Here is a 72,089-nt window from a genome sequence, read left to right on the forward strand (position 1 = left end):
ATATATTTTTCATAATAAAATAATAAATATTTCCAAATAACTCTTACATTTCCACCTAATTCTTCATAAACAAACTCCAAATTTTAATGACAACCAACTTTAAACTACCATTACCCATTTCACAACCGAAATAAAGTTAACAAGATTTTGAGATAAACATCCACCTCTAACTAGTTAATGATAAACACATATCTCTGTGCAACTACTAGTTGCACGATTTTACTATTAAGTTAACACATTAATTTAAATGAAGGTTGTTTAGAAAGAGAGTAATTAAGGTAATGGATTTTAACTGGTTAAATATCTTGTCTTAAAATAACAAAAAAAAATATATACATATGATACAAATAAATAAAATGAAAATAAAAATATGAAAAACAAAATCACCAAATTTAAATGTTGATTCGAGGAATGTGTTAGACACATTTCCCTTCAAACAGTTTTATCGTCTCCCGTTTGTGCTGAAGCTTATAGCAGATGACTGTCTCCCAGAGTACAACGAATCTAGTAGTGATTTTACACTAAAATTAGTACACATCGAACTTGACCATCGTACCTGAACTATCACCGAGTTTCAACGAAAATGTTGAGCAAAGATCTCGAAGATTACTCACAAAATAAGGGGAGTACTTTTGGAATTCTAGATTGAAAAAGAATAAGTTAATCTGATGTGATGAAATGAATAAAAAATGGGCATATTTTACTGAGAATTAAACCTTCAAATAAAATCATTCAAAAATTTATTAGTAATGAATATTGCTGCTGCAAATTAGTTCATAACTAATTAATTTGTTAAAATACGGTTCTACAGGTAGTGTCTGCATTCAATTACTAATTGACACATGTCAACTTTTAAATTCATTTTCCCTCTTACTTAAACTCATTAATTTAATTATGGTTGAGAATTTAAAGGAAAAAATAATATATTTAATTATTATATATTTTGTATTTATTAAAAAATAATATAATCATTTAAATTATTATTAATTAAATATCGATATGATAATGTTATTGAGAAGTTAAAGGAGAAAATTATAATAAAATTATTATATATATATTTTTAGGAGAAATATCATAATAATTTTAATTTTTATTAATAAAATATATATTACATTAATATTATCAATTGAAAATTTAAAAGAGAAAATTATACACTAAATTATTATTAATTAAATATATCACAATAATATTATCTATCACATTTTATTAAATATATATCACGTAATAATTTTTTAAAAATTATTTTGTTATTCCTCATAAAAATATATAAATAATAATTATATATATATATTTAATTAATAATAATTTAAGATGATTATATTATTTTTAGTAAAAACAAAATATATAATAATTTAATATATTATTTATTCCTTTAAATTCTCGACCATGGTTAAGTTTATGAGTTAAGTGGGAGAGAAAGAAATACAAAGATTGACATGTGTCATTTAGTAATTGGATTCAGGCACTACCTAAAAATATGGGTAGCATCAAACTAACCTTAAAATACAATGTTAAACATTTAATGATAGCTAAACAAAAAGTCCATAACCCAATTAAAGTTAAATGTTCATCATAACATTATACTTTAATTTTCTAATTAGACATTAAATATTATTTAAATAATTAATATTTAATTTTATTTGGATTCAATTCACTGTTAATTCATGTTTGAATTTAGTGTGAATTTTATTTGATTTCATTTACTCACAATCTTATTTCCATTAATTCTAACAATTCACCATAATAATGAAAATTGAAAGATTAACCCGATGAAAGGTTTATCAATTGTACTCTAGCGGTAACCGGAAAACCGGTAACCTAACAGTTTATTGGTTAATCGGTTCTAGCGGTTCCGGTCAACCGGTTTTTTACCGGTTAAACAATTTGGTTTACCTATTTTTTTAACTGTTTAACCGGTAAAACAGTAATAATTTAATTATATATTTTATATTTTATTATTTGTATTAGTTATTTTATAAATAATATTTAATAATCTATTAAAAAAAATTATTTTAAAATTTAAAATTATAATTTTATAGAATTATTTAAAAAAAAACATTATAATTTATATAAAATTTTACAAAAATAAATTATAAACAAATTGAAATAATTTATTCAGATAACCATTATTTTATTATAACTTACCGATTCAACTACCCGTTTTATTGGTTGAGAAGGAGATTCAAGTATATTCGCCTATACTTGATTGGTCAAAGACTAATCGACATAATATTTTTGATTTTTTTTCAAAAAATATATAAAAAGCTAACAAAAATAGGTATAAAATATATTATAACATATTCCTAAATATATCAATAAAATATATTATTATAATATAATATATTATATTATAATAATAATATAATATATTATAATAAAGACAAGAAAGGATCGAGAATAATATAATAGGAAAGTGCAAATAATCATTTGGAAAATAAAATTATTTCATAAATTTATTACTTAATTTAAAATATTAAATTATCGGTTCCTGGTTAAACCCGGTTAACCGACCAAAACCGGTAGAACTAGAACCGGGAAAACCAATAACATTAACGGTCGGTTAACTAGTTTGTAAAATAAAAAGAAAAACCGGTCTTAACTAGAACCGTTTAACCGGTTAACCGACCGATTGAACACCCCTACATAGGATAGGTAAGTGTAACCCTATGTACATTCACTTATGAAAGTATATAACTTTACTAGCCGATTAGTAGACTTGTTGTCCTTGACTATTTTACCATTTGTGTAAACGATTACACAATTTCACATAGAATTTTTCCTAATATATGTCAAACTCTCATAGTTGTGTCCATTTTGACCATGCAACACACGTCTGATTAAGTGTGAGGGTCTACAATTTAGCCGTGCAATTCTTTCGAAACGGCCCACTTTTCCCTCACATATGTGATCTCTTTGTTCACAAAGAATCATTAAAAGCGATATACTTATCCTCGTCAAATATATATTGTTTCGTTATAGAATTAATCCTCAACAATAACTTTCCAAGTCAGTACATTTAGGTTGTCTCATTGAACCTAGTTCTTGGGATCTCTAGTGTCACACCCTAAAATGCATATTTGACCGAATGCCTTCGGTCTTGGCCAAGACCAAGAACCCATGTGATTGGAAATTAGGACCGAGGAAAATCTGAGATTTAGGATTGAGGAAATATGTGTTTGGGCCGAAGAATATGTGTTAGGGCCGAAAAATATGTGTCAGAGCCGAGATATATGTGTTAGGACCGAGTATATATATGTGTTAGGACCGAGTATATATGTGTTAAGACCAAGTAAATATATGTTATGACCAAGGAAATATGTTAGGACCGAGTAAATATGTGTTATGACCGAGAATATATGTCTTAGGACCGAGAAATCCTGGTTAGGACCGAAGGGTCCGACCGACACTTATGCCCTTGCTTTGCTTTGCCACCACATGCTTATACATCACATGCTTAGTACACCTCATGCTTAATACACCTCATGCTTAGTAAACCTCATGCTTAAATACACCTCATGCTTAATACACCAAATGCTTAGTACACCTCATGCTTAGTACACCTCATGCTTAATACACCTCATGCTTAAATACACCTCATGCTTAAATACACCTCATGCTTAAATACACTTCATGCTTAATACACCTCATGCTTAGTACACCTCATGCTTAAATACACCTTGTTAGATAAAATTAGACCGGTTCACATAAACCTAACTTAAATAAATCTTCCATGCAGGAACAAGGAACCGGACCGGACAAACAAAAGAACCGGCTAAAGAAAACTAGCCGGTCAAGTCATTAAACCGACCAGGAACACTTAGAATATAACCTCACAAAGAAAGGATCGGCCAAAGCCTAAAAACCGGAAACATCAGACAGCCGACCAGCCACAAGGCAAAGGAATAACCGGAAGAAGTCCGGTTACATCACTCGTACCGGAAGCCATCCGGTTAAATCGAATGACCGACCAGTACAAGAAGACAATTCGGGTATCTGTTGAGAATGATACCAAAGGAACAGACTGAACACTTCCATATCTATACAAGTCTGAGGAAAGTCTACAGACTGCAGAAGACAGTCCTACAGGATCTTTCCACTTCGGGATAAGTCAGAAAGGAGATCTTCCAAGTACAAACAACTGTCTAACAGACAGTGTCTACATTGAGTAAAAGACAAACCTAGCAGGTTTGTCTTACACACCGGAAGAACAGACTGCCAGGTCTGAGGTTGACCGTCAGGTCTGAAAAGATGACCGCAGGCTCTGAATCACTGAATCACTGAACCTCTGCATCCCTGCTCAGCCAATCAAATTCAAGGTAGTGAAATATGACCGTTGGCATATTTCACCTATAAAAGGGGCAGTTGAAGAAGAGTAAATACACGACATAGACATACAGTGAGACAAGTGAGAAATTCTAAGAGCATTTATTCTACAAGTGATAAGACTGTGTTGTTCTAGAAAGCCTAAGTGCTAAAGTAAAAGTGTGTGTTTTACAATTTCGGTGTAAATTGTAAGAGTGTTATCGAGCAGAAATAAGTCTCGATCGGATTGTACTTGTATTCCTTAGTGAATATACTTCTCACGGTTTCGAGAGGAAGGGGTGACGTAGGAGTTTTATCTCCGAACATCCATAAAATCTGTTTTGTCATTTACTTTCTGCCGGTTCCATTATCTAACCGATCCGTACCACTATAACCTACTTAACTTTATCTAAGCCGAATCACCAGGTTACCGTAACCGACCCACCATTCTCTTTAACCTTTATCATCCGAAACCGGTTCTGCCTATTATACAAGTGTGCTGCTTCAACCTGAAAGCAAACCTCTTCCGCACTTGAACCTAGTTCAAGGGTTTGTGACAGGCTGTGTAGTATTGAAACCCCGGTGTTAATCTCTAACCGGATTAACCACCACCCTTCGAGTTAGAACCGCTAACCGGTCCAACCCCGGTCCTCCAGCGGCTACCTAGATCCTAACAATCGGTCATTCTCTTTCATTCTCACGCAAAATTGCTTTCTCTCTCTAAAGCTTTCAAACTCTCTCAAAGCGGTTATCTGCTCTCACACTTTTCAAACTCTTAACTCTCTAAGATGGGGCGTGACTCGGTCTTGTTTAGACACTTGACTCAAGTGGATTTCGAGGAAATCTGACAGAAAGGCACGCCTGCGGCAAAAGAGGTTATTGACCGGGTAGCCAAAGCCGGTCTGGAGTATTTTCTCGGCGGTCCTCATGTCTTTATAAATATGCGGTTAAGGAATTTTTCAATACCGCAACCATCTCTGACGATAAGATCACCGCAACTGTATGCGGTACTGAAATAGAGCTCACCGAGGAAACGGTGGCGGAGTGCCTGCACCTTCCAACTGCCGGTCAAGATGCAACGGCGGACATAGAAATCAAAACATTTAAGGCAGCTTGCCAAATACTCTCAGCGACTAAGGAGCCGATAAAAGTCTCCGGTAGCAAATCGACGTTGAAACCGGAATATATACCGATTTGTGATATCTTCGCAAAGGCGATTCAAGCAAGGGGAGGAAACTACAACAGCCTAACCAAAGACAAAATCAGGATGCTGGTCGGCCTGATAGAAGGGACAAAGGTTAACTGGGCAAAGGCAGTGTTCCACAATTTGATGGATATGGTGAAACTGGACTCAAACCGATCATGGAGATATGCTGTTCCTCTCTGTAAGATCTTCCTTCACCACAACCTCAAGATCGGACCCAGCGTCACAATTCCATCTAGAAGCCTCATCAGAGCCAAACAATTCCTAGAAAGGAAGAAACCGGCCCCCGGTTCCTCAAGTGGCCGAAAGAAGACGGCCGGAAAGAAAGCGGCCCCAGAAAAGACAAGGCCGAGAGCAAAGGGAAAGAGAAAATAACCTTCTCAGAACCGCCACAGCCAACGAAGGAGGAAGAGTCGGCTTCCACTTCTGAAAGAACCGAATCAGAAAAGACCGATGACGAAAGATCGGCCAATGAAGAAGAGCATTCGGGACAGAGCCCCGATAATGCCGGTCCTGGCACAAATCCTGAGACCACAGAAGGTGGTGAAGAAGGCGGTGATGAAGGCGGTAACGAAGAGGAGAAGGAGGACGAAGAGGCAGAAGCCGATAAGATAGCGCTCAAACTCCTAAAGGGCACTAAACAACGAGCCGGTAAGATTGACGAGATATACCGGGAATGGCACGAGCACCGGTTCGGCAAACGGTATAGGTACATCCTACCGGGCTACACCGACGAGAAAAGCTTCCAAAGAATGAAGGAAGTGGAGGACGTGGTCATGGATCTCACAAAATCGGATACCATTGAAGAGGCCTTAAACCGAACCTACCTCTTAAGACCACGAGCACAGCTACAGAAGCTAACCATACGCATCCGGAAGATTACGGAAAGGTACGACGAAGTAGCATCGGAGGACACCTTAACACCGTTGGTGTTAGAAAGGCTTGAGAAAGCAAGAGGGGCACTCATTAAAGAAATTGACCGGCTGGAGGCGATGTACGGCCAAAGGAAACTACCGCCCTATACAGCTCCCCGGATCAATACAAGTCCAGCTCACTGTCCAACACCTCCAAGGGAGAATTCGGCAACAGAGGAATCCGATGAAAGGACGGACCCTCCTCTCACCGGGGAATCTCCACTTACACAACCGGAAGTCTCCGAACCGGGCTTCACAAAAGAATGGGTTGAGAGCCGCTTTCAAGAGTTTGAAGACTCCGAGGTTTTCCCTTTGAAGGAGAAATTCAAGAGAACCGTTAGCTCGGCACTCCGGTTTGCCAACACTACAAGGCAACTTTTAGCAAGAACAGAGGACCGGTTCTTAGAAATCGACGATGATCAACAGAAAGAAACGGTTCTGCACAGCAAACACCTTAGGCGAACCGTGATTTTGGAAGATAAGACTTCCGAGATAGAAAAGAACTTTGACCGGCTTGAAAGAGAGACCGATCAACGATTGACGGAGATTGCTGATGACCTGGTCGGCACAACACTCGGACGGGTCTCCGAACTTGAGAAGAAGAATGCGGGTCTCGAGGACGAACTCAAGGCGCTTTCCGCACAAGTTGCCGAACTGCTCCAAGCCAAGATGAATGCGGATGCCGCGGCTGTAGAGGCTGATGCCCGAGCGGCTAAGAAGGTCCAGGATGCGCTGGACGATGAAGCAAGAAAAGAAAAGGAGGCACCGCGACCATCGCAACTTACCGAGGAGGAAGAGGCCGAGCGAATTCGAAGGGGAGAAGCTAAGTTCCCGGGACTTGCAAAGAAGGCAGCCGCTCAAGCTGCGAAGGATGCTGTGCGGTTAGAAAGGGAAAGTCAGAGGCTAGAAGGCTATGCAACCGCTAACAAAAAGAAGAAGGAAACCGCTGCCTCTTCGATACCGGCAAAGCGGAAAAGAGAATCCTCGAAGAAAGCTCAAGTGGCCGACCTGCTGAATGTGGTAACTGAAACGGTTATCGAGAGTATACCGGATCAGGCCACTCACGTCGAAGAAGAGGTTGAAGTGCACCTACATCGGCGGCCCACAAAACAACGAGCCTCCGGATCGGCCAGTCAACCGCAGCCAGCGAAGAAAAAGCGGAACATATTTGACTTCTCGGACTCGGACTAGGGGCTCCCTTTTCTCTTACCTATGCTTGCCTTAGTATTTTTATATGTTATTACCTAATTTCGGTTATCCATCGTATATATATATATAAAGTTATTTTTGAAACCGACCATCTTTTGCATCTCTACTTGGTTTTGATAATTTTAAATAAAATAATCAAAAAGGGAGAAATTGATAAGATAAAAAGATAAGCCTTTTCCAAAAATTCCAAAATACTTCTCAAAATTTTTTCCAAATTTTTTGAAATATTCTCCCAAGTTAGTTTCAAAAATCCGGACAAACAAACCAACCGGCCTACATTTGCAAACTTACATGATTTTGATGATTTTAAATAAAATAATCAAAAAGGGAGAAATTGTTAGATAAAATTAGACCGATTCACCTAAACCTAACTTAAATAAATCTTCCATGCAGGAACAAGGAACCGGACCGGACAAACAAAAGAACCGGCTAAAGAAAACTAGCCGGTCAAGTCATTAAACCGACCAGGAACACTTGGAATATAACCGCACAAAGAAAGGATCGACCAAAGCCTAAAAACTGGAAACATCAGACAGCCGACCAGCCACAAGGCAAAAAAATAACCGGAAGAAGTCCGGTTACATCACTCGTACCGGAAGCCATCCGGTTAAGTCGAATGACCGACCAGTACAAGAAGACAATTCAGGTATCTGTTGAGAATGATACCAAAGGAACAGACTGAACACTTCCATATCTATACAAGTCTGAGGAAAGTCTGCAGACTGCAGAAGACAGTCCTACAGGATCTTTCCATTTCGGGATAAGTCAGAAAGGAGATATTCCAAGTACAGACAACTGTCTAACAGACAGTGTCTACATTGAGTAAAAGACAAACCTAGCAGGTTTGTCTTACACACCGGAAGAACAGACTGCCAGGTCTGAGGTTGACCGTCAGGTCTGAAATGATGACCGCAGGCTCTGAATCACTGAATCACTGAACCTCTGCATCCCTGCTCAGCCAATCAAATTCAAGGTAGTGAATTATGACCGTTGACATATTTCACCTATAAAAGGGGCAGTTGAAGAAGAGTAAATACACGACATAGACATACAGTGAGACAGGTGAGAAATTCTAAGAGCATTTATTCTACAAGTGATAAGACTGTGTTGTTCTAGAAAGCCTAAGTGCTAAAGTAAAAGTGTGTGTTTTACAATTTCGGTGTAAATTGTAAGAGTGTTATCGAGCAGGAAATAAGTCTCGATCGGATTGTACTTGTATTCCTTAGTGAATATCCTTCTCGCGGTTTCGAGAGGAAGGGGTGACGTAGGAGTTTTATCTCCGAACATCCATAAAATCTGTTTTGTCATTTACTTTCTGCCGGTTCCATTATCTAACCGATCCGTACCACTATAACCTACTTAACTTTATCTAAGCCGAATCACCAGGTTACCGTAACCGACCCACCATTCTCTTTAACCTTCATCATCCGAAACCGGTTCTGCCTATTATACAAGTGTGCTGCTTCAACCTGAAAGCAAACCTCTTCCGCACTTGAACCTAGTTCAAGGGTTTGTGACAGGCTGTGTAGTATTGAAACCCCGGTGTTAATCTCTAACCGGATTAACCACCACGTTTCGAGTGAGAACCGCTAACCGGTTCAACCCCGGTCCGATAGCGGCTACCTAGATCCTAACACACCTCATGCTTACATACATCTTATGCTTAACCACCTCATGCTTAGCCACCTCATGCTTAGGCCCTCTTCATTAACAATGTATCAACCCATGCCATGACAAGAAGGTGACCAACCCTTTTTATTAAACCCATGCCATGACAAGTAGGTGACCAAACCTTGTTATTAAACCCATGCCATGACGAGTAGGTAACCAACCCTTTTTATTAAACCCATGCCATGACAAGTAGGTGACCATCCCTCTTCATCAACTTTTATTAAACCCATGCTTATGACCAGCAGGTGACATGCCTTCTACATTAGTAAGTATCCTCCCCATAGCATGACAAGTCTATGACCAGCACCTTAATGATTAAGTATCCACCTCATGTTAGATATACCCATGCCTTGAAATCTTAATTAGGAAAATACCATCTCATGTTGCCATAACCGACCTTAGCTCTTTATATACATATACTTCACCATGGATTCATTAAATGATATCAATCCATTTTTCCTCTTCACTAAGAATTATTAGACATCCTGTTAGATAAAATAAGACCGGTTCAAATAAACCTAACTTAAATAAACTTTCCATGCAGGAACAAGGAACCGGACCGGATGAACAAGAGAACCGACTAAAGAAACCTAACCGTTCAAGCTACCAAACCGATCAAGAGTATTCGGAACGTGACCGCACAAAGAAAGGATCGGCCAAAGCTCAAAACCGGAATCATCAAATAGCCGATCATCCAAAAGGCAGAGAAACAACCGGAAGAAGTCCGGTTACATCACTCATACCAAAAGCCTTTCGGCCAATTCAAATGACCGACCAGTACAAGAAGACAATTTGGGTATCTGTTGAGAATGATACCAAAGGAACAGACTGAATACTTCCATATCCATGCAAGTCTGAGGAAAGACTGTAGGCTGCAGAAAACAGTACTACCGGATCCTTCTACTTTGGGATAAGCCAGAAAGGAAATCTTCCAAGTACAGACAACTGTCCAACAGACAGTGCCTATATCAAGTAAAAGACAAACCCGGCAGGTCTGTCTTACAAACCGGAAGAACAGACCGGCAGGTCTGAGACATAATGCCAGGTCTGAGCTTGACCACCAGGTCTGAGGAAACGACCGCAGGTCTGAACCTCTGAAATACTGAATCACTGCACCTCTGCTCAGCCAATCAGATTCAAGGAAGTTAAATATGACCGTTGGCATATTTCACCTATAAAAGGAGGCAGTTGCAGAAGAGTAAATGCGGGACATTAAGAGACAACAATGTGATATTGAGATAGCGCTAAGAGCATTTACTACAAGTGATAAGAGTGTGCTGTTTTAGAAAGCCTAAGTGTTGAAAGTTAAAGTGTGTTCTACAATTTCGGTGTAAATTGTAAGAGTATTATCGAGCAGGAAATAAGTCTCGATCGGATTGTACTTGTATTCCTTAGTGAATATCCTTCTCGCGGTTTCGAGAGGAAGGGGTGACGTAGAAGTTTTATCTCCGAACATCCATAAAATCTGTCTTGTTATTTACTTTCTGCCGGCTTCATCATCTAACCGACTAACTTAACTACACCGCTCCAAACCAACTCTATACTAACCATACCGAATTTCCAGATTACCGAAACCGACTCACCATTCTTCAAATCTCCATCATCCGAAACCGATTCCGCCTATCATACAAGTGTGCCGCTTCAACCTGAAAGCAAATATCTTCCGCGCTTGAACCTAGTTCAAGGATTTGTGACAGGTTGTGTAGTATTGAAACCCCGGTGTTAATCTCTAACCGGATTAACCACCACCCTACGAGTGAGAACCGCTAACCGGTCCAACCCCCGGTCCACCAGCGACGACCTAGATCCTAACAATTGGTATCAGAGCAGTTAGTTTCAATACTCAAGCAAGCATGTATCAAGATAGGCCTCCAATGCTAGAAGGTGATGACTTTGCCAACTGGAAGGCACGCATGCACCTGCACCTAGTCACCTTGGATGATGAAATGGAATCCATTCTGACCGAAGGACCGATATTCATTGATAAAGATAGAAAGGAATGGACGGCTGAAGATAGGAGAAGGAACAATCTGGACAATCATGCTAGAAACCGGATCTCCAACAACGTGGACAGAAACACATATTGCAAGATCAGAGATTGCAAAACCGCGAAGGAGACATGGAACACGGTTATCCAGATCTTTGAAGGAAATGAAAGAACAAGGGAGAACAAAATAATGATGGCCACACAGAAATTCGAAAGCATCAAAATGAAACCAGGAGAATTTATGAAGGAATATAGTGACCGGTTCACTGGTGTGTTAGATGAACTAGCAACTCTGGGCAAGAAGTATGAGAACAAAGAGGTAGTTATGAAGGCTTTGAGATCTCTTCCAAGTGCCTGGGATATAAAAACAATGGTAATGAGGGAGTCAAAGAGCCTACGTAAGATGAAACTATACGATGTATTCTAAGATCTCAAGGCATATGAGTTCGAAATGAGATCTAGAACCGAAGAGGAAGTCTCGGCCTCAACATCAACCAGAGCACTAATCACATCTACAGAACCGGCTGTACCTGCTCCTGTACATGCACCGACACCGACACCGGCTCCTGCACCCGTACCTATCAGAACAGCCGAACAGTTTACTGAGGACGCCATGGCTATGCTCGCACAGAAATTTGGGAGGTTCATGAAAAGAAGCCAACCAACGAACAACTACTATGGTGACAAATCCAATGTAAGATGCTACAACTGTAACTGTTTGGGACACTTTAAGTGGGAATGCAGGAAACCAAGAAGGGATACCCAGAAACCGGACTATCAAAATGACAGAAACAGCTACCAACAAACCGGTGAAGGAAGTGAGGTACCGAAAGCACTAATAGCCGACGATGGAGGAAGTCTGTGGGCTCGCAGCGATAGTGATGAAGAACTCACTTGCCTCATGGCAAATGAGGAACAGGTATTTGACTCTCCTTGCGACGAATTTACTAAAGATGAACTATACGATGCACTAAACGACATGGTAGAAGAATATAAGAACCTACTGACCATGTTACCTAAGCACCTCAACATCAGAACCGATCCCATAATACCCATTCCGACTGAACCAGAGGCATCCATTATAACCGATCCTGAAGTCTTACAACCTGATGATACCCACACTTTAGAAACCGAGTTAGATCCTAAGACCGAACAATCTAGTGAACCTACTAGAGAACTAACCGAGGAAGAAAATGCCCGACTTCAATATAAGATGGCCGCCTATAAGAGATCTAGCGATATAGTAAAGAACATGAATAGACACTACAGACATCCTCGTTGTAAGTTTGGCCTAGGATACGAAAATAGCTCCAAAGACCGAAAACCCATAGAAAAAGCAAGGCTTACAAAAGGAAACCTTCCCTTTATAAAATTTCTTAAGAGCACCTGGACAACTGAAGAAGAGGAAACCGCATACTATAGGGAAGAGAAGCTAAAATACGATTATGTTGGCCCAACCGATTCATGGCTTGACCCTGTGAAAAGAAAAGCCGAAATCCTCAGACATAAGAAAGCCTTTCCTGAACCCCGTAGGTCAAACCATAGATCACCGAACCAAAGACCACCACCATTTAGGACATTTGAAGGAAAACCGAAATACACGAGACCGAGTGCCAAAAAGACAGTTAAAACCCTAGCAAAGAAGACCGTCCGGTTTATCAAAGTTTGGGTACCCAAGGGACTAATCGCATGTGGACCCAAGTAAATGTGGGTACCAAACAGTTGTAAATATGTACATTTTGCAGGATTCAAAGAAACGGCTAGGAAACTCCGAATGGTTCTTGGATAGCGGTTGCTCCAGGCACATGACCGGAAATAACAATCTGTTAACCGATATCAGATCAACAACCGGTGCTCTAATCACCTTCGGTGACAACTCAAAAGGTAAAACTGTGGGCAAGGGTAAGATTGTCCATGGTAACCTAACTATTGATAATGTATTTTTAGTTGAAAACCTAAGTTTTAACCTACTTAGCATTAGTCAGATGTGTGATGCTGGATACACGGTAGAATTCCTTAAACATGCATGCTTAGTTAAGAACTCTCAAGGCATTGTACTACTAACCGAAAATAGGATAGGTAACATCTACAAGGTAGACTGGAAAACCAAAATAGAATATCCTATATGCATGATAGCTAAGACTGATCAAACCTGGCTATGGCACAAGAGACTGAACCATCTAAACATGAAAACCTTAAACTACATTCGTGGTAAAAAGCTAGTTGAAGGTATTCCTGATATAGTATTTAACCAGGATAAGGTTTGTTCAGCATGTCAAATGGGTAAACAAACTAGTTCATCTTTTAAGAGTAAAGGAAACATTCAATCTAGCCGATGCTTAGACCTCCTTCATATGGATTTATTTGGACCAATTCAGGTCATTAGTCTAGGAGGTATGCTCTACACCATGGTAGTTATTGATGATTATTCTAGATATACATGGGTAATATTTCTACCATCTAAACGTGAAACTGTATCAAACCTGATCACACTTCTTAAGCGCCTGCAAAATGAAAAATCAACTCGCATTAATAGCATTCGAAGTGATAGAGGTACCGAATTTACCAATAGTACATTAACTGCATATCTTGATGAATCCGGCATTAGACACGAGTTGTCTAGTGCTAGGACTCCTCAACAAAATGGCCTGGCCGAGAGAAGAAACCGGACTCTCAAGGAAGCCGCACGGTCCATGATATCCGACTCCGGCATTGCTCAGAAATTCTGGGCTGAGGCTATCAACATTGCATGCTATACACAAAACCGCTCTTTGATAAACAGATTTCAAAACAAAACACCGTATGAGGTTTATTTTAACAGAGTTCCCAAACTCAAGTACCTCAGGATTTTCGGTTGTAAATGTTATATTCATATAAATGGTAAAACCCAACTCACCGTTTTTGATGCAAAAACCGATACCGGCATCATGCTAGGGTACTCGGCAGTAAGTAAAGCATATAGAGTATATAATAATAGAACTGCAACCATGGAGGAAACAATTCACGTTGTTTTCGATGAATCGGTTGAAAGCAACACTGCTTCATGCTTTGATCTACACAACAGATTGGAAAATAATGATATTCATTCTGATAGTGAAGATGAGACTCCGGTCTTCAGGCGGTTTGTCCATGACCAAATGGGTAATATTGATACCCAGCCAGATCAAGCTGTTCCACAACAGGAAGCTGACACTTCGGTCCAATCCGAGGGAGTCGGTCGGTCTGACAATCTCGTTCAGCCTACCGACAAGTCTAGCCTTGATCAAACAAACGGTAACTTGGTAGACACTCCTGAACTGAATCTCAAAAGAAACAGTAAACATCCTCCTGAGCAAATTATAGGTGACCCTTCAGAACCTGTTCGAACTAGGAGTCAACTTCTGGAAGGATATTTTAACTCTGCTTTCATATCCCAGATTGAACTGAAAAGAATAGATGAAGCATTGTCAGATCCGGATTGGATCTTGTGAATGCAAGAAGAGCTAAACCAGTTCGAGAGTAGTAAAGTCTGGTACCTAGTTCCCAGACCGAAAGATCAATCGGTCATAGGAACAAGATGGGTATTCAGAAACAAACTCAATGAGGACGGTTTGGTCACGAGGAACAAAGCCAGATTAGTGGCTCAAGGCTACAAACAGGAAGAAGGCATTGATTTTGAAGAGTCATTTGCTCCTGTAGCCAGGATTGAAGCCATTAGGATTTTTCTAGCTTTTGCGGCTTTCAAAAACTTTAAGGTTTTTCAAATGGATGTTAAAAGTGCATTTCTGAACGGTGATCTACGTGAAGAAGTGTACGTTGAACAACCACCCGGTTCAAAAACGCTGCATTTCCAGACCATTTATATCGGCTGAATAAAGCTTTATACGGTCTAAAGCAGGCACCTAGAGCCTGGTATGATACCCTAACAGCATTTCTATTAAAGCATGATTTCACCATCGGTTCGGTGGATAAAACTTTGTTTAAGTTTGAAAAGAAGGAACATATCCTACTTGTTCAGATTTATGTAGATGATATTATTTTCGGTTCCACTGACCCCAAGCTTTGTGACAAATTCTCAAAAATGATGACTGACAAGTTTGAAATGAGTATGATGGGAGAATTAAGTTTCTTCCTAGGTCTTCAGGTTAAACAACTTAAAGAAGGAACATTCATCAGTCAACCTAAGTATACCAAGGAGCTACTGAAGAAATTCGGGATGGACACCTGCTCCTCGGCGGCTACTCCAATGAGCTCATCAATTAAGCTGGACAGGGACGATGAGGGTCAATCGGTAGACCAGATTGCATACCGGGGCATGATCGGTTCCCTACTGTACCTGACAGTGAGTAGACCGGACATCCTGTTTGCAGTTGGTGTGTGTGGGAGATTCCAAGCAAATCCAAAGCAATCCCACTACACAGCCGCAAAGAGGATACTGAAGTATCTAAAGGGCACACCTGACGACGGTCTGTGGTACCCAAATGACTCATCCTTTAATCTAACAAGCTACTCAGACGCAGATTATGCAGGGTGCAAGATCGACAGAAAAAGCACCAGTGGAACATGTCAGTTCCTAGGTGACCGACTGGTGTCATGGCACAGCAAGAAACAGACATCAGTGGCCACATCGACCGCGGAAGCTGAATATTTGGCGGCCGGAAGTTGTTGTTCACAACTACTCTGAATCCAACAGCAACTGAGGGACTTCGGTGTTATAGCCGAAGAGTCACCGATCTTCTGTGACAACACAAGTGCCATTGCGATCACCTACAACCCGGTTCTCCACTCCAGAACCAAGCATATCGATATAAGGCATCACTTCATCCGGGAGCATGTCACACTGAAGCATATCCGGCTGGAATACGTATCGACCGATCAACAAGTAGCCGATATCTTCACGAATCCGCTGCAGGAAGCTAAGTTTTCTCAATTCAGGCTTACTCTCGGCTTAACCGACATTAGCCAAATCCTTCCAAAGGATGCTTAAAGGGAAACCGGTTCAGATAGACAAACCGGTAATTCTTCCTAAGCTGTCGAACTTCGAATCTTCAGGGCGTTTGCGGAAGAACCGCCCAGTTTATCAGATGGAGTAAACCGACCGGCTACTTGGTGCATGCACCAAATAACCGCATCGGAATGAACAACTGATACCTGACCGGTTCGGAAGCAGGCTACCCTAGATTATTTGAATTTCAAACAGAAGAGGAATAGTTATCAGGGATTAAGGATATCTGCTCTGCAACATTACCCTTTCAAAGTAAAACAGGTCGCGCCTAAAAAGACGTGAAGATCTTTTGATATCTTTCACAGTTCAGGCCTATGACCGACACCTAGAACTGCAAACCTGCCTATTTCATGCAAAATCTCTTATCCTGCGGCTAATACATATCATCTCATTTAATGTCTGGACAATATGATAGTCCCTAAACCAGTATTTAAGAGAAGCAAACACTCACCACATCATTCACAAGACAAAAGAATACTCTCTCACTAAGGCAAAAATGTCTCAGTATCCCAACATCCTTTAGGTTGATTTTCAATCCTGCTCAACCGCAGATCAATATGAGATATATAAGATGATTAAGTCTCTAAAGGAAACCGGCCTTCAGTATTTTCTACATGACAAACATACCGTCTATCCGGAATCCGTTTTGGAATTTTTCTACCACGCAAAGGTGTTTAGGGGCACCCCCCACTTTGAAACCCACATTCAATCCAAAGTGGGAGGCATTGTCTTTGATTTCACCGAACGGGACTTTGCGCGGTGTTTTAGCCTGCCAAGGCACGGAATAACAGATCTAGACATTCCGGCAGATGTAAAGGCCGAGATCTCCATCGCCTTTTCCCGGTCTGACGAACCAGTTGAAGACCATGGAACAAAATCACGTCTGAGAGCTGAATATCAGCTTCTAAATGATGTGATCGGCAAAAGCATTTTTGGTAGGGACGTCACAAACACCTACAGTGTCTCGAACTTCAACATGATGGCGGCCATAATCACCGGCACACCAGTAAACTGGTCTAGGGTGCTCTTTGACACCCTTATCTGGATGGTCGGCATCCGATCAGTTGGTTTCATTCCTCAAATAAGCAGCCTCCTTGTGGAGCTTGGAGTCCCAACCTGTCCCGGCGAAGGTTTGAACCAAGCTCAGGTGCTCACCAAAGAAGTAACCGACCCATTCTATAGGCGGTTCGAGAGGGCCTGGAGGAGAAGAAACCGCAACAACGGTGATGTCAACCCCTATGCACCCTAAGTCACTCCTTCCTACACCCGGTCGTTTTGCTTCATGCACCGGGTGTATTCTTGTCCAACTCAAGTTTGATCATTTCGGCTTTACCTATGTCTCTTTCGGCTTTATTTGTGTCTTTCTTGATTTCATGTTTTCCTCATCGTTCTTTATGCCATTTTCGGCATTGTCTCTGTTACTTTCGGCTTCTATCTAATTAATATCGGTTATGTTTAAGTGCATTTAATGAGATAATCCCAATCAATGAGATAACCCCCAACCACCCGCACATTTAAAATCCAACTAACCTGGTTACTTCCCAACTAACACTTACCTTGGGCCTTGCAATTTGCCGCTTCCCCATGCGCCCTGAAAAGGTAAAGATTCTTTTCCTTAATAAAACAAAACTGACCATCAATGCTCAGATTTTCCCTCCAAAACCAATCCTATATAAAGAACCATCCTCTACTCATTTTATCACATTCGAAAGCACAAGATCTCATTTGATATTCTTGAATCCCATCTCTCTCAATACCGAAATCATGCCGAGCAGAACTCTGGGAAACTTCCTAAGCATTGATTTCAACTCTTGCACGGGCGAGAGGGACTGTACTACTAAGCAGAAACTCATGTATGACTCTCTCATTGAAACCGGTCTTCAACCGTTTCTTGAAGAGGCCGGTCCTATTCTTCTAGACGATGTCAAGGCCTTCTTTCGAAGCGCCTGCGTCAGGGGAAAGTACATCGTCTCCACTGTCAGAAACCATACATTCTGGATAGACGAGGTTGAATTTGCCTCACTATTCGGTCTACCCACTGAAGGTTTCTCTGACTTTCCGCCTATTCAGGACCTTGCGGGATTTGAAACCGCGCAATACCTGTCGGCCACCCCTCTTCCGGTGGAAAACTTTGGGCCAAAAACCCAACTTGCTAGTCACGGTCAGCTACTGCTCGAAATCGTGACCCGGTCAATTCTGTGTCAATCTCCGAATCAACGGTACTCTAGGAATACCTACAACATCATGACCCACATTCTTTGCAAATCGGCCATCAACTGGTCAACGGTCATATGGGAAAACCTAAAGAATATGGTGCTGACCAAGAAAGGTCTCGGGTATGCACCGCATATCAGTAAACTGATTCTTGGGTACCGACCAAAGTTCGGACCGGGCACACCGGCTTCCGCTTCAAACATCCTCGACAGGGATTCTACAATAGACCGAATCTGGAGAATGTCTTTTCAATAGGCTATACTTGACATTATTTCTGTATGCCTATCTCTGTATCGAATCTTATGTCGGTTTTCTTTCTCCACTATTTCTTGAATTTTAATCTAAATGACCGTGTCTTCTTAATTCTTTGAACATTTATCTAAGTAACCGGTTAACATCTTCAAACTATAACCGCGTTATTATCCGGTCACATAAACTCTGCTTAAAATAATCTGTTAACACTCTGACCGGTTAGACTTCGAAACCGAATCATCAATCGGTTTCCAGAAGAAGAGTGCGTCATCAATGACACTAGCAAAGGTTTTTGGAGGGAAATTTCCCGCCGAAAATTGCCGCCCTCATGTTTACCGCCCTTTGTTTGGCGCCCATTATCTCCCGCCCACGGTTTGGCGCTCATTTCATTTTGGAGGGAAGATTCCCGCCTTTTATTGATGGGACGGTTGGGTCTCCAAACCGCACCTATAAAAGGGGCTTTCGGTCATTTTACCTCATTCTCACGCGAATCTACTTTCTCTCTCTAAGCTCTCTAACTCTTTTGAAGCGGTTCTCTTCCTCACATTCTCAAATTCTTAAACATGAGGCGTGATTCGGCTTTGTTCAGACTCTACTCTCAGGTGGATTTCGAGGAAATCCGGTTGAATGGTACGCCCGAGGCGAAGGAAGTTACTGACCGGCTAATCAAAACCGGTCTGGAATACTTCCTCGGCGGTCCCCATATTATATACAAAGATGCGGTCGAAGAGTTCTTCAACACCGCAAACGTCGCCTACGACAAGATCACCGCGACTGTATGCGGTTCACAAATAGAGCTCACCGAAACATTAGTGGCCGAGAGCTTGCATCTTCCAACAACCGGCAAAGATGCAACAGCAGAAATAGAGCAGGACATCTTTGAGTCGGCTTGCTACATTCTATCGGCAACCAATGAGCCGATCAAAACATCCGGGAGTAAACAAATGTTGAGGCCGGAGTTAATCCCGGTATGCGACATCTTCGCAAGGGCGATTCTGGCGAGGGGAGGAAACTTCAGCAACCTCACCAAAGACAAAATCAAGATGTTGATCGGTCTGATGGAAGGAAAAGAGGTCAACTGGGAAAGATCGGTGTTCGGTAACCTAATGGACATGGTGAAACCGGATTCAAACCGGTCGTGGGGATACGCCGTGCCCCTCGGTAAGATCTTCCTCCACCTAAATCTCGACGTCGGTCCCGGCGTTGCGGTAGAAGAACGCTGCCTTATCAGATCAAGGCAATTCCTTGAAAGAACACAACCGGCCCCCAGCTCCACAGGTGGCCGAAAGACGAAAGCCGCAAAGAAAGATGCCCCGGCCAAAGCAAAGACCGGAGGCAAAGGAAAAGAAAAGATAACCTTCTCCGACCCACCTCGGCACACAGAAGATGAGGAGTGGGTTTCTGAGAGATCAGACACCGAAAAGACGGAGGATGATAGAACGGTCCTCAATGAAGACGGCTCGGTCCAGAGTCCTAAGGATGCCGCACCAAACACCAACCCAGAGACCTCCGAGGGTGGAGAAGAGGTTGATAAAGAAGCCGATGATGAAGGCTACGACACGGAGAGGGAGGAGGCCGAAGAGGCAGAGGCCGATAGGTTAACTGGGAATCTCCTTCAAAGCATCAGAAGAAAAGCCGAGTCGGTTGAAGAACTATACCTGGAGTGGCACGAGCACCGGTTTGATACACCGTATAGACAGCTACTACCGGGCCACACAGATGAGGAATGCATGAACATACTAGAGGAAGTGGAGGACTTGATGATGAACCTTACGAACTCCAACACACTCCAAGAAGTACAACACCGAACCTGTCTCTTGTTACCGAAGGTTCAACTTCGGAAACTAAAGACAAAAATCCGGAAAATTAAGGAAGAGCTCAACAAGATGGAATCGGTGGACACCGTAGCGCCGCGGGTGTTAGCAAGGCTTGAAAAAGCCAAAGGAGAACTAATTCAAGAAGTCGAGCGGCTGGAAGCCATATGCAGCCGAATGAAAGTACCGGTCTATACTGCTCCCAAGATCGAAAGGTTTCCGGCTAACTGCCCAACACCTCCAAGGGAGGATACGGCACCATTGGAACCTCCAAGGGAGGATACGGCACCATTAGAACTTCCAAAAGAGAATGCTGCACCGATAGAATCCAGTGAAAGAGCCGATCCAAATCTCACGGAGCAATCACCTCCCCCACCACCGGAAGTCACCGCTTCAGACCTTACTAAAGAATGGGCTGCTAAAGAATGGGTTGAGGACCGACTTCAAAAGCTTGAAGCATCCATATCGGAACGGATCGATGACCGCATACAAGAACACAACGTGTCCGAGCTTCAACCATTCAAGGATAGATCCAACAGAATAGTTGATTCGGCCCTGAAGTTCACCGACGTGACAAGGCTGCTTCTGGAAAAACATCAAGAACGACTCTCAGAACTCGGCAACGGACTGTGGGAAGAGGCCGGTGAGCGCGATAAATGGGCTCAGCGAACCGCAATTCTGGAGGATGTGACCTCCGATTTAAAGAAAGACTTCGAACGGGTCGACACGACACTTAATCGAGTCTCCGAACTCGAGAAGACAAACGAGAGTCTCGTGGCCGAAGTGAAGGCGCTCTCCGAACAAATGGCCGAAATTCTAAGGGCTAAGGTGGACGCGGACGCCGCGGCTGTAGCGGCTGATGCTCAAGTAGCTAAGAGGATCCAGGATGCGCTGGATGCCGAGGCAGGAAAAGATAAAGAGGCACCGCGCCCAACTCAGCTGACCGAAGCGGAAGTGGAAGCCGCGCGAATTAAAAGAGGAGAGGCCATATTCCCAGGGTTTGCCGAAAAAGTGGCCGCTCTAGCAGCAGAGGATGCTGAACGGTTGGATAGGGAGGCATAGAGGCTGGAAGCCTATGCAAAGGAAAACGAGAAGAAGAAGGCGGCCGCCTCCGCCTCAGCGCCGAAAAAGCGGAAGAGGGAAGCTCCTAAAAAGGAGGCCGTTAAGAAAGTTCAGATTGCCGAGCTGCTCAGAGAGGTCTCTGAACCGGTCATCCCAAGTACATCGGAGCAGGACGACCAAATCGAAGATGAAGTCGAAGCACAACTGCGGTCTCGGTCTACAAGACGACGACCTTCCGAACCGACCGGTCGACAGCAACCGAAGAAGAAGAGCATATATGAACTCACGGACTCTGAATAGGGACTACCTTTCCTCTTATTGCCTTAGTACTTTTATATATATTTTGTCTCTTTCGGTTACCTATATATATAAAGTTACTTTTTGAAACCGGCCATCTTTTGCATTCCTAATAATTTTGATAATTTTAAATAAAATAATCAAAAAGGGAGAAATTGATAAGATAAAAGATAAAGACTCTTATAAAGACTCTTCCAAAATTTTTCTCAAACACTTTTCGAAAAATTCTCCCAAGTCAGTTTCAAAAATCCGGCCAAACAAAACAACCGGCCTACGGTTGCAAACTTACATGATTTTGATAATTTTAAATAAAATAATCAAAAAGGGAGAAATTGTTAGATAAAATAAGACCGGTTCAAATAAACCTAACTTAAATAAACTTTCCATGCAGGAACAAGGAACCAGACCGGATGAACAAGATAACCGACTAAAGAAACCTAACCGTTCAAGCTACCAAACCGATCAAGAGTATTCGGAACGTGACCGCACAAAGAAAGGATCGGCCAAAGCTCAAAACCGGAATCATCAAATAGTCGATCATCCAAAAGGCAGAGAAACAACCAGAAGAAGTCCGGTTACATCACTCATACCAAAAGCCTTTCGGCCAATTCAAATGACCGACCAGTACAAGAAGACAATTTGGGTATCTGTTGAGAATGATACCAAAGGAACAGACTGAATACTTCCATATCCATGCAAGTCTGAGGAAAGACTGTAGGCTGCAGAAAACAGTACTACCGGATCCTTCTACTTCGGGATAAGCCAGAAAGGAAATCTTCCAAGTACAGACAACTGTCCAACAGACAGTGCCTATATCAAGTAAAAGAGAAACCTGGTAGGTCTGTCTTACAAACCGGAAGAACAGACCGACAGGTCTAAGACATAATGCCAGGTCTGAGCTTGACCACCAGGTCTGAGGAAACGACCGCAGGTCTGAACCTCTGAAATACTGAATCACTGCACCTCTGCTCAGCCAATCAGATTCAAGGAAGTGAAATATGACCGTTGGCATATTTCACCTATAAAAGGAGGCAGTTGCAGAAGAGTAAATGCGGGACATTAAGAGACAACAATGTGATATTGAGATAGCGCTAAGAGCATTTACTACAAGTGATAAGAGTGTGCTGTTTTAGAAAGCCTAAGTGTTGAAAGTTAAAGTGTGTTCTACAATTTCGGTGTAAATTGTAAGAGTATTATCGAGCAGGAAATAAGTCTCGATCGGATTGTACTTGTATTCCTTAGTGAATATCCTTCTCGCGGTTTCGAGAGGAAGGGGTGACGTAGGAGTTTTATCTCCGAACATCCATAAAATCTGTCTTGTTATTTACTTTCTGCCGGCTTCATCATCTAACCGACTAACTTAACTACACCGCTCCAAACCGACTCTATACTAACCATACCGAATTTCCAGATTACCGAAACCGACTCACCATTCTTCAAATCTCCATCATCCGAAACCAATTCCGCCTATCATACAAGTGTGCCGCTTCAACCTGAAAGCAAATCTCTTCCGCGCTTGAACCTAGTTCAAGGATTTGTGACAGGTTGTGTAGTATTGAAACCCCGGTGTTAATCTCTAACCGGATTAACCACCACCCTACGAGTGAGAACCGCTAACTGGTCCAACCCCCAGTCCACCAGCGACGACCTAGATCCTAACACATCCGTTAAAAGCCTTGAAGAACAACCACTCTTCATAGAAAGATCAACCTTATTAGTTTCTAAGTATAAGGCAAGAAAATATTTCTATATCACTCTTTAGAAACCCACACATGCTTATATAATTCATGTATATTCTATAAATTATGCATACTGTTTTTATAACATGATTTCATTGCATATTCATATCTTTAATGATGAACGATGTATGATCTGTTTTAAAAAGACAATCTGTTTTCCAAAGTACCATATGTTTACCAAAGGCTAATCTGTTTTCTAAACAAGGGTCTGTTTTCTAAAAGAAGGGTCTATTTTATAAAGAATGACTGTTTTATAAATAAGGGTTTGTTTTCTAAACAAGGATCTGTTTTCAAAAAGAAGGATATGTTTTTAAAAAGAAAGATCTGTTTTCCAAAGTATAAAACATTTTATGGAATCATTATGAACAATGATGTATGTGAATTGACGGAATGGGAGGAGGGCTACTCAAGATGAGCTCTGGTAGTCTGATTCCAAAATATGTGCTGATGTTTCTATTGGGACTTGACTTCGAGGATGAGCTCTGGAAGATCCTACCCACACAGACAAGTGTCTAACTAGGTTGTGGGCTTTAGGGATAGACTCTGAAGAGTGCCTTTCCAAATATGTGCTCAAACCGAATTCCTAACTTTCAGGATCAGCTCTGAATTGTAAAGGACCAAATATGTGCTCAAGAATGTAACTGTACAATCACTATGATAAACCACTTTATAAACCAACATATGGATCCAAAGAAGCTTTTAAAAGTGTTTTCTATAAATATTTTTATAACTTGCTGGGTATTTAGACTCACTATACTTTTTTGGTGTAGGTACACAACCATAGTCATTTTATGACAAGTGAAGGGAGGCTTAGAGTAGGGAAAGGTGCAGGGATGTGTGTGAAAGGAGTGACCAAGGCAGAAGACCGAGTTCTTTATTGGGTCTATTATTAAAAGTCTGTATTTTATAAGTAAATGACCGTGTCTTAATTTTATAAACCAAAATTTTGTAGCACCACTTTTTATAAATGAAAAAACGCTTCCGCACATGTTTCTATTTTCTGTTATATATGTTCACGTTTCAAACATCCCTCATTCGGTCTAAGGTAATAGGAGTTAGGGTGTCACATCTAGTCTGCATAGGTTGAGTTTTCCTTTATACCAACTCATAGTAGGCTAATCTCTAAAAATTTTCAAACTAACTCTTTATTCAATAATTTGATTAGTCAATCCACAATGTTATCTTTTACTAATATAGTCAAATGTGATAACTCTATTAGAGAGTATAATCTAATGACATTATGTCTAAGACTTTTATGTCTAGACTTGTCATAAACTTTAAAATTATCCAATTTCAAATTATTATAACAATAATTAGAAATTTCTGTAGGTACATTCTTAGATAATCTTGGAATGTCTTCTAATAAGAAGTATAGTCAATCGTACATGCTTACCATTTAAACACATTTTATGAACATATTGCTTACTTGGCTAACAAGTAGACAAAATATATTTGAACTATTCTATCTTCTTGTAAACGATTACATATTTTTCATAGAAATATTTTATTTTTCGACATAAGTCAAAATTATAGATCATAACGTTTAATCTATCAATCATAATTTTCTTAAAAGATTTTCATACGTAGATTGCACTTTCAAGTGTAAACATATTCACTTTTAGACGTAAATTCTTTCATTTAATAATATCATTATATCATTTGATAAAAACATAATATTTCGTGTAGTACAATTCACATTCTCAATAAATTTAATCATTTTTATCGTAATTTTCAACAATTAAAATATCGTACAAAAGACACGTTGTGGAATAGTTTTCATTATCTTCATGATATATATAATTGTGACATTCACTTTTTAATAAAAGTATGATCAAAATTTTATATCATTATTATAACATTTGTTATAAGTCATATCAAGACTTTATAAACTTTATTTTCCATTTAATTTATAAAATCTTTTTGAAGACATTGGATGTTAAAAATAATGTCAAAATATGACACGTTTTTTGATTTCAAAATCCTCAAATTTAAAATATCGACTTGAGCCACAACTCTGCAAATATAAACAAGATATTTTCTTTTATTTATTTCTTTTAATAAAGTTGCGTAACTTTATCTTTTATAAAGAACATATTTCTTTAACAATAAATTATCTTTATATTTATCAGAATATACAAAATTATTTTAGTGTTATTATAAATAAAATATTTACCGTCATAATTATATAACTAAAATATATATATAATATTGTTAATTTTCTAATATTTTTGGATACTGGTAAGTTGTGAATTTCAATAAATATTCTTGTTGTGTGTAAAAATGAATATATATATATATATATAAACTAGTAAAAAAATCTTACGCGATTGATATTAAGGGGCAATACCAACAATTTTCAAAATTGTTGATATAAAGAGTGTCAATATCAATCGTAACTGTCCTGTACTGAACAAGTAGTGGGAGAAATATTCGTGTACGTGGCGTTCATTCATTGGATGCAAATAGCTGGCGTACTGGTTTGCAAGAGAAAGTGGAGTAGGAGTAGCGTACAACTAGTTGATCGTGGGTAGACGTATGCTGACTTCAAACGACTGTTTAAGCGAGGCATTAGACGTGCTCCATTAGACTGCCAAGTCTAAGGGAGTTAGATGCCAACGTCTAACAACGAATTCCACGTCTAATGGAGTTAGACTGCAATGTCTAACTTCACATCCCATTAGACTACCATGTCTAATGGAGTTAGACTATACAGTCTAACTACATATCACTTTTGATTAATCTGAAGGAGTTAGACGCCAACGTCTAACTATGTGTCTGTTAGACTTGCGTCTAACTATGTATCTATTAGACTGGCACGTCTAACTACGTATCTGTTAGACTGGAACGTTTAACTACGTATCTGTTAGACTGGCACATCTAACTATGTATATGTTAGACTGACACGTCTAACTACGTATCTGTTAGACTAACATGTTTAACTACGTATCTGTTAGACTTGCGCGTCTAACTACGTATCTATTAGACTTGCGCATCTAATTACGTATCTGTTAGACTGACACGTCTAACTATGTATCTGATAGACTGACGCGTCTAACTACGTATATGTTAGACTAGTACGTCTAACTACGTATATGTTAGACTTGCGCGTCTAACTACGTATTTGTTAGACTTGCGCGTCTAACTACATATCTGTTAGAATGACACGTCTAACTACGTATCTATTAGAATGGCATGTTTAACTACGTATCTGTTAGACTAGCATGTTTAACTACGTATCTATTATACTTGCGCGTCTAACTACGTATCTGTTAGACTTGCACGTCTAACTACGTATCTGTTAGACTTGCGCATCTAACTACGTATTTGTTAGACTGGCACGTCTAACTACGTATCGGTTAGACTTGCACGTCTAACTATGTATCTATTAGACTTGCGCGTCTACCTACGTATTTGTTATACTTGCACGTCTAACTACGTTTATGTTAGACTAGCACGTCTAACTACGTATTTTTTAGACTGACATGTCTAACTACGTAACACGTCTAATTAGCATGCTTAGACCACGTCTTAGTTAGCCAAATCTGATGCACCTGCATAGAAACAATTAGACGACTTAGCTTCTTTCATATCTAAACATCATCAAAACTCAATTGATTAATATTTAGAATTTTTCCGTTAATTAACTATTTACTTAATATTTTCAAGCAATTTCTTTTAAGTTAATTAACTATTATTTTTTCCCAACACAATTAGAACTAAAACTCAAGGATATTAAAAAGGAACATAACAAGAAATTTTATGCCTTCCCATTTGAAGCTGATCAAATCATGATGATCAAATAAAATTCCAATCGAGCATATAGTGTTGGGTTAATTGGCATGTGAAGCACACCAAATCATAATGATCAAATAAAATGTCAATCAAGCCTATAATGTCGGGCTAGATGGTTGTGAACATGACACACTTGAAAGCCTAATGATGGACATGCAATGCATCACACTGATCCATAGCAAAGAAGATTCAATCGCCAACTCTCCAAATAAATTCAATAAAAATACATAGGGTGAAGTCCATTATGTAGTCGGATTTTGGGACGTTAAGCCAAAAGCTAAAAAGTCAAGCCAATTCTATGAGAGGCCAAGGCAAGATTGCCTTAACTAGACATACAATAAACCAAGACGGGTCTATAAAGACATAAAAATTACATATGAACACCTTTGCGTTTGTAATGGGTACCCCCGACCTTTGTCATGTTCCATAGCTTAACACGTGTTTGTGAGATACATGGCAATATGGAAGACTACCACGAGGAATCTCAAGTTCGATGCATTTCAACATTAGTTTGCGTGCCAGACATCTTTTAAATGAAATATTTAGCTTTTAAAAGATTTTGAAAATACCTGGAGCGGTGATAAATTAATTATGTAAAAATATTTAATCCTTTGTTCAAAATTTAATAATCTGGGAGGCTAAATAATAATTTAACATGAACCCAATTTAAATTAATTAAACATAATCAATTTAAAAGATCATTTGTTTGAAAATCATAGTCGCCAAGAGATTTTATGAAAATCAATAAAATGATACGTGTACAAACGTATTTATACTAGAGATTCTGAAAAAAGAGGTTCGTTGTTTGTTTAAGCTCGAGAAATGACTTTTGCGCTATGTCCTCTACTCCCGCCTAAGGATGGTTTTCATAATCCTTCTAAAATAAACAAAGTCTGACTTCTATAAATCTAATTATAATATTCTTTATCTTTAATTAGTAGTCCAGGGGTCCTTAATGAGGATAAACTTTAAAAAATTATGCAAAAGTATTTAAAAGAGAGGTGTGTACTTGTTGCGTTGATGTTCAGATTTAATAAAACTTTGGGGATAAGTCCTAATCATGGGTTCTAGGCTAGGATAGAGCTTGATTTGGTTGGTCCTAGGCTAAGATGAGGCTAGGTTGTAAGATTTGAAACATCGGTGCTAGTGCTAGGGCTAGGGTTTGGTGTTGTGGGTCCTAGGCTAAGATGAAGCTAGTTGATCTCGGTCCTAGGTTCGGTGTTAGTTTTGCCGGTCCTAAGATAATTGTCGATGTTAGTTTTACCGGTCCTAGGTTAATTGTCAATGTTAGTTTTACCGGTCCTTGGTCAAGTGGCTAGGTCGGACATAGGTTAATTTGTTCTAGGTTTAGTTTTACTGGTCCTAAGACAATTCTACCAGTCCTAGTCTCACGGTCCTAGACAAGCTCCACAGGTCCTAGGAGAATTATGTTGGTCCTGAGTGAATTTTGTGGGTCCTTGGTGCTAGGTAAATTTCCTCGATCGAGTTCGACAATCCTGGGTAAATTTCCTTGGTCGGGCTCCATGGTCCAAGGTCAATTTCTTCGGCCCTAAGGCAAAACTTTAGTATCAATTGTTCTTATTTTGGTCCGAAACATCAGAAGCGTTTAACTTTTAATTGAGATGTCGAAATCACAATCTGTAGGCTACAATAAGTTCATATGATCATGAAGAACAAAAGCCCAAATATAAATAACGATTTTGAAGATCTTAAAATGATCAATTTCAAAACACCATTTCTATGTTAAATTTGGGGATTTTTTAAATTAGGTCATTTTAAGGCCTGAATTTTGTTTCTTTAGCTTTGAAATGATGAATATAGTTGATCTAAACCAAAACAAGAACATTAAAACATATTTTGAAGATTGAATCAAAATCCAATTTTTTTCAAAAACTCAATTTGATCAAACATGATCAAATTGATGAAACAATCACTTGGGATTATCTCTACATGTTAACAAATATGTATTACATATAATTGAATCCACAAATTCATATTAGAAGTAAGAACACGAAATTTCAAAAATCCAGTTTTTTGAACTTTATTTTCAAAATTTCAGTTTAATCAAACATGATCAAAACGTGATTAGAGTTACATAGAAATCATCCAAACATGTATAAAATTGTATTACAACTAATTGAATCAATAAAATCAGATTAAAAGCAAGAACATAGAATTTTAAAAATCCAGATTTTCAATTGTGTTTTCTCAAATTTCAGTTTGATCAAAATGATCAAAACTTGATTACAATAGTTTGGAAATGGTTAGAAAAATTAGATAGTTAATTAACAAATAATTAACTATATAAAAGAATTTAACCAAATTCAACCTTATGTGTAGGTACACATCTCCAACCATACCGGTCAAACCATTGCTAAGTACATATCTCCAACCACACAGGTCAACCCGATTATCCTGAAAGAGTTCAAACCAGAATTCCTCAACTAATCTATCTTCTTAGAAATCTGGATCGACCTTACCTCAGAACCGGTTGAATTGTAAACCGAAATTGTCCGACTGGTTCAATATCTTGAAGATCTTAAAACCACCGTACATCTCCAACAGACAGATTATTTAAAGACATGGATAAGTTAGAATTTAATGTGTTAAGATAAACAAATTATTCCTTGGGAATATACAGAAGAAAGTTCTAAAACAAGACAAAAATACAGAAAAATGATTACATGACATTGTACAAGTCTACAAGCAACCTTCAAGGGGCAGGCGACCGCCAAATATACAACTGCCATGTGTACAAAAGATAAAGCGTGCAAGGCACCTAATCTGGACTGGCATGGCTCCTTCTGACCAATCACCTTGAAGAGAAAGAAATATGATCGTTGTCATATTTCCACTATAAAAGGAAGCACAAAGGCAAAAAAAGCTCTCCAACTCTCCGCGCGAAAACTTGCTCTTCTTCAACCTAATTCTTGCGCTCATCATAAAAGCTTTGAACTCTGAATACTGCGAATAAACTCTGATAAATCTGAAAAGCTATTGAGTGATAAGAACGAATTGAAGAAATCTGTGAATTTACATATTTGTAAAAGTGTATTACAATAATGTGTGAGTATTGTAAAGTGTACATCCAACAGTAAATAAGACTCGATTGTGTATTGTATTATGTTGTGGAATATTCTTTAGTGAATATCCTTCTCATTGTTTGAGAAGAAGGGGTGACGTAGGAGCTTTATCTCCGAACATCCATAAAATTTGTGTTATGTGTTCTTCATTTACCTTTGGTCACCAAACCAACCGAACCAATTTCTCTCATTCTAACCGACTTCTCTCCACTCTCATTTCCAACCGATCCGTGTGTGTTACTTCAGGCTGAAACAAACATTTCCGCCCTTGAACTCGGTTCAAGAGTTTGTGACAGTCTGTGTAATGTTTAGACCAGTTTTAATTCTTAACCGAATTAGAGCCAACCGTTGTGTGTATTTAAGAGGTCTCCTTTAGCTAGACCCCGGTCCCTATAGGCGATCCCGATCCTAACAAGTGGTATCAGAGCAGCTAGTCTCAACACTCAAGTAACACGAAGCTGGCAAACATGACTCACAATGAGAAGCCCCCGATACTAGAAAGTGAGGCGTTTGTCGATTGGAAGGTTCAGATGTATCTACATTTGATTACCATGGATGATGAAATGACGATCATTCTTAATGAATGTCCGATAAAGATTGAGAAGGAGAAAGGTGAATTGACAGCCGAAGATAGGCGAAGAAACAACCTAGACAACTATTGCAAGAGACATATCTTCAAATCTTTAGACAAGAACACGTTCGAAAAAGTCAGAGATTGTACGACTGCAAAGGAAGCCTGAGAAATGGTGATTCAGCCTCATGAGGGAGATGAAAGAACAAAAGAAAACAAGATACTTGTGGCAACTTAGAAGTTTGAAAGCATTAAAATGAAACTAGGTGAAACCATGAAGGAGTTAAGTGATCGGTTCACAAATGTGGTGAATGAGTTGTCTACTCTTGGGAAGAAGTATGACAACAAAGAGACCATTTTCAAAGCATTGAGGTCTCTTCCTAGTGCTTGGGATATAAAAACAATGGTGATGCGAGAATCTAACAGTTTCGGGCAAATGAAACTGCATGATGTGTTTCGAGATGAGATCTGGGATCGAAGATGAATCCTTAATGTTAACCGCAACCAAAGCCTTGGTGACATCCGTGGAGCCAACCGTTTTGGCACCAATCAAAACCGTTGAATAGTTTACCGAAGATGCGATGGTCATGTTTGCAAGAAAATTCGAAAGATCTATAAAGAAGAGTCAACCATCAAATAACAACAACTACAACTACATCTACGGTGATAAATCTAATGTTAGATTTTATAATTATAATGCTTTATGTCACTACAGGTCGGAGTGCAGAAGACCAAAGAGAGACGACCGAAGACCGGATGACCGAAGACCGGTTGATAACAACCAGAGAAGTGAATATCAGCAATCCGATGAAGGCAAAGAAGTTCAGAAGGCATTACTAGTCGATGACGGTGGGAGCTATTGGGCTTATTCTGACACGGAGAACGATGACAATAGATTTCCGTGTCTCATGGCTAAGGATGAAGAGGTATTTGATTTCTCCTCTAAAGAGTTTACCAAGGAAGATTTGGTCACTACTCTCAATGACATGGTCATTGAGTTCAAGAACCTGTCTTCCCTTATACCAAACCGGCTGAATGTCCATACTGATCAACCAAGTAACTTCCAAACCAGTGAATCAAGTGGAACCAAGACCGATGAACCGATTGAACTATTCTATGAGAATGAGAAGTTCAAGGAGACAGTACAATCGCTAACCGAATAAAATGAAAGATCTAAGTATGTCATGGCTGCTTGGAAGAAATCCAGTGAAGTTGTAAGCCAGTTGTCTACCTACAAAAAACACCCCAAATGCAAGTTTGTCCTTGGATACAAAGGCGACAAATCGGCTAACCGGAAACATTCCAAAGAGTTGAATCTCAACAAAAACAAGCTTCCGTTCATAAGATTTGTTAAGAGTAGTTCAACCGATACTGAGGCAGATCATGACATACAACTATCTAAGGAAATTAAATATGTAAGGTCCAACCGACACGGCTAAATGGCTTCATCTTGAGAGAAGGAAAGCCATCTGACCGCTAATACAGAACAAATCAATGTTCACCACCACGATACAATGAAACACCAACTGGCATACAGAGAGATGTCAAGCCAGGTAATTGTGAAATAATTAACACTACAATTGGGAAAGTTATCCGACTAATTAAAGTTTGAATTCCCAAGGGACTAATCAACTACGGACCCAAGTAAATATGAGTACTAAATAGGTGTAAATATTTATTTTTACAGATTAAGAAGAACAAGCGGCTAGGGAACTCAAAATGGTATCTGGACAGTGGTTGCTCCAGACATATGACCAGAAACAATGGCTTGCTAACCGATATCATTCAGGAAACTGGTGCAATGATCACTTTCGGTGATAACTCTAAAGGTAGAGCCGTGGGGAAGGGTAAGATTGTCCATTGAAACCTAACTATAAGTAATGTACTTCAATTGGTACCAATATTCAATTGGGTCCTCGATTAATTAGTCCCTTAGGAATCAATATCTGAGATATTCTAATAGATTTCCCATTTTATGTTGTAATTAATGCGTATGATTTTGACTTAGTAGACGACTTCCTTCTAGTCACTGATCCCTTAGCTTTTGAAGAAGACTTTCTCTTAAAACTTCTTGATTTTGAGACAAGTTTTAGTTTGCCAGACTTGTTAGCTACTTCTAACTTATTTTTCAAACAGCTAACGGTCGACGGAATATAAATTATTTCATTCTTGAAAGCTACTTCTTCATGAATGGAATCAGATTCAATATCAGTCAAACTTCCTTTAACAAAGCTTATTGGCTTAAACTTGTTATTCGATGAGTTTGAATTTTTGCCCGACAAGTTTGAGTCATCGCCATCAAATCCTAGACCAGATCTAGATCCAACAGGTTTTAACATGCTGGTCTGATATTTGATAGTTTCTCCAGACCTTGTCCATGCACTAATAATATAGTTTAGCCTCTTGTTTTCAGCAGAAATAGTTTGAATCTGTTCTTTGAGCATGTCATTCTCAGATGAGATCTCTGCAAATTTTTTTCAAAAACATTTGATTCAAAAATTTGAGGTAAAACTGGTTGAGACACTTCAGATAATGATTTTGTTTTATTTAGAAATTCTGATAGCTTTTTGTACTCTATGACCATGTCATCTAGTGCAGCTACCAATTGTTCCCTTGAAAACTTTTCAGAAGAGAAGCCAAATACCTCAGTTTCCTGAGTCACTTCTTCATTTTCTCTTGCAATGAAGTAAGCCACTTCTTCTTCATCACTATCACTTGATGAGAAGTAAGATTCACGGAGGTTTCGTCTATTCTTCCCGTCTCCTACCATAAGAGCCTCTAGATCCAACAACAACTGAAGGATTTCGGTATAACTGCTGAAGAATCACCGATCTTTTGTGATAACACCAGTGCGATAGCAATTACATACAATCCAGTGTTCCACTCATGAATAAAACATATTGACATCAGACATCATTTCATCCGCGAGCATGTGCAACAAAAGCACATCCGACTGGAATAAGTGTCGACCGATCAACAAGTAGCCGATATCTTCACAAAGCTACTACCGGAAGCTAAGTTTTCTTTCTTTAGAAACATCTTAGGACTTGCTGAAGGAAGTCAATTTCTGTCTTAAATGCTTCGGCATGTTTTCAAAAATATCTTTCTCATGAAAATCGGGGCATGGTCTTAGGGAGAAGCTCATGCTTCTCAAATCATGCTTTTGGAACTTTTTTAAAAACTGATCGGTCATATTTCGAAAACCTATATTCTACTTAAAAACCGATTGGAAAACTATTCATCATGTGCATGAAAAATCAATGGGATAAAAATTCAAGTATGTTATACCGGATAGTTGTCTCCGGTTGAGATTAGACAAATCAACTTATAAAATTATTTGTACAGAAATCAAGCGGTTCAAATGATTCGGATAAAACAAATGGAATTATTTTCTAAATTGAATAACTACTGCCTAACCAGCAAATACTTATTCAAAATAAAATTATCTATCTCGAAAAACCGGTCATGAAAAATCAACCGATTAAGTACATCTTAATTTAGGTTAGTTTATTTTGGGGTCAACATGGGACAGCTGGACATTGTTTGTCATGCATGCTTGAAAATAATCCTTTGAAAAAGAAAAACAGTCTAAATCTCAAACAACATGAAGACACATGTCTATCACTATTAAGAGAAAGACTAACACTCCATGAAAATATCTTTGAACATCTAATCTCATCATTACTTTTCTTGGAAATAGCCATCATATCTAAACATGAATATAACCCACCTAGGTACGCTAACCGAACCTTAGCTATTTAAGTAACACATTCTTCTTTCACTTCCAATCACATTATCTATCAACATTACCAAACAAAATGTCTTGTCTTCTTGCAAACAAAGGTCTTCTCGTCGACTTCAAATCGGCTTCGCAATCTGACGATGTTGAAATTCAATATCTATTTCGATCTCTTGAAACCATCGGTTTACGAAAATTTCTGGAGGACCGATATGTCATTGACTACAATGTAGTCAATGAGTTCTTCAGAACCGCTAATGTCATTGAGGGGATATTATCCTCACTCAAATTCATGGTAAAACCATCTTCTTCAATGAAATAGATCTTGCAGTAAGCTGCGGCCTACCCACTGAAGGCTTCACCGATCTTACCTTCCCTCCAATGGTCAATAATGAGATGCACCATCACTTCTCCGGCTCTATGACTCCAATCAACACATGGGGACCCAAGAGCTCTCTTCAAAATGAGTTCTAAATCCTAAGTGAAATCCTTAGCAAAAGTGTTCATGCAAGGGAAAATACCCAACAATACACCCAGAAAATCTTTGAAATGATGGTTTCCATCACCGAAGGTACTTCGGTGAACTAGTCTCGGATCATATAAAACAATCTGAGGAAGATGATCACTTCCAACAAAGGACAAACAGGATATGCTCCACAACTATACGGTATGTTCTTTGATCTCAACGTCTATCTCGGCCCAAGTGCCACCCTCTATCCGAACCAGCTGTTGATAAAGGATATGATCCAAGCACGCCTTGACCGGATGTACAAAGCAAAAGCCAGAAAGACTCCAGCTATTGGTCCATCTCACTACTAGTTTTAGGGTCTATCGGTTTAATATGTATCCCAAAGTTCATAATCGATCATTTTGTTGGTCTTTCGGTTATGAAAATTTCGGTTTATTGCCTTTTCAAATGCTTAATCTCTAATCAGGCACATTCTTAGGGAGAAGCTACCGCTTCTCAAAGTTTAAAACCGAATATCTTCAAAACAAAGTCTACACTTAACAGTTTTTCAAAAACATGACTGGTCAACCTAGGCAGGACAGTCTATATCACTACTTCCCGAGATATATTCTTAAAAAAGGGAATATTTTGCCCAAATCCCAAAAAGCATTCAATTCGGGAATATTGATAAGATACCTCATAACGGATAAATCCCTTTAATAAATGATGATAATAAATGCTTTCAAAACCGTTCAACTATTTAAGGAATCACTCACCCACAAATCAAAATCACAACATTCTTTGCGTCTCTTTCTAGACTAAAAACTCTTGCACCCAACACCTTTCAAGATGAATCCAAAAATCAGAAACTCTTTGGTCATCGACTTCGAATCTGTTCTATCTTCCAGAGCAAATGACGTCATTTTCTATCCCCTTGTTCATTCCGGCTTGTAGAAAATTCTTGAAGAATCTGACTCCATCCTAGATGAGGAGGTCACCGAATTCTTCAACAACGCTGTTCTAAGGGATGATTGTATCATCACCACCTACATAGACTGTGAATTCTATCGGATCTCTGAAGATTCATTTACGGAGTTATTCGATCTACCATCTGAAGGATTCTCGGATTTTCCATCTTCCCTCATCCAAGCAAATGAAGATTTTTCATACATACTCTCTAACACCCCCAATCCGGTCAACTATCACATCCACAAATCTGATCTTGCCCCTCACTTTGAAATCTTCAATGATATCATTCAACGTTTCATTCTAGGACATATGACGAACCAAAACTATACTCGGCAAGTCAATGAAATGATAATCGTAATAACACAAGATACGCCCATCAATTGGGCCTCTCTCATCTTCAACCAATTGAAGATGCTGATTCGAACCCCTAGTAGAAGAATTAGATTATCTCCTCAGATTAGCCGATATCTTCGCTCCATCATCCCAAACCGGGAACCCCACTGAGTCCGGCCAACATTCTGACTAATGAAACGTTGGAAAACTGGATTCAAAGAATAGAGTCAAGGACCGGTATAACGATGGAAAGATGGATTGAAAGAATGGGACCTAGGGACTAAGTCTTTAATCTTTCACACTTGTAGTTTCTGAACAATCCGGTCATTTTGTTGTACGACCGATTGTTATATATATTTAAATTCAATTGCTCATTTCAAAAGATTCGGTTAACTTCAAAATTTTGGTTAATTTCAAAAATTCGGTTAATTTCAAAATTTCAGTTAACTTATCAATTTCGGTTAATTTCAAAATCTCGATTAATCTCAGACATATCTCGGTTAACCTCTCAATCTCGGTTAACTCAAAAAGAATATTCACCTTAACGTTTAAAACGGTTAACTTCAAAAGATTCGATTAACTTATCAACTTCGGTGAACCTCAAAATTTCGGCTAATTTATCAAACATTTCGGTGGATTTTAGATAACTCAATTCACTTCACGTTAAAGTTTTAAAATGGACCGTCATTACCGCCATAGTTTACCGCCCTTAGTTTACTGCTCATTTTATTACTGCCCTTAGCTTACCGCCGAAAAGTTACCGTAGTAACTTTTGGAGGGAAACTTTGGAGCCTTTTCAAGAAGAATATGACGGTTCAGTTATGTAACCGTCACCAACCGCTCCATATATAGGCATGCTTGCTCATTATTTTACTCACGCTTACTCTCTCTCTATTGCACTCTAACTGCTTTTGTCTTCATTACACTCTACACTCTTACAGTTCTTATCTCAATATGGGACGTGATAATGCACTCTTCGTTCATATAGTGCAGGTCGATTTCAAGGATATGAACGTCAACGGAACTGAATAAATCAAGAGGATGATGAATCTGATAAAACAATCTAGTCTGGAATCCTTCCTGGATGGACCATTCGTGGTCTATCAGGAGGAAGTTAAAGAGTTCTTTGAGAATGCAAATCTGAAGAAGAGGGTTATTTCTTCAAAAGTGGGTGGTATTGACTTCCAGTTATCGAAGGAGACGTTTGCCGCGATTCTTCGTCTGCCCACTGAAGGGCGCGACTTTTCGACAAACATATCGGAAGAAGAAGCTGTGGAGATTTAGAAAATAATCTCCAATACGGATGAACTGGTTGAGTTCACCGGAAAGAAAAACTTGCTGAAATTTGAATACCGGTGGCTATGCGACATCGTCTCCAAATCCCTTAAAGGAAAAGGAGGTAATTTCGATAACCTAACTCGGCCCAAGTTTGAGATGATGGCCAGCATCATTCGTGGCGATAAAATTGACTGGGTCGGTGTATTATTCAAGGCTACGCCATGCAGATCGGCAAGATACTACAACATCTTAAGATCCCAACCAGATCAAGTATTCCTCTTCTCAACTCTAAAATAGTAAATGCCGTAAATATCGAGAAAAGCCTAGTTAAAGCCGGGAAGGCACCAAGAGAGAATTCACCAAAAGAAAGTGAACCGAAGGCTAAGAAGCCTAAGGTTAAAGAAACTAAGGGAAAGGCAAAGAAAGGCAAGAAGTCGATGGCTGATAAATCGGTTAGTCAGTCAACCAATACCGAAAGAACACCTTCAGAAATACCCTCCGAGTTTTCCAACCTCGCGGCCTCCCCAATCCCCAATCCGACTGAGGAAGTTCCTACTCCCAATCCAGCCGACGTTGAGCAAATACGCGCCGAACTTGGTCAAAACCCGGAAATTCCTCCTACTCCTAAGGAATCAGTGGTCTTTGTAACCAACAAATCAAAAGATGCTTCTAATCCTGAGGTAAGTAATCCTAATCCAGCTACTACCTACTTACCAAGAAATTCGGATATTCCACATGTTGGGCATGTGGCTTTAGAGGTCCAATAGATAACATCAAACATTATAAATAATATCGTAGAAGATTTAAATCGGTTGATTGAAACCGAGGCGACGAGTAACCAAACTGAGACCGGTCAGATTGCTGAAACTAACTGGGAAGATGATGTTGAGAAAGCCGATGAAGCGGCTGTAAAGAAAAATGAACAAGCCGATGAGACGGCTGTAACGAACAACGAGAAAGCCGATGAGACGTCTAAAGAAAATGAAATGGAGAGGTTGAAAGAACACTCCCCGACTCATGAGAGTGTCCATACCGGTGGAAATCCAACTGGTCTGGTTTGTGAGGAAAACCTCTCAACCGAACATGATCAAGATCAAAATCAGGAGGAGACGATTAATGATACAATCCTCTCAGATTATGAGATTCCAAACGTCAAAATGACAACTGATAATGCCGATGAAATTTTTAATGGCGTTCTCAAAATGGTTTCCGAAAAAGCTAAGGATCTATCAATCTCGTTCTACAAATGGTCGAGACTAAGGACCGAAATATTATTTGAGAATATGGTCCCGAATAGTTCCGAAGTCGACAGGTGGTCCAAGTTAATACACTTGGAAAGAACGGTAACCGAGCTGGCCAAAACATCATCAGTACCGTTGGCCATGGCAAGGGCGAGCTTGGTAGAAACTAACGCAAAACTGAAGGTACTCACTTCGACAATGGAAACTGCCTATCAAAATCATATGATTAATGGTGGGGTAACTGGGGTAGACAAGAACGTGTTGGATGCCCTAGACTCGGTTGTAGAAAGACTTCAAGTTGATATAAAGTGGATGGAGGAAGATACATAGAGGAATGTCGCAATGTACTACACTCTAGATGGAGAGACTGACCGACACAGGAAACAACCTGTACAAACAAACTTTGAGGTCGGTCAATCATACAGACCAACAGGAGATCAATTTGAAGAAAGACAATCAGAATTCTCCTCCGCGTCCTAAGAAAAAGATGGTGCAACAGACTTTCCATCCACCAGGAATACTGACAAATCTCCAACGGGTAACTCTCCTAACACTTTAAAACAGACCGGCCCCACCTCTCATTATCGGTTCACTCTGGGTCTCCCGTACAAAATCAAGTTGTTTTTCTCCCGGATGAGTTGAAGGCGTTCATCCAGAAAACGGTCCAGGATTCTATAGCCTTGAGACAGACATCCCTGGATGATAAAGCTAACTTGTGGCAGGCATCATTCAAGACTCGAGCTTCCTCGACCGACTCGAAAATAGAAAAAGATGAAAGGGTCACGTCTTAAATACTTGAGAAGATTCAACCCATGTCGGTCCAGCTAGATGAGTTGGAAAGAGTTAAAACTGTTGACAACACCGAACAAATAAGAAAAGATGAAGAAACAGCTAGAAAGATTATGGCCGATGAGGAGGAAAAGGTTCAACTAGAAAAGGAAACTGTACTTACTGATGCACAGTTAGCCCTGAAAATGCAAGACGAAGAAGATAACCCCATAGCGGTCGTACACGCAAATGCCGATGCAGCTAGAAACCTCCAGCAACATGAAATCCTAGCCGGGGAAAATGAAGAAAGGAGACAGACATCCACCCCAATTTCCAAAAACACAAGGGGTCAGTCAAAGAAACGAAAAAGGGCACAAGTATCAAGAGTTCTAGCCCTCACTAAACAGACCGGTATTTAGAAGAATGCAAATCCTTTCATATATCCAACCTCTGAAGAAGAAGAGGAAGATGATGCACCTTTAAATCCAAGAAGGCGTCGGGCTCCAATCTCAAACATACCGATCTCACCAGCTTCAATTCAATTGGCCCGCTCCAGTGCCTAGTCAGATCAAGGAACTAGAGCAGACGCGGTTGAACAATTCATGCAAAGTCACCGATCCTCACCACTTCAAGCCCATGCTCAACCAATAAGACACCAAGAGTCAACTAGATTCTCAGGTCAACCGGGTGACAATTTTGACGATCCCACCGCTTTGGGAACGGGTTTCGTATACAGATGGGTTCACCACATGATCAAAAGGGACGAATGAACTCTTAATGCTTTCCATTTCAAATATATATATCTTATAATATTGAATTATAATATCTATAATATTTCGGTTCAAGCTTATATATAATATGACTTAAGTCTATTTTGGAAATTAATTATATTTTGAAAAATACAGAAATTTCGGCTTCTATTTTTAACTTACTAGTTTTGACACTCTTATATTAAGAGTATCAAAAAGGGAGAAATTGCTAAGTATACAAAAGTTTCTTCAAACCGTTTTTCAGAAATCGGCCAAACTAAACTCATGTTCTTTTAAACCGCCAACGATTACAAGTTTTGAATATTTATTCTAAATAATCAAAAAGGGAGACATTGTTAGAAAAACTAGATAATTAATTAACAAATAATTAACTATGTGTACAAAAGACAGCGTGCAAGGCACCTAATCCGGACCGGCTGGGCTCCTTCTGACCAATCACCTTGAAGAGAGTGAAATATGACTGTTGTCATATTTCCACTATAAAAGGAAGCACAAAGGCAAAAGAAAAGCTCTCCAGCTCTCCACGCGAAAACTTGCTTTTCTTTAACCTGATTTTGCGCTCATCATAAAAGCTTTGAACTCTGAATACTACGAATAAACTCTGATAAATTTGAAAATCTATTGAATGATAAGAACGAATTGAAGAAATCTGTGTATTTACATATTTGTAAGTGTATTACAATACTGTGTGAGTGTTGTAAAGTGTACATCGAGCAGTAAATAAGACTCGATTGTGTAATGTATTGTGTTGTGGAATATTCCTTAGTGAATATCCTTCTCATTGTTTGAGAAGAAGGGGTGATGTAGGAGCTTTATCTCCGAACATCCATAAAATATGTGTTTTGTGTTCTTCATTTACCTTCGGTCACCAAACCAACCGAACCGGTTTCTCTCATTCTAACCGATTTCTCTCCACTCTCATTTCCAACCGATCCGTGTGTGTTACTTTAGGTTGAAACATACATTTCTGCCTTGGAACTCAGTTCAAGAGTTTGTGACAGTCTGTGTAGTGTTCAGACTAGTTTTAATTCTTAACCGAATTAGAGCCTACCGTTGTGTGTGTTTAAGAGGTCTCCTTTAGCTAGACCCCGGTCTCCTAACATAAATCATTCATACATGTATACAAACATGTATAGTAACTACTTAAACCAAAAATTCAAATTTAACCCAAGAAAATATGATTTAAAAAATCCAAATTTCAAGTTTGATTTTCTGATTTTTTTTATTCATATATATTTGGTCTAACTTCTTTCAACAAAAAATATATATGTGATATATATAACGATTATCAACAAAGAAAATTTGATCTAACTTCTTCCATAATCAACGTTAATAATAAGATCAAATCGATCAAACTAGAAAAATTGAAAACATTCAAAATTTTATATTACAAATAAAATTTAAGGCTTCTAGAATCATACATACAACTGGAGAACACTCCTGAGAGGTGTTGGAAGTGATCTAGAAGCCTAGATCGAAGCTTAACTCACCGTAGAAGTTTTGACAAAATTTGTTCTTGGCAGGAATTTATAGGTCTTCGTCAGAAGTGAATTGGAGTGTAATTGATGGCTATTATTTGATTATTTGATATTGGAAGGGTAGGGGTATTTATAATAGGGGAAGGTCGGTTGAGGAGGGTTAATTTGAGATGAAATTAACCTCCGGTGAGATTATCCCTAAAATCTTATACGGCAGCTGACAACCTTATCTACAATAGGATAAGGCTTCTAGATAAAGAGTTATCGTAGGCGATGATGAGAGGAACGTGTAGAAAAAAAATCAGCAGATTTGATCACCTATGGCGGAAGCTAGAGCTTCTTGAAGATTGGACACCGACAAAGTCGCGATTGCAGAGAGAGCATCGTTCCAGCGAAGAAGACGACCGAAACAACGTCATTTCTCCTGACACTGTCTGCGTTCCGTCCGCGGTTAGCGGTATTGATTAGCGAGGTTAATCCATCCCATTAGTTGATCCAATGAGGGTGTGCACGCATGGCTCTATTACATTCGGCTGCGTGGGAGCGTATGAGCTGTTGGATGTGATCTGAGCGTTCATCTAATGGTCCAAAATTCTACTCCAGAGATTAAACATAATTTCAGCTACACAGAAATATGCAATTATATTTTTATTTAAAAGGTTATTAAAAATTGGTTTTTAATCCTTTTAAATACAGTTTTTTACCAGAAATTTCACAAAAAATATTTCTAGAATCATAATAACAATTATGATATCTTTTATTTTTTTGAGAACTTTTGGGAATTTTGGGATATTTTATTTAATTGCTTTATTTAATAAATTAAACATAATTTATGATTAAATCACAATTAAATATTTTTAAACTCTTCCTTGGTCTAATTTGGGTAAAATATATACAAATATTTTATTCTAAAATTATTTTTGGAATTTTGGAAAGTTTTCTTAATTAAAGTTTAATTATCACAATGATTAATCCTTAAGCAAGTTTTAATTTATTCTTTAAGTTATTTGGAATATAAAATTCCAACATTATTTTAATATTATTATTAAACATAATAATATTATTTTTCAAATAGGGTAAGTCAAATTTTCATGCTTACAGAATGCCAATCTCGAACTGAGTTTGAATGAAACAATCTTAGTTTTTGGAAAATATTAAGGTGGCAATCTTCGAGGTTTGATCACAAAAATTTGTACCCTAACCTATAGTGAGGTAGAAGGATAAAACCTAGATGGTAGTGGCTTCTGGTGGGGAGTCATCACAATTACTTGTGGTTGGGAAGATTATGTGATCTTCCTTTGCCTGTTGTCTTCAGTCGTGAATAAACTATCACAATAGACTTATCATGTGTCGGGAAGATGTTATGGTGTGGTTGGGGATGATTAATGACAATGTCTCATTCTCTTATTTGTTGAATCTTGCATAGGATAGACTATGACAATAGTCTTATCCTGTTGGGGAGTAAGCAGAACTCCGATTGGGGATGAATTATTATAATAATCATGTCATTATAATGACTAATGGTGCCTACCAACGGATAGGACTCACCTAGGAATTAAAAAGAACTCTTTGAGGGAAAGAATCTTATGCTAGTAAGACTACCTATTAAGAAGTAGGACTCTCCCGAGGAATTCTCTCTTGGGAATACAATCCCGCGAGGATAGAGGTAAAACTCTCGGGGATAATGATAATAATCATACCGCGTCCATCAACGAATATTATCCACTACTAAAGAGTTGTCATTACAATGACTCTCGAGGATGCCTATAATACGATAGGACTTACTGTAGGACATGATATCCACAACTACAACTTTTCTGGGGAATGAAGAGAATTCTCCGATGAGGATGAAGGAAGATGTTCTAAGTAACGTGACATCAATCACGTTGGGTGGTGATAACAATCACACTATTTTGGGGAATGTAGCAACCGTCGCAATGTGGGGATGATTACAATCGTGCTTATTTATGGACAAGATGAGTGACAACAATCACTCTAGTGGGGAGTGGTCATAGTAATGACCGGTATAGATACCTATCAAGAGATATGGCTTACCCTTGTAGGGGATATGTGAAAACATTCACTATGAGAGGAATGAGTTATGACAATAACCTATGTGGACGCCAATCTGTTGGGATAAGTTACGACAATAACCTATATAGATTCCTATTATAATAGGTCTTTTCGAATCATAATAATGATCTTCTATGCCTATTAACTAGGGATTTAGTGAGGTCTTGTACAAAGTGACCTTCACAGTTGATTGAGCATCCTACTTCCACTAGGATTGTTCATGAGAAGAGTTGTTCTGATTGGAAGCTTATCTTTCTTGGACCTTATAAAGTGTCATTCACAGCTGGGTGAAGTTTTCGATTCTTAGGGGAGTTAAAGAGAATGGTTTAACAGAAACTTTTTCCTTTGGGTTTACAAAGTGTTCTTCATAACTTGGTTGACACATCAACTAGTTGTTTTACTACTTTGTAAGGTGGGGAGCTTTAACAAAACCTACTTGGGGAATGAACTATTCTTGATTCTATCTTAGGGAAGGTTTGAAAGTAGAAGAAACCCTGGTCTTACCCATGTAATAGGGTGACTTGGATTCGATATGTGTTCGGGGTAGGACATCAACATTCCTGTGTTGATAGGGATTTTCTCGTTTTTGAATGATCTCGAGCTCATTATTCTCTTATGTTAAGACATTGATAATAAATTTGATCTCGTGTAGACGATTATCCAAGATGTTAACTTGCGGGAAGGTGACCATGCGAATCATTTTCAGTTATATTTTTGATTACTTTTTCCGTGGGCCGCAATTCTTCGAAAGTTTGATTATTCCAAGCATAATTACAAAGAGAGTTTCAACTTTCCGGCTGGGAAAATTTTCTCTTTTCTTTTCGACTTTCGGGGTATATCTGGTAGAATCGATACGTTTCGCTCTTGCGATAGCCATCAGGACAGCCGTCCGAGTGAGTATAAACGATGATTTCAACACCTCAACCTACACAGGAGTGTTTTCTATTTTTTTTATTTTTTGGTCCCTATGGTATCAAGAGAAATTGACACATTCAACTCTTGCGATAGTCATCGGGGTCGCCGCCCGAGTGAGTATGAACGATGACTTCACCTCGATCTACAGAGGATTTTTGTAGATATATATTTTTGGAGCCTTGAGTCTAGTTTTATCTGTTCTCTTATACAAAGGGGAATGAGACGTCCTTTCTCAAATTGCGGTTTTGGCTTGAATTTTAAGGGTTTATTCTAGTTCTTTTTCAAAAGTCTTCCTTTGAGGGTTAGTTTTCTAGATAATCGCATAGCACGAAATGAGCTTATGATGGATATCCATCAATATGAGTTTTATGGAAACCCAGGGTTTTGGAGATCAATCGTAGTTTTATTGCAAGAGATGCTTCTAACATTCGCCCTTACTTATTTCCTAAATTCCTCTTCACCGGTTGGTGGAAAGAACTAGGGTTCCCACTATCCTAAGACCTTGTGAGGATAAAACTAGAAATAACTCATTCATTTTGAGTTTGAGCTTCTTAAGCTTTATTGAGCTTATTGAGACAGGAGGACCTGTACAAAGGCTACCTACATATCTTCCATTTGTCTTTGATATATTCATTTAATATCTTTGGAAGAATCAAGTCTCACATAGTTTTCCCATGTTAATGATGACGTAGTTATACAAAACTAGAGGTCGACTAGTTCACTCGAAGCTGAGAACTAGCTGGGGATTTCCAACGTAATAATACAATAATAGAGGTTGATTAGTCCACTCTTAGTTGGGGACTAACTGTTGGGGAATTTCTCTACAAGGCTAGAGCTTTGATTAGTCCATTTCTGGTTGGGGACTATCTATGGGAAGGTATGACATGGCCGTACAATTCTAGAGATCGATTAGTCCACTCCCGATTGGGGACTAAATCTATGGGATTGTAATATGGTCCTATAAGACTAGTGGTTCGATTAGTCCTTAGGAGGCTGGGGACTAATGCTTGATTATATTGACATAGTCATACAAGAATAGAGGACAATTAGTCCAATCTGAGTTGGGGACTAACTGCTGGGAGTTATGGCATAGACATACCATTGGAGGTTGATTAGTCCATGATGACTAAACCTATCTTAATCTTGGTAAGGCTGGATTGAGAGTCGTTGTAATCCTTCTAAGGCTATATTAGTGCCGTGATAATCACACTAAGGCTAGATTAGAGTCGTGATAATCCTTATAAAGCTAGATTAGAGACATGATAATCCTGCTAAGGCTAGATTAGAACTGTGATAATCCTGCTAAGTCTAGATAAGAGTTGTGGTAATACTGCTAAGGCTAGATTAGAGTCGTGGTAATTCTTCTAAGGCTAGATTAGAGCCCAGATAATCCTGCTAAGGCTTGATTAAAGTTGTTTTAATCCTGCTAAGGCTAGATTAGAGCCGTGATAATCCTGCTAAGGCTAGATTAAAATTATGATAATCCTGTTAAGGCTAGATTAGAGCCGTGATAATCCTGCTAAGGCTAAATTAGAGCCGTGATAATCCTACTAAGGCTAGATTAGAGCCGTGGTAATCCTGCTAAGGTTAGATTAGATCTGTGATAATACTGCTAAGTCTAGATTAGAGCCGTAATAATCCTGTTAAGGCTAGACTAGTGTTGTGGTAATCCTAGTAAGGCTAGATTAGAGTCGTGATAATCCTACTAAGGCATGATTAAAGCCGTGATTTTACGCGTAACGATATTAGACATAATATCGTTTAAGGGCATCTAGATTGCCTTGAGCAATAAATTATTCGCCTTCAAACGTCATTAGGCGAACCAAACCTCTAAAGAGGATTTTTTTGATGAGGAGGGGATCCTACCATCGTGGTCAGAACTTTCCCCTAGGGTCTAACAATTCTCGAGTTACTTTGAGCCTTAGGTCACCTTCTCTTAGGCTTCTGGGTTTGACCTTTCTATTAAAGGTATCAGCCATTCGTTTCTAGTAAGCCTAGGTTTTTCATAACGCATCCAACATGTGATCTTCAATCAATGTCAACTGGTCATATAGAGCTTTTACCCAAATTTCTTCAATGTCGTGAGATTCCAACATGACTCTCTGTGTTGGGATTTCAATCTCGATTGGTTGTACGTCATTTATACCGTAAACAATAGAATAGTGAGTCTCATTTATCGATGCTCGAGCAGTCGTGTGATATCCCCATAAGACGAATGGTAGTTTTCATGCCAATCCTTATATGTGTTGGTCATCTTCTTGATGATCCTAATCACATTCTTGTTTGCCGCTTCGACCGCACCGTTAGTTTGGGGTCGATAGGGTGAAGATTTGTGATGTTCATTCTTGAACTCTTTGAGAAGGGATAAAACCTTTCCTTGGAAGTGTCTTCCATTATCTGAGATAATAGCATGAGGTACTCCATATCGGGCTATTATGATAATACAAATGAATTTTTCTACTTGAGTAGACTTGAGAATCTTATAAGATGTTGCCTCGACCCATTTAAATAAATAGTAGATGGCTACGAGTATTAACTCATGTCCTTTGGAAGTCCGGGGATAAATTTTCTCAATGACATTAATGCCCATGTTGAAAAATACCATGTTGATGTCATGTAGTACAACAAAGATGCTCGAGTATGCTTTATATTAGCATAGATTTAGAATTGGTGACAACTTTTCACATAGTTGACACACTCTTCCTCAATGTTTAGCCATTAATATCTGAGGCGACGTATTTTTTTGGCAAGGGCTAGTCCATTCATGTGTGGACTGCACAAACTTGCGTGTACTTCTTCTATGATCCGTCGTGCTTTGGTATCATCAACACAAAGCATGTTTTGACCATCTAAAGATTGTCTGTATAGCTTGTTAGCTATCTGAGCATAGTTGACGGAATACTGACGCAAGGCTCTCATTCCTTACCTCAGAAATGGGACGAATACTCTTCATACATGAAGTAGTTTAAATAATTAGTAGTTCAAGGATCCTAAATGACGATAGACTTTAAATAATAGTACAAAATTATTTAAAGGAGAAGTGTGTACCTTACGTTGATTTTAAGATTTAAGAAAACCTGAAAATATCAGAGAAAAGTGTTAGAAAGTATAATCAAACAAGGCATTAACAAAAACCATTTGCTTTGGGAAATTTCCCGGAAATTTTCGAGAGTCATTTTCTAACCTCGGGAATACCATTTTTAAAGAAATGGGTTTTGGTTTCAAAATAGTTTTGGATTTTTGAAAGTTGGAACCAAACTGGCCTAAGGATAAAATCCTATGTTTGGGTCCAATTATGTCAATCTAGTCTCAGTAGAGTTTGAGAGGTTCAATTTTGAGTGAGGGTCCACACTTAATCCTAGGGGTGAGGTTAGGTGTAACGGTCTTAGGCTAAGTGGGCTAGGTCCTAGTCATGGGTCCTAGGCTGGGCTATCTTGATTTGGTTGGTCCTATACTAGGATGAGGTTAGGCTTAATCGTCGGTCATATGCTAAGATGAGGCTAGGTTCTAAGATTGGAAACATCGGTCTTAGTGCTAGGGCTAGGGTTTCGTTTGGTCAGTCCTAGTCTAAAATGAGGTTAGGTCCTAAGATTAGAAACATCGGTCTTAGTGTTAGGGCTAGGGTTTGCTGTTGTCGATCCTAGGCTAAGTTCAGGCACTAGGTTAGGTGTTAGATTTTTCGGTCCTAGGTTAAGTGTCAATGTTAGTTTTACCAATCCTAGGTCAAGTGGCAAGGTCACTCCTTGGTTAATTATGTCTAGGTTTAGTTTTACCGGTCCTAAGCGAATTCTACTGATCCTAGTCTAACGGTCTTGGACAAATTCCAACAGTCCTAGGAGAATTCTGTCCGTCCTGAGTGAATTTCGTCGGTCTTCGGTCCTAAGTAAATTTCCTCGGTCGGGCTCCACGCTCCTGGGTAAATTTCCTCGGTTGGGATTCACGGTCCTAGGTCAATTTCCTCAGTCGGGCTCCACGCTCCTGGGTAAATTTCCTCGGTTGGGATTCACAGTCCTAGGTCAATTTCTTCGGTCTTAAGGCAAAATCTTAGGACAGAGTGTTCTTATTTTGGCTCGAAACATCAAAAGCCTATAATTTTTTATTGGGATGTCGAAATTACAATCCGTAAGCTACAGTATGTTCATATGATCACAAAGAAAAAAAAACCCTAAGATAAATCACGAATTTGAAGATCATAAGAGGATCAATTTCAAAACACTATTTCTAGGTCATATTTTTGGATCTTTTAAATTAGGCCATTTTAAGGCCTGATTTTTATTTTATTAGCTTTGAGATGATGAATATAGTTTATCTAAACTAAAACAAGAACATTACAACAATATTAAAAAAGTTTTTGAAGATTGAATCAAAATCCAATTTTTTTCAAAAACTCAATTTGATCAAACATGATCAAATTGGTGAAACAATCACATGGAATTCATCACTACATGTTAACAAACATGTATTATATATAATTGAGTCAACAAATTCAGATTAAAAGCAAGAACACAAAATTTCAAAAATCTAGTTTTTTGAACTTTATTTCACAATTTCAGTTTGATCAAACATGATCAAAACGTGATTAAAGTTTCTTAGAAATTATCCAAAAATGTTTATAAACATGTATTACAACTAATTGAATCAACAAAATCAGATTAAAAGTAAGAACACAAAATTTATAAAAAACCAGATTTTCAAGTTTTTTTCTCAAATTTCAGTTAAATCAAACATTATCAAAACTTGATTATAGTTGTTTGGAAATCATTCAAACATGTATACAAACATGTGTAGAAACTACATGAACCAAAAAAATCGAATTTAACCCAAGAACATAAGATTTCAAAAAAAAAATCCAATTTTCATTTTTGATTTTATGAAATATTTTATTCATATTGATTTGATCTAACTTCTTTCAATAAAAAACATATATATTATATATAGAACGATTATCAACAAAGAAATTCCATAATCAACGTTAATAACAAGATCAAACCGATCAAACAAAAAAATTTGAAAACAATCAAAAATTTCAATTACAAATCGAAATTCAAGGCTTCTGAAACCATACCAACAGTTGGAGAACACTCCTGGGAGTTATTGGAAGTGATCCAGAAGCCTAGATCGATGCTTTTCTCATCGGAGAAAGTTTTGAAAAAAACTGTTATTGGTCGGAATTTGCAGGTCTTTGTCCGAAGTGAATTTGGGTGTAACTAATGGCCATTGTTTGATGATTTGGTAGTGGAAGGTAGGGGGTATTTATAGTAGATGAAGGTCAGATGAGGAAGGTTAATTTGAGAAAAAATTAACCTCCGACAAGCTTATCCCTAAAATCCTATTTGGAAGCTGGTAGCCTTATCTATAGCGGGATAAGGCTTCTAGATAGAGGGCTATCGTAGGTGCTAACGAGAGGAACATGTAGGAGGATAAATCAGTGGATTTGATCACATGTGGCCGAAGTTAGAGCTTCTGGAAGATTGGACACCGACAAGGTCGCGATTCCGGCGAGCGCAATGTTCTAGCAAAAAAGACAGGTGAAACGACGTCGTTTTTCCTCACGATGTCTGTGTTCAGTCCGGGGTTAGCGGTATTGACTAACATGGTTAGTCCATTCCGTTAGTTGATCCAATATGGGCGAACGCCTGTGGCTCCGTTACATCTAGTTGCATGGGAGCGTTTGAGTTGTTGGATTAGATTTGGGTGCTCATTTGATGGTCTAGAATCCTGCTATAAAGATAAAACATAATTTCAGCTACACAAGATATGCAAATATATTTTTTATTTAAAAGTATTATGATCGGGTACAATGATAGATACGAGGGTCTGACTATATTGAACGCTTACACACTTCGTTTGATATTAACTTTATTAGAAGTTAATATTTGTTTCTATTATTCGCAAGTCGTCACAAACTCATGAACGGAGTTAAGTGCGGAAAAGTTTGTTTAGACCTTAAACATCAGGTGAATGAAATTAAAGTAAATGAACACACGAGACAAGAGATTTTCTAGATGTTCGGAGTAAAAATCTCCTACGTGACACCTTCTTCTCAACCTTGAAAAGGATATTCACGAGAAGATTTGGTTAAATACAACACTTTTACAAACCCATTCGGACAACCAGGACTTAGACACTGCCTGTTTCCGAACTCCTAGCACACAAACACTCTGTTTAACATAAACAAATTCTATCAATTTACAACATTGAGTACTCACTCAGAATAAACAGTATATAATACAACTTTAACACTCTAATAGGCTGGTAAGCTCTTTGAACTTTGATAGCTTGAGAGAGTGGTGAGAAAACCGATGTTTAACTTGTAAAACGGCTGCAAAGGAAGTTAATGGTTGACATGGTTTAAGGCAGTTTCAAACGCTTGCATTCATACAATCAATCGGATAAGCCAAAGTTAATTTGTGGTTAGGTCGTGTAACAAACTGTCCTTTATCCTTTTTTTTAATAATGAAGTTGTAACAGACATATTTGCTTTAGAGGACACTAGTCCTAATTTGATTGGCTGAGTTCCAGAATAGTACATCAGAGAAGATCCTCTTCGATCTTGTTTGTACTCGGATGATAGTAAGCCAAAATGTTCATTAATGAGATTGCGATGTACGAGGAACGTACAACTTAGATGGTTTGAGTTGTCTAGGTTCATAGCTGTCTTTTATAGGTCTGATTATGTTGCCGTGTCAGACTGCCCATAACGAATGCTTAATCGGAGCTAAGATTGATCAAGTACAGGAAAAGCTTAGTCAAAATGACGAACTTGGAAATTACCGGAAGCGCCTTGTGTAGGACCGAAGTGGTAAAATAACTGGAACACTTAGAATAAAACTGAATTGGTAAATCACCGAATACATCTTTCCAAAAGCCGATTTGGATAAACTATTGGGTTCGACTCTTGACAACTTTTTTTTCCGGTTTTCTTTAATCTGCACAAAATTAATTTAACACAATTCAATTCTTTTTTATACATTTATAATTAATACTTTTATTTAACAAAAATGTTATTAAAAACCGGTTTTTAATTCCTTTTAAATCCATTTTTTCACCAAATATTTCACAAATTTTTTTTCTAGAATCATAATAACAATTATGATCATATTTTATTTTTTGGGAATTTTTGTGTATTTATTTAATTGCCTTAATTCATAAATTAAACATAATTTATGATTAAATCACACTTAAATAATTTAACCCCTTAATTGGTCTAATTTGGGTAAAATATAAACAAATATTTTATCCTCAAATTATTTTTAAAATTTTGGAGAGTTTCCTTAATTAAGGTTTAATTATAACAATAATTAATCATTAATTAGGTTTTAATTCCTTCTTTAAGTTATTTTGAATATAAAAATCCAAAACACTATGTTACTATTATTAAACATAATAATATTATTTTGTAAATATGGTAAGTCAAATTTTTATGTTTACAACGTTATTAACCCAAAATGGGTTCATTGAGCCAACAACTCTTCAAGTCAATAAACTCATTTTGGAAAATTGGATTGACTCCATCTATGCTTATCATCAAACAAAGGGGTATGATACCAAGCATTTCTGGTGATAAAAGGGAATATAGAATTTTATTGATACGAGAGTCCTTCCCAAACCAAAGGTCATAAAGTTGAATCCTTAGCCATACCACGAATGATAGAAAAACAACATTTATGAGTTGAAACATCAACATACGAAGAAAATAAAGAAACTCCTTCCACTTTTATAACTTTAACACTTTGAATTCATTTCGATTTTTTTTCAAAAAAAATAAAACAAAAATAATCTCTCTCATTTATATAAATACACGTAAAGAACTATAGTTGATTTGATTTTTGTATCTCGGGAGATACTTAGGCTCATAGATTCAATCCTATTACAATAAAAAAATTGTTCCTTTGAAATCACGAGAAGGATCGAGGCTTTGACCCCTTTTAAAAATATCTTAAAAAATATGAATATGAACATGAGAGTTTTAAGAAATTAGTAAGAGTAAACTTAGACTACCATTTGAAGGATTGTCTCGAAAAGAAAGTGGTTATTTCAAGAAAAAATATTTGAATTAAAGATATCCGATTGGACATGTTCTCGCATTTCTTTGAATGTTAAAAAATGTTAACTCTCGAAGAAAATTTGTGAAGAGAAAGAAATGGATAAATCCCTAACCAAACTCAAAAGTTGAAAGAGGATGTCTTCTCTTCCAGTACTGCCTATAATAGATATTTAAACTCAATGACTAAAAACTATTAAATAGAAAAAATATCCATTATGGTTGAGATATTAAAATCACCACTTGTTGTTTTTGTATGCACACATGCATATTGATTTTATTAGATATACCCATGGTATTACAAAAAATGGACAAGAGCTCTTGTGTTTGTAGAGGTAATGAAATCACCACTTTCCGTTTTCATAAAAAAACATAAGTTTACCGATTCTTTCCAAATATACTCAAGTTGCCACAAAACAATGACTCATAGTGGTTGAGATATTAAAATCACCACTCGTATTTCACTTAGAGTTTGTTTAGATTTCAAAAGAAATAACTCAAGTGTATCGATTCTATGAGATACACCTCAAGTTCAATAAAACTATTTTTTTAATGAAGAAGAACTAGCATGACATCACACAACCATGACCCCCGCTTAAGCTCAAAGCTCTTCCAGATGGAATCGAACCCGTAAAATTTTAGTCTCTAGAGCCGACTCTTATCACTAGGCTACCTTGATGGGTTCCAATAAAACTATTCTAAAAGTCAAGAGTAATAAAACATTATCTGAAATCTTAACTTAAATGGAGAGGAGACAATCGTTTGATAAATGTGGAGGCCTAAGACAAAACATCAAAATGGTTGATGCCTAACCAAATTCCTTCGAGAATTGAAAACTCGAATAATCATTTATACACTATATCAAGTTCATAATTAATGAATTTTATGCAAACAAAATAAAAATAAACATGTGAAAGTTGGTTTCCTTTAAGATAATTTGAAGAACGATGACTAAGGCCTAATTATGAAAATATTTTTAATTCAAATGAATGTGATGATTTTTGAATAAAACAAATGGTTAAGACTTCGTTCAAATTCTCAATGAAAACAAAACAAATAAACAAAACCCCTATGCCACTACTAAGGGCATTTAAAAAACACGATGTATAAGTCGATTGTCTTTGAACTACGAAATATAAAAAAGACCCTTCCGTCAACATTAGGGGATTTTTTTGGAAAAAATGGAGCGATGACATAATTTAAATAATTGTCTAGGATAATTTTGTTGGGAAAATGTTTCTCTAAATAAAATGAGATCCTTTCGTTAATACTTAGGGTCTTTTGAAAAAAAAATACAAAATGAGGTATAAATATATTGTCTTTGGACTACGCTACTTAAAAAAAACAACACCCCTACGTCAACATTGGGGTATTTGTCTGAAATAAAAAATTGAGCGATGAAAAACCTAAGTAATGGACTAGGGATATTTTCTAAATAAATAAGTATACATGATTAAGAGGTTTTAAGATAAGTGGTGTAAAAGTGGTAATATCTCAAACTAGCAACTTCGTAGTAGATTATCCATTTAGACTAGCGTGCGGGATACAACACTAAGACCTTTTCCCACACGTAGCTAAGCACCAAACCAAAGAAGAATCTCTAGAAAACAAAAGAGAGAATCTAAAAAGTTAAAAAAATAAAAACCTTAAAACATAAGTTAAAAAGTTAAAAGCTAAAAAGTTAAGAGCTAAAATGTTAAAACATGATTTTTTCTTAATTTCTTAAGAAGTCAAATTAAGTGGCGACTCGTAAACGAAACCCGATAAAAAATGTCGAAATCTATAAGGACCTATTATTAGGTAATATAACTAAGTTTAATCATAAACTAAAAGTTTGGTGGGAAATTTTAGCTTTTACCCAACAAGGGATCACTTTAAACCTAAAATATAAGTTTGGTGGGATATTTAAGTTTTTACACGACAAGTGATAACTTTAAACCTAGGCTATAAATATGGTGGATTATTTTAGCTTTTACCCCACAAGGGATAACTTTAAACCTATGTTTTATGGATGGTAAAGCATTTTGGCTTACCCTACAATGATAGGTTTAAACCTAAGTGTAACCCTTAGAAACCCTTGTCCCAGAAAAAGTTCGAGGTTCGAGATATTTCAACATTGGTTTGCATGTCATAAATTTTTTAGAATAAAACATTATTTTTAAAAGATGTTATGAAAATATCCTGACCTTTTAAAATTAATTAATTTATGATCAAATTTCCTATGATCATTTAGATTTGAAATAATCAAAATAAAATTCGATTTTCAAAAATCTGTATTTAAATTAATTAAAAATAATTAATTAAAAAGATCATTAATTTGTTGAAGAATCGTTAATTAATTTTTAGTTTAATATATAAATAAAAAGGCATACATATACAAACATATTTTTAACTAGAGTTTAGTTTTAGTTTGTAGTTTGATGATACTCGAGAAAGACTTTCACGCTATGTCCTTCGTACCCATTTAAAAATGGTCTATATACTTTATAAAATATTGACTCTTAAAAATTGGTTGTATAACGTTTTATTTTAACCAATTATTATTTCGTTCATAGATATGCACATGTTTTTGTATATTTAAAGTTATAACGATAATATTTAAATACTGGTACCTATAGTTGATGATGATGACTAAGGATGAATATAACTGAAGAAAATTAGTTTTAATGGCATTAGGGTTAAAAAATAAATCTCAAACGAGTCCTTATAAAAAACGATTTATGGAAATATTTTGAAATCATTTTTCATTTTTTGGGATATTTAGTTAAAGATTTAGGATACCAAATTACAAAAAATAATTTTGAAATATTAAAATTGTTACCAAACAGACCCAAGAACCGGTATCCTCGGTCCTAGGTGCGATTTTATTGGTCGAGGTTTGGGATTCTCGATCGGTCTTAAGTGTGAAGAACATTCGATCCTATGTTAGGCTTTGGCTAGTTCTGTCGGTCTTAAGTGTGAAGAACACTTGGTCCTAGGTTAGCCATGAACTAACTTTTCTTGGTCCTATGCACTAAGGATTTTAGGTCAAAAGTGTTGATGTCCCTCGGTCCTAGGTTAGCCATGGGCTAACTTTTCTGATTCCTAGGCGTGAAGAACACACGGTCATGGCTAGACTAGGGCTAAGTTTTCTGTTCCTCAAGAACATCAAATTTCTAGGTTTTGCAGTTTTGTTTGAGGCTTGAATCCTTTGATTTGAGGGCATGGGAAGCTTCACAAACCTCTCAGGATCATTTTAAACTTCATCCTGATACATCATTCAATTGGGAAGAGGATCCATTTAACCAAAATAGTTTTGGTAAAAATAGGTTTTGTTTATGGGCTTTAATGAAGCTTAATGTGAATAACTTCTTATAGTCATATTATTGAATAGAACAAAAACTAAAATTAGAACTGGAAGTTCATTTTGACCAATCTATTAACTAAAGATTTAATTTTTTTTATAAAATTTTAATTTTTGATCAAACATGATCAGGATGAATTAGAACTGGTTCAAATAGGTTCCCAAAATCATTAGAACATGTAGTGAATCTTTTAGGCTGCAGTTCTTGAGCAATAGCTCAAGATATTAAAATTTGATTTTGAATTTTTCAAATTCAAATTTGAGGTATTTTTATTTACATTGTTTGATATGGTTTGACTTCAACAAAAAGCTCACAGATGATTATAAGATTGTTACAATTAAGAAATTGAACAACCAAATAGTATACAAAACTATCAAAACTGAAATATAAAAATTTCAATATAAACTGATAATTCGAAATAGAGGTTGATTGGAGGGTTAAGAGAGTTGAAGAATACTCCTTGACTATTAAATAACCTTTAGGGATGCTTGGCTCCAAGATTTGAGGCCTTACACTAAATTTTCAAAAATCTAGAAATCTTGAAGTTTGAATGACGGATTTCTAAAACAAATTAATTGAGGGCTTGAGAGTGGATGTCTTACCTTCGGTTTGCTTAAGAGGGGATATTTATAGCCTCCCAAACTCGGTTTATGAAGTAAGTGGATTGGATTAAAAAAATAAACCATGACATTTTGACTATTCTTGATCCACCTTGCCCGTTCAGGCCATGAAGAAGCCAATGATCGTTAGAGAAAAGTTCACTATGGTAGGGTGATCATTTCATCTTTCGAATCAGACGTTTTGGTGGACTATCTATGGAGTTCCATCTTTAAAAAATACGGATGGGATTCGTCCTTATCCTGTTTGTTGTCATGAGAAAAAATACAAATCAAGCGTAAAATGAAATCATTTCGGGCGTAAACTCGAATGTGGGACATTCCATTGGCATTTCGTCTGAGTTCTATCAGCGATTGGGCGTTCCATCTCGTTTCAGATAAAAGCGCTGAGGTGCGTGTTTGTTGATCCCCTATTGTATGGAAGCGCTCTTCTTTCGTTGCGATGGGCTACGCGGATGGGTCATAGGCGGTAGATGACAATCCAGCCCCTATCTGAATACTGTTGTTCCTGCTGCAACAATCCTTTCAAATTTCGGGCACACATGATTACAGTGTATTTAAAAGCTTACAAGTTTATTTGAAATTGATTTTTCTTTTACCCTTTTGACTTTGTTTTCAATTTTAAAAATATACAAATCTAATTAATAAACATGACATATATTTTGCCAATTTATTTTATTTTTGGGTTTAATAGATCATTTATATTGGATAAAATAAATACAACATTTACCCTAAATTATATATTTTATTTTCTTAAAATTAATTTGGGATAAAATGAGTACAACATTTATCCCGATTTATTTTATTGAACATTATTCGTAATTAATTAGGATTTATTTATCACAATAATTAATCTAATTAATTATTTAATAATGTTCTGGCCTCGATCATAATTATTTTGATTTTATTTATAATCAAAATAATGTTCTTAATTTTATAAATTGGATGTGTAAAATTATAGTGCTTACACTAATTTATAAGTATGGTGAAACATTTTAGTTTTTACCCGAAAAGGGATAACTTTAAACATAAGTTATAAGTATGGTGAACCATTTTAGCTTTTACCCGATAAATGACAACTTTAAACCTGAGCAATAAGTATTGTGAAACATTTTAGCTTTTAACCGATAATGATATGTTTAAACCTAAATTGTAAGTATGGTGAAATATTTTAGTTTTTATTCGACAAAAGGATAACCTTAAACCTAAGTTATAAGTATGTTGAAGTATTTTAGCTTTTACCCGATAAGGTATAACTTTACACCTAATCTATAAGTATGGTGAAACATTTTATCTTTTAACCAACAAGGAATAACTTTAAACCTATGCTATAAGTATAGTGAAATGTTTTAACATTTAACCAACAAGGTATAACTGTAAAACTAAGTTATAAGTATGATGAGACAATTTACTTTTTATTCGACAAAGGATAACTTTAAGACCTAAGCTAGAACTGATGGTTGGTTCGCAGTAATGGACTCTTGCAGACTTGAAGTCTCGTGATTAACCTAATTTTAATCCTAGAGAAGGTTGTAAAAAATATATTTTTTAGAATTTTTCCAACGTATCAATTGGAAATTCAAAACATGCCTTCGACAATTCTCTTAGTCTACCAACTGGAGGATTCGACGCATGGGTTTGGAGAACGCCACTAGTGTACAGACTAGTGCTTCAATAAATAAGTATATTTTTAAAATTTTCCTAGTTTATGAACTAAGGGGTTCAATGTATAAATTTTGAAAATGCCTCTAGTATGGACTTGGATATTTAATTAATGCATTTTTGAAATGTACCTAGTGTATGAAATGAGGGGTTTAATGCAAGGATTCAAAAATATATCTAGTATAGACTAGGGGGTTTGATAAGTGCATTTTTAAAATTCCCTTATTATATTAAATGAGGGGTGTAGTGCATAGATTTGAAATTATCCTTAGTGTGGAATAAGGATTTGATAAGTGCATTTTTGAAATATCTCTAGTGTTTGAACTTAGTGTTTAGTGCATGGATTTCGAAAATACCCCTAGTATAGACAATGTGGTTTATTAAATGCATTTTTTAAATAACCCTAGTGTAAGAATTGAGGGGTTCAATGCATGGATTTCGAAAATATCCATATTGTTTGAAGTGAGGGGGTTCAATACATGGATTTTGAAAATGCCTTTAGTATAGACTATGGGCTCAATACATGAATTTATGGTTCGAAAGAAACATCGATCTTTCATTTTATATTTTTCTCGGATCGAAACCATTTCAGCATTTAAGACTTCCAACCTTTGTTGTTTTGAACGTTCTAAATCCAATTTTGTTGGGTCAAATTATTTTGACTAAGTGTTGAAATAGTTTGACTATTGAGATTTTGATGATGAAATGATTTATGCGTTTTGATGCAGGTGTATCGAAATCATATTTCATGAGACTTGGTTCTAATGAAGATCATTAGACCGATTTTGCATTAGATGCACGATGTTAGACGTGCAGTCTAAGTCTAACTAAGCAGTGTTAGACGTGTAGTCTAACTAGAGGAATTAGACGTGCAGTCTAACTCGTGGAGTTAGACGTGCATTCTAATAGACTTCGTAATTAGACGAGCAGTCTAACTTGTGGAGTTAGACGTGCAGTCTAATATATCTGTAATTAGACGTGCATTCTAACTCAGCGGAGTTAGACGTGCAGTCTAACTCAGTGGAGTTAGACGTGCAGTCTAATATATTCAGAATTAGACATGCAGTCTAATGGACCTCGTAATTAGACGTGCAGTCTAACTCAGCGGAGTTAGACGTGCAGTCTAACTCAGCGGAGTTAGACGTGCAGTCTAATATATTCGGAATTAGACGTGCAGTCTAACTCATGGAGTTAGACGTGTAGTCTAATAGATTTCTGAATTAGACGTACAGTCTAACTCGTGGAGTTAGACGTGCAGTCTAATAGATTTCGGAATTAGACGTGCAATCTAACTCGTGGAGTTAGACGTGTAGTCTAATAGATTTCGGAATTAGACGTGCAGTCTAACTCAGCGGAGTTAGACGTGCAGTCTAATGGAACTCGTAATTAGACGTGCAATATAATTCAACGGAGTTTGACGTGCAATTTAACTCAGCGGAGTTAGACGTGCAGTCTAATGGAACTTGAAATTAGACGTGCAGTCTAACTCAGCGGAGTTAAACATGTAGTCTAATATACTCGGAATTAGACGTGTAGTCTAATATATTGTGAAAATTAGACGTGTAGTCTAACTCTTTCGGAAAAGTCTGAAGTAGATCCAGAATTAGACGTGCAGTCTAACTCAGTGGAGTTAGACGTGCAGTCTAATGGTTTTTGAAAGATTAGACGTGAAGTCTAATTGGTGAAAGTTAGACGTGTAGTCTAACTCCTTCAGATTAGTCTAAAGTGATTGTAATTAGACGTAAGTCTAATCCCATTAGACTAGGCGGTGTAATGGATTCTGCTCTTAGACGGGGACGTTTGATTTCATTAGACGAGGTCTTCTAACTGAAATATGTCTAATGCTCAGCTTAAGCAGTATGCTTGAAGCTAGCACCCGCCTACCCACGTGCTATAGCTGTACCCTACTCCTGCTCCACTTTTTAGTGAAGATCAGTACAACAACTATATGCAACCAACCAACGAATGCCATGTAAGTGAATTTCCCTCAATATACTTGTTTTGCAGGTACATCTCTGATAGAATATTCGGCGCAATACCAGTTGGTGTACGGCCACGATCCTTTTGCTCAGAACCTGTTGTGTACTATGGAGGCTTTCCAATGGAAGAGTGCCACGTATCATTCTAAATATTCGACCGTTAGTCTCAGCCCAGTATTTATCAAATCTCAAGGACAACGGACAAAAGAGTCATTCGATCAACTAAGAAATACAATCTGAGAAGAACGACTGTGAAATCAATTCTTTAAATATTCAAGCCGTAAGTTGCTTTCCTGATTGTACTGTGTGTGAATCAATAGAGAGCTAGAATGAAAAAAACAGTTAGCTGAGTGATACTCTTCATATTGTAAATTGAACAGAGTGTGTTCCATTCAATAGTGAGCTAAGTGTGTGGAAACTGTATTTGATTCGAATCATATTATAGTGAATCCTTCCGGTAGTTGGAAGAAGGGGTGACGTAGGAGAGTTTGCTTCGAACATCCATAAACAAACTGCTGTGTCTTTTCATTACTGTCATCTTCTCATTCTTCATCTTGAGCTTCAAACCTAAGTAAACAATTCCGCCTTGATTCTGTTTCAAGTGTTTACAAGGGTTTGCGTAGAATAGAAAGCGAATTAAATCTCTAACAACATTTCTTTCAAATCTTTTTTCATAAGCCTTCATCAATATTCAGACCCCCGTCTCTATCGATAAAGTTGATCCTATCAATTGGTATCAAAGCTCTGTTTCTATTCTCAAGCTTTTCCTGAAAAATATCGACCATAACCAAAGATTCCAGTGCTACAGCCATTCCAACCTTCTCTCCAGAAAAATACATTCCAACCTTCATGACGACATGTGGAGTGTTGTAACATAAGATCCTATCAAGATCGATTAGGAGAAAGCTGACTGGACCAATGATGAAAAGAGGCAGAACAACCTCAACAACATGGCTCTTGATGTTCTGTATAGATCTCTCGATGATAGCATGTTCAACTACATTATCGAATGCGATACTGCCAAAGAGGTCTAGGACAGACTCACTCAACTGTGTGAGGGCAACGAGCAAACCAAAGAAAACAAGATTTTGTTTGCCACTCAGCTGTTTGATAGCTTCAAGATGCGTCCTGGTGAAACGATGAACGATTTCGACACCAGATTCAGCAAGATTGTCTCCTCTCTATCCATGCTCGGCAAGACATATAGCAACAGGGAGCTTGCTATTAAGGTCATGCGTGCTCCTCCAAGAGAATGGGACATAAAGACGATGTCAATGAGAGAATCCAAAGATCTTAACAAGATCTCTCTCTTTGATTTCTTACTTGATCTCATGGACTATGAGTTCGAGCTGAACTGTAGGATGGAAGAAGATCAATCCGCATCCATTATCATTACCAAAGCGCTGGTGACTGCTGAAGAGCCACCAACCGCTCCTAATGTGAAGATGGCAGCTTAGCAGCTGAGCAGCGACGCCATGTCTCTCTTTGTGAAGAAGTTTGGCGACTTCATGAAGAAGAGAAACTCTAACTCAAACTCTTCAAATTCAAATGACATTAAGAAATCTAAAGCTAATGTTACGTGTTTTAACTATGATATTAAAAGTCATTATGCATCGGAATGTCGGAAGCCGAAACGTGAAGATGCAAAGGATGATGGAAAAGAGCTGAAGGCTCTTATGGCAGGTGACGGGAAGAAAAAACGAAACAACCATGATTCCTACTTCTCATCCAGTGAAAGTGATGAAGATGAGGTGGACAACTTCATGGCAAGAGAAGATGAAGAAAGGACTCAAGAGACTGAGGTATTTGACTTCTCTTCTGAAAGGTTTCAAGGGAACAACTGGTAGCCGCACTAGATGACATGGTCATCGACTACAGAAAGCTAGCAGAATCCCTTAATGAAACTAAATCTTCACCAGATATAAACAAACCGATTCCATTTCAAATTGAAGAGTCAAACGTTTTCGAAAAGAAGGTTAAAGAGATCTCATCTTAGAATGAGATGCTCAAAGAACATATTCAAACTCTTTCATCTGAAAACAAGAGATTAAATTATATTGTTTGTGCATGGACAAGGTCTGGAGAAGCTGTCAAATATCATATCAGCAAGTTAAAACCTACTGGATCTAGATCCGGATTGGGATTTGATAGCAATGACCCTAACCTGTCCTACAAAAAGTCAAACTCCGCAATTGACAAACTTAAGCCAGTAAGTTTTGTCAAAGGGAGTATGACTGACATTGAATTTGATCATATTCATGAGGAAGTAGCTTTCAAAAATGAAATAATTTATGTTCCGCCGACTGTTAGCTGACTTAAGAATAAGTTAGAAGCAGCTAGCAAGTCTGGAAATCTAAAACCTGACTCTAAGTCAAGAAGCTTTAAAAGAAAGACTTCTTCAAAAGCTAAAAGGATCAGTGGCTAGTAGGAAGTCATCTGATAAGTCAAAATCTTATGCATTAATCATAACGCAAAATGGAAAATCCATCAGAATAACTCAAATATGGATTCCTAAGGGACTAATTGATCGAGGACCCAATGAAATATGGGTACCAAAATGTGTAAATAGTTTTTTTGTAGGTGATGCAGGAGCATTGCAGGAAGGAAGCAGGAAATGTTGAAATATCTCGAGCTTTTTCTAGGACAAGGGTTTTCCAAGGGTTACACATAAGTTTAAACATCTCATTGTCGGGTAAAAGCTAAAATGATTCACCTTCCTTTAAACGTAGGTTTAAAGTTATCCCTTATGGGTTAAAGCTAAAATAGTTAACCATAGGTGGCTAAAATGTTATCACTTGTGGCTAAAATGTTCCACTTAATTTTTAGTTTATTTTAAAACTTAGTTATACGACATAATAATAGGTGCTTATAGATTTCTACATTTTTATCGGGTTTCGTTTACGAGTCACCACTTAATTTGACTTTTTAAGTAATTAAGAAAAAAATCATGTTTTAACTTTTTAGATTTTAACTTTTTAGCTTTTTAGATTTTCTATTTTGTTTTCTAGAGATTCTTCTTTGGTTTGGTGCTTAGTTACGTGTGGGAAAGGACCTCAGTGTTGTGGCTCGCACGCTAATCTTAATGGACAATCTCTACTACGAAATTGCTAGTGTCATATATTACCACTTTTACACCACTTAACTAAAAATCTCTTAATCATGTATGCTTTCAAATAAAATTAATTTCTAGTCTATCTCAAATGAATATACCTAACTTTATCCCTAAATCATGCTTCTATAATTAATAGTAAATGAATAGAAAATAAACTAGAAAATGAGAGGATCACAAATTATCTAAACCTAAAATCATTATTAAAATCCAGTATAGCATATCAAAATTTGTGAATGGATCATCCAACTATTTTAATTTTAATTTTAGAGTTCGAGAGTGAAAGTTGTATACACAACAAGTTAGACAGAATGATGTAAACAATCAAACATTCCCAAATGAAAATATTTTATTTTTCAAAAATATTCTAAAGTATATTTTTTTTTTTGGATTTTGGAAATTCATGTTTTATGTTCGAAAGCACTACAACCGTGATCTGAAATTTTGGTCAAGTCGACTATGTCAAATTCAGCTCGAAATCATGTTTAAGATATGCCTAAAACTCTTTGGAACTTACTTGAATAATCTATATAAACAAAACCAATCCTAACATAACTTAGAGGCTAATCTATATTAAAAATTGATTGTTAATTGCTTTTTTTAGATTTTTCTAAATCAACTTCAAAGCATAATGTAATGATCTAACATCAATCATAAATAGTTTTGAAACCCGTTTGGATCAATAACAACAATTCTTTGTTTTTTAATATTCTAATTCAATTTAGGCATTTCGAATCAAATTAATAATTTGTAATATGTAATCAAATCAAAGAATTATCCACTATGAAGAATTACACAAACTCGACTTTATTAACAAGTAAAATTACAAATTAAATGAATACTTACAAATAGTAGGAAAACATTTCTTAAACTCTATCTTTAATACTAAAACAAAACATGATGCTAAGTCATCCTACCATATCTATGGTAGAAATTAAACCTAGTTAGAAATGACTTACACGATGGAGATTCGACTATTGTTGAGTAATCGTAGTTATCATCCAATGAGAGTTCCTGCAATGCTCCCAATACCACCTCACTTCATACAATTTTACTGAAATAGATAGTATTAAGTAGTCAAAGTAGCCTCTCGGTTCTCCGTCTTCAAGAAAATTGTTTATTGACTTTTTTGTAAAAAAACTGCCTCTTTATTTATAGATGTAAGAGAGGTTGGAGATTCATTAGCATTCCAATGTATTTTTATCTCTATTTATAGATATAAGACAGGTTGAATATTCATTAGCTTTCTAATATTGGACAAATGATTTTTCCTCTCTATTTATTATTTCTTCAATATTTCCAAAACAACGTGATCTTTGTTAACTCATTATCGGTAGTGAGATTTGTATTGTTCGGGTTGTTTTGTGTAAGTTGTGTCGCTATGTGTCGGTCATGCCGCGTTTTAAAACTTGTTATGTCTTCATTTTTCTTTTTTTAACTACAAAACAAATAAACAAATATTAATACCAAACATCATATATAAATTAGAGTGTTTTGTTTATTTATTTTGGCCACTTCGGTTTTGTTAATAAAATGTCCAAACTTTAATTCATTTCAAAATTGGTCACCCATCTTTTTTTTTTCGAATTTATTATTTATTTTAAATTTCGTACAATGAGCCCGTTTATGAATTTTAGAGAATATATTTTTAAAATATGGTCGTGATTTCTATAAGTTATAGATTAGGAGGGTGTAAAAAAATAATTTGTACAGAATGCTCCTTTTGGAAGATGTTTAGAGAAAGATTAAAATTGTGTAAAACGCACATACAAGCCTAAGAGATAGGAACTATACTTTTAGCCCTCCAAATTATAACTTTCCTTAAGACTTATTTGGAATTGACAAGACAAACGCAATCTTAATAGTAGCATAATATGAATATCATATTGTTTACATTGTAAGACCTTTCTGGAAAAGATTTCATCTATTGGTGTCTTAAGATGTCGTAATTAAAATACCTTCAAGTGGTCTGAAGAAATGTTTAAAAATTGGGAGCTTTACATACCCAAAATATTAGTTTTTGGCCACCACTATTGAGGGTGTACTCTATTGCTAACCATAACTCTAAATAATAATTTCCTTAAGGTGTTATAGTTATGTAACCTAAAGATATTCTTATATTTCTAATATTTATTTGTAATTAATCACAGCCTTAAAGACATCTTTCTTTTCTCTTTGGCGTCTATATGATGTTAATCACAATTATAAATCACTACAATCAACTATTCTCTTTCCCTTGATGATGAGTAGATAAATACTCCAATCAACTATTCTTTATTCCTCGATAATGAGAAGTGAAATACTCAAATCCACCATTCTCTTTTTCCTGGTTGATGAGTAGAAAAATACTTCAATTCATCATTTTGCTTTTTCCTAGAATTAGCATAGTTTCATCGCTCATTTTTTTATTTCAGAAAAATACCCCCATGTTGACGTAGGGGTCTTGTTGTGTTTTTGGAAGTTGCGTAGTCTGAATACAATAGATTTATACCTCATTTTTTATTTCTTTTTCAAATGACCCTTAGTATTAACGAATTGATCTCATTTTATTTAGAGGCACGATTTTCCAACAAAATTATCCTAGACCATGAGTTAATTAATTCATCGCTCCATTTTTTTTATTGCTGAAAAATCCCCTAGTGTTGACGTAGGTTTTTTTTTTATATTTCGTAGTTCGAAGACAATCGACTTATACCTCATTTTGTTTAAATGCCCCTATTAGTGACATATGGGTTTTTTATATGTTTTGTTTTCGTCGAGAGTTTGAACAATGTCTTAACCATTTCTTTTATTAGAAAAATCATCACAATCATTTGAATTAGAAATATTTTCATAATTAAGCCTTAGTCATTGTTCTTCAAATTATCTTAGAAGGAAACATTCACTTTCACTTGTTTATTTTTATTTTTTTGGCATAAAATTCATTAATTATGAACCTGATCTAGTTTATAAAGGATTATTTCAAATTTTCAATTCTCGAAAGAATTTGGTTAGGCATCAATCATTTTAATATTTTGTCTTAGGCCTCCACGTTTATCAAAAGTGTTAGGATCAAATACAACAATAGAAGGAGGTTGAATATTATTTTTATATTTTTTTTACTTAAATGCGATTTTGATCATGTTAAAGACTGAAAATATGTTTCCATTCTGTAACAAATCATAGCAAGCTCTTGAACGACGTCAAATGCGGAAAATGCTTATGGGATTTGAAGCTCCAAATATAAGACTAAATGAAGCAGTAAAGAGATAACACAAGATTTTATAGATGTCCGGAGATAAAACTCTTATGTCACCCCTTTTTCTTTTTTAAAAAGGATTCCACTAGAAGACTTTGATTTGTATAGCCTCTACACAAACGCACTCAGATCATAAGTCTTAACATATGCATGTCTAAACTCATAACTATCAAACTCTTTTGTTGAACAAACAATGTTCTTTTCAACTTACAATAATGAAATCACTATTGAATGATACACAATAATTATTTCTCAATGTATATCGTCTCAAGTATGCTTAACGTAGTCACTTGCAAAGAACTTGAACAAATAGAGGTTAATGACCGTAAAATTAGAGAACCAAGAGCACAAGAGAAAATTCGTCGTTATTCTCTTCTACCTTTTTATCTTTCATAAATGGCAACGATCAAATCCATTATGTTGACACATGGTAATGTTCAATTTATCGTACGCCTTGCGTACAAGGTAGTGCGTCTAGGAATCAAATATTTGTTTGTACGGAGTAGTGCGCAAGAGAATGATATATTTGTTGTATTGGGTAGTGCGCAGGCAAATGGAATATATTACATTTTTTTCGTATTCAGCTAACATGGAACTTGGCTGATATCGAGATCTGCTGATGATCAACTCTCCTGATAAGGAATTCAGTTGTTGTCACAACACAGTTGTTGGTGCAACCCTACTGATGGCAACTCAGTGGTTGACGCAACACAGTTGTTGGCGCAACTCTTCTGATGACAACTCCTCTATTAGTGCAACTCATCTGTTAGAATACTCAACTGTTAGCGCAACTCATCTGTTAGGCTATTCAGATGTTAGCGCAACTCATTTGTTGGGCTACTCATCTATTTGCGGATGAAGACAACTCTACTGAAAGTGAAACTTTGCTGACGTCAACTCAGTTGTTTGAGTGACTCTACTACGAGCGAGTCTTCAACTTTACATGTGCATTCACACAAAATTGAACTTAGTTTTATTCATTCATCAATGCCATCATCAAAACTATGTGTGTTTATTTTAATTATCCTAAGTTCATTTTAATCAATTAAAATGTTTTTCTTAATTCAACTTAATTAACGATTTCCCTTTTAATCTTAATTCCCCATTTTTCCTTTTTAACTTAATCTAACAATTTCCACCTTTTTGATGATGTTAAAACTAAGTTATGAAAGCATGGAACTAAAGATAAATTTATAGAAATATAGAAATAAATACACAAAATATTTAGAATATAGATATTCCCCCTTTTTAATTCTTCAATTCTTCGTAGCTTGATCCTTCAATTGGCTTCTTTTCTTTACTAACTTCCTCTTCCCAGTTTCCCAATCAATGCTCTTCCCCCTCGACTACATTCTCCTTTTTAACATCAGCAGCTCCTGAACGATTATCTCATGTTTGCTTAAGAAAGTTTGTTACTTCGGCAATTTGTATTCCGATAGTATCAATCTTCGTAGAGAGCTGTCTTTTGTAATCACAAATAGTATTGGTCAAAACATTTTTGAGTATGGTCATTTATTCTTTGATAATAGTAACCTCAATGTTACTCTTTGTGACCTAGCTAAGGATTTTATTCTGAGCGGATGCTGATACAGACGAGGCAGCTGACGCACAATCCTTTAGAGATTCAATTAGTGGCAATGCTTTGTTGTAGTGGAGAAAGAGAGTCCTAGATAAAACTATGGAAATCCACCGTTCCCAGAGATGATTCCTCTGCTGAGTGAGGAGTTGATTGATGATGAGGGTAGACGGCTGGTATCATCTGTAGAAGAATAGGTTTTTCACTTCCCACAATAACGACTTCCCTGTCAGCGGTTGAAGTCTGTCCTCTTGAAGATGTAGATGATTGTGGAGAGGTAACTTGATTCAGCGTTGGAGATAAAAATTCAAACTTCTCAAACTCTGCATAATCGTCTTCGAATATTTCAGTTGTCGTTGTAGAGTTATTTGAAGCAGCTGGGGAATATTGCTGCTCAGTTGGGAGAATTTGTTGCTCGGCATCAGTAGAGGTGTGTTGCTCTATTGGAAGGCTAGTTTCTCTATAACTAACAGATGTTGCTCAACAGTTGAGGAGACTTACTGCTCAAAGATCTTTAGCCTCTCCTTTGCTTTCTCCTCGGCCTTCTCTATAATTAGATTTATGGTGACTTGCACCGGGAAAGATGATTTGGGTCCAAAGACCGTAGTTTCTTTTCTTTTACCTACAACTTCGACAGGTCGTGTAACATATGGGACTAGTTCCCTTATTATGATACCTCTAGCAGCTAGAGCTCTTTCTATGATAGCTTTTGGAGAAATAAGTGTTAAGGGCGCAGTTGTTATTAGCGTTGCTGCTTTTGGTCTTTCAGCACGCTTATAATTAACTATGTAGTTGATCTTTCAGTATGGTTACCAACTGAAACTACATCCGGTGCTTCAATAAAGCCTTGAGATGATGCTTCAGCTAGCACTAATTTTGGGATTACCTCGTTTGTATAGGTTATCATAGTAGTAGAGACATAGATTGAAATGGGATTAACTTCCATCACAACATCAAAGTCTTCTGCCTCTTCTATTGTTGCGTCCTCTAACCTTTCCATCTTTTCCTCAGAAGCAATCTCGTTCGACTCTTCTATTGAGAAAAAGGTTCGATTGTTGGAGTTATCATCAGATTCCTCAACCACCTGCTTTTTTCTCTTCCTTGGTGTTGATCGCTTAAAGAAGGTAGTCGTTTGTCTGCTAGACTACCGTGCGAAAGTGTCTAGACTGGAGTCTTGCACTCCTTTTATCCTGAGAATGTAGTTATTGATCATTCTGCTGGCCAGAATCCTATTAGAATGAGCGTTCACTCCCTTCCCTAAGTTAACATTGAGGTGCTCAGGCAGTCTTCTGATCTGCACAACAAATCAGCACACTACTTCTTTGGGAGCGTCACCATGGTAACCAAGGTTGAGAATAAAATATAGGACCATTTGGTATCCATTCTTTTGGTGATGGACACCATTATTTCGAATCGTTCCTGTGTGTACACATCGAAGGACTCCGCCTTAGCGCGAAGGAATTTGGTAACAATGTCGTTGAGTAGACATAATTTCGGTTTCATCATCCTCTTCTTTCCGTGAATCTGAATGGGATGAGAGACGTCTGAGAAGACCATCTGCATCTCTGTGATTGTGTTTGTCGGGATCTTGTCGAATAATGTGCGCCCTTCCGTCAGAAGCTAAAAAAATTCTCTTCACTATCTTTGTCGGGATCTCTTTGGATACATTAACCTCAATGCCTTTCACCCAGCACTGAATGTTATCCTCGACTATCTTCATTGTAGAAAAGAACTGGCGTACCTAAAGTTCGTGAATGTTGTTAGGTCCCCCCGAGAAAATTCCTCAGACCGGACGCTTGTAGGGTTTAAAACATCTCCACTATCTTTGGAGTCGTCATTGTGTAGAAGGACTCGAAATCTACCTGCAAGATATTTTGTGAGAAAGAAGTCATCTGAAATGATCAATATTTAATAGAATAGATGAGGAGATTTAGGTTTAGGGTTTTAGAATTCAAGAAATCGCAAGAGATTTCAAGAGAGGGGAACATGAAATGATTTGAGACAATGAGATATTTAGAAATATTGGTCACATATATATAACATGATAGTCACGTGTCTTCATGTTATTTATTTAAAAAAACTAAATATTTATTTTAAAAATATAATTCAAAAATGTGACTGTTCATTATTCAAGAGGAGATGATAAGACGACATCGTATAGATAAGATTAAAACGATGTTCCACTCGGCTGATGAATAGTCCTCTGATATTAACTAAGACATCTGGCGGACCGTGTTGTCCGCATGCCTTGTATTTTAGATGAGTGTCACTGCTCTACTCTACTGAAGGCGCTCTGCAGACGCATAGTAACATCTGAATGTCGGTAACAGACTTTTCCTATCAGCTGAGTGTCATTACTCTACTGAAATTACAAGTTGATGAAGTATAGTCTCGTCTATGTATACTATCATCAGATGATTCTTCTTTCAACTGAGTTAGAGACAGTTGTTTCAACATGTATATCTTATCAGCTGACTATCAGATTCTCCCTAAGTTTATGCATCATTAATTAATTTATATCTAAAAGACTTAAAATATTTTAAAGTAAAAAAACTTAATCTCGGGGAGTGACTTCGTGAAGAAGTTAGTAACTTGTTGATCTGTGGGCACGTATTCCAGCCGAACATGCTTGTGCGCTATATGGTCTCGGATGAAGTGGTGTCGGATGTCGATATGCTTCTTCCTTGAGTGCATCACCGGATTATATGTGATCGTTATGGCTCTTGTGTTGTCATAGAAGATTTACGACACATCTTCTTGAATGCCAAAATCTCTCAACTGTTGTTGAATCCACAGAAGCTGAGCACAACAGCTTCCTACATCAAGATATTCTGCTTCTACTATTGAGGTGGTAATAGACGTTTGTTTCTTGCTGAACCAAGAGATCAGACGATCACCAAGGAAATGACACGTTTCACTAGTGCTCTTCCTATCAATCTTGCAACCTACATAGTCTACATCAGAGTAACTAATTAAGTTAAAAATAGAATCCTTTGGATACCACATTCCAACACATTAAGTTCCCTTAAGATATTTCAAAGTACGTTTAGCATATGTAATGAGATTGTTTAGGATTAGCCTGAAATCTTCCACACACGCCGACATCAAACATGATATATGGTGTCTTGCAGTTAGATAAAGCATGGAGCCAATGATTCCTATATAAACTGTGATATCAACATCTTGACCGCCTTCATCTTTGTCCAGCTTGAGGCATCGACGAGTTCATGGGAGTTTAGGCTACTGAACAATTCTCTATACCGATTTTTTTCAGTAATTCCTTGGTATACTTCACTTGATTTATGAAGATTCCAATTTCAAGTTTCCTAATATGAAGTCCAAGGAAGAACGTCAGCTCACTCATCATGCTCATCTCAAATTTGCCATACATCATCTTAGAAAACGTTTCACAT

This window comes from Impatiens glandulifera, chromosome 8 (genome assembly GCF_907164915.1).
Source record: "Impatiens glandulifera chromosome 8, dImpGla2.1, whole genome shotgun sequence".
NCBI classification, from domain to species: Eukaryota; Viridiplantae; Streptophyta; class Magnoliopsida; order Ericales; family Balsaminaceae; genus Impatiens; species Impatiens glandulifera.